This window comes from Helobdella robusta (genome assembly GCF_000326865.2).
Source record: "Helobdella robusta unplaced genomic scaffold HELROscaffold_2, whole genome shotgun sequence".
NCBI classification, from domain to species: domain Eukaryota; kingdom Metazoa; phylum Annelida; class Clitellata; order Rhynchobdellida; family Glossiphoniidae; genus Helobdella; species Helobdella robusta.
The window spans coordinates 9,643,931-9,707,901 of NW_008704083.1; the positions used below are offsets into that span (position 1 = coordinate 9,643,931).

Sequence of the window (63,971 nt, forward strand, 5' to 3'; positions counted from 1 at the left end):
CAGTAACGCAACTGCTGCTGTCGCCAATAGTAATAGTAGCATTTCCGGTTTCGCAGTTGCCAGGACGACGTCTCAGCAGCATCTTAAAGGTTTGGAATGCTTCGATGAACAATTGCCAAGTGATGTGTCGGAAGATGTCGCATGTCTACAACCACAACAACAACAGCAGCAGCAGCAACAACAACAACAACATCTACTACAAAGTCAGCAACAGTTACTACAACAACAACAACAATTTCAGCAATATCAAGCCATGCAGTACCAGTACAAACAGAATCAACAGCAGCAGTCGAAATTTCAACAACGTCAACACCAGCAACTGCAACAAGAACACCTTCTCATGCACAATTACAACAGTGAAGATGACGACGACGACGACAACGCCGATGGCGCTGATGACGCCAACAATGACGTCATGAAACTAGTGGCTTCGACGTCATCAATCATCGGTATCAGACAGGATGCAGTGCATGCGAACACCTCAAATGACATCAAGTATTATAACCAACAACAGCAGCAGCAACAACAACTTCTTCAACAGCAACAACAACAACAATTTTTACAACAACAGCAACAACAAACTCAAAGACAGCAATCAATAAAAATGAAACAACATCACCAGCAACAACAACAACAGCAACAACAGGTATTAATTTCTCAGCCACAAAAACAACAAAAACAACAACGACAACAACAACAACAGCAACAACAACAACCACACGGACCGGTTGCTGTAGGAAACGTTAAAATTGCATTTTCCAGTTTCATCTTATAAATGAATGCATGTTGGTACGTATGTCTGTACGTTTGTATGTAGGTATGCATGTGTGCATGTACGTACGTGTGTACGCTTGTACGTACACACACCAGTATGTTTGTATACTTATGTATATTTAACAAAAAGTTTACAAAAAACAAACTATGATTCAACATGACCATATTACTTATTATTATTAGATTATATTATGTTATTATTATTATTATTATTATTACTACTATAATTATTATTATTGTTATTACAGTTGTTTATTGATGGTGTTGTTATGACGTCATCATCATCTTCATCAGTAGCATCATCACCATCATCATCACCACCACGTGTAGTTTCCTTCCTTATTTATTGCCGATGTTTCTGAGGAAAAATTAATCTTTCAATCACGAGTTTGTCACTAGGCCATCAAATATTAACGCCATCGTCATCGTCGTCGTTACCCTTTTCATGACCCTTACCACCATCCTTGTGGTGTGTTTCTACCCCATGCTGGAGGTAGAAACACACGGTATATAGGCTAATATATGCTGGACATCCCTCAAGAAGAAGCGAGTCGACGTCAAACGTGTTATCCTGGCCGGGCACACCTAAGCACCCCCCAACCAACCACCATCATGGTCATCTTTATCGCTTTTTTCATAGACATCATTAGCCCCCCATTCTCATCAACGCTATCGTCATCATCGTCGTCGTTTTCACCATCGTTTTTATAGTCATACAACAAAGAAACACACACACCACACAAACACACACACACATACACACAAACATACACACACACATACGTAGAGACATCTGCGTAAATCAACAAACAAATTCGCACGCAAAATCTCGTTGCACAAACATGAACCCAACCATTCAAAAACAACAAACAACCTTATAAAGTTTTTTCAGTTTTTCCAAACAATACAAAAGCATGCTTGTCACACAACAAACACACGCACGCACACATGTAAACTTATTCACACACACCCACACACACACACACACACACACACAGACGCACATAATAAAACACGCAAACAGTACTTTACATTCCCCCTTAAGAGAACTCGGCACGGGCTTTCGAGACGAAACTGTCATCTACAAAACTACAACAACAAAGTTAACAACAACCTAACATTAACATCGAAGACATCAATAACAATAAGATGCCACATCAATAACAATAACGATGCCAACGGCAGTAGCAGCAACAAACACAACAACAAACACAACAATAAACACAACAACAAACACAACAACAAACACAGTAACAAACACTAAATCATTCGCCACAACGACTCAATCAAGCAACAATTTAACAACAACAACAGCAACAACAAAAACAACAACAGCAGCAGCAGTAACAGTAACGATGACGTCATTATTGTCGCTGTATGGAATGTATGACGAGTGGAACGATCGAATGGGAGGCGATGATTTGAATGTAAAACAGCTGTGCTCGCTGGATTCGCTAACTTAAATCTACAACCCTTTATCCTCGGCTACTGCTGCTTTCGGAAACTTGAGAATGAAAAAATAATTTTATGATAGGAAGAAGTAAGAATTAGCGACGAGTGAGATGGATTTTTTAGAAATTAAATGGAATTTTTCAAAATCTGGTCTCGACTTAGGAAAAATAATTTGGCGTGAAGATAATTTTGATGTTGCCATTAAATGATTGACCGGCTGATTAGTTGATCATAAAAATCAACCAGAAAACTACAACAACAAAACAACAAAAGCAGCAGCAGTAACAACAACAACAACAACAACCGCAACAAGATGAATACTATAAAACTATTAGCGCCCGTAATTAAAGAGAATGATTGATTCTCATTTTACCGCATAATTGTTGAATGCTTGCTCGATCGAAAGAACGAATAAACATATACGAACGAATTAATTTTAAAAAATGAATAAAATGATTGATTGGATGAGCAAAATGATTGACTGAATGAATGAATTTATTTATTAAATGAATGAAGACGTTTTTGTATCGTTAAAGTAGGCGCATTATTTAGAATAGTTTCTTGTATTGTCCAGTGAAACGTGTCAATAAAATGATAGTCCTTCCTGAAACCTTTTGTCTTGCGCTACTAACTACCTACTTAAAAATATAAAATAGTACAAATGTTTGTGTGGGTGTGTGTGCGTGTGTTCGCTCGTACGTACGTGTGATTTTACGTGTGTGATAAGTATGTGTGCGTGCTAGTGTATGGTTGTGTGCGTGCGTGCGTGCGTGTGTGTGGTTGTGTGTGCGTGTGTGGTTGTGTGTGTGGTGTGTTAGAAATTATTACATTTATTACTTTCATAACACGATCGCTAACGGTTGTAGATTTGTCTTCCCATAAATATTGGGTCGGGAGTAAAAATATAAACGCGCCCCATCTCTCAGTTATAATTTACTTGGGGTCATTGATCCAATCTACATGAATATTCATTAGATTATTTGTAATTTAACTTATTAATATTTATTATCATTATTATTAAATCACGATTATTATTATATTAATTAATTAGTTAATATTTGGCAACTAATTCGTTTGATTTTATTGACCAATAAAACGCATATTTATTTCGCAGTAACAATTTTATTCATTTCATCATCATTACGGTATACAGTTCGCAATAAATAAATAAATAAATAAATATTAACATATTAACAAATAAATCGTGGATGTAGTCGTAATTTGATAGTAATAGTAATATAAAGTAGTAGTAATAGTAGTAGTAGTAGTGGTAGTAGCAGTAGTAGTAGTAGCAGTAGTAGTAGTAGCAGTAGCAGCAGTAGTAATAGTAGTAGTGGTAGTAGCAGTAGTAGTAGCAGCAGTAGTAGTGTCATTTGTAGTAGCAGTGGTAGAAAGTAGTAATACTAGCATTAGTAGTAGTAGTAGGGTTAGCAATATAATAGCAATAGTAGTAGTAGTAGGGTTAGCAATATAATAGCAATAGTAGTAGTAGTAGTAGTAATAGTAGTAGTAATACTAATAGCCAATTTAACTAAAGTAAAAAAACTTAACATAAAAAAAATGTGCGTAAATGATAAACAGAAGCGATATAAAATATAGCTCAACAGTCATCATCATTATTATTATCATTATCAAGACGTCATTATCATATTATATATTCATCACCATCATTTTCATTTGATCATTTTCATAACCCTACCATCATCACCATCACCAAAATCACCATCACCCTCACCAACATCATCATCACCAGCACCACTACAAAAATCATCATCATCACCACCAACATCATCATCAACATCATCATCTTGAACAACGTTATCATCATCGTCATCATTATCAGTGTCGAGAAATTCTCTACGTCACAAAAACACCACAGGCGATGATGACGTCAAATTAAATGGTGGTACGCAACGGAGGGACAATAACAAGGAGGACTAGTAGGTGGTGCAGTTAATAATCACTTATCATCCACAATTCTCCCCTCGTTTGTACATTCACATAATTTAATTATCATCTAATAATAATAATAAATAATAATAATGATAATAATAAAAATAATATATATATATATATATATATATATATATTCATGTCTGTGTGTGTGTTTGTTTGTGTGTACGTGTTCATCGGCAGACGAAGAGTAAGAGCGAACGAATGTCTCATAGTTTCAGTAGAGACGATGAAAATAATATTATTATCATGAACATTATTATTATTATTATTATTAAATACTAATAGTATTAACAAAGACGGAATATCGTTACAACTTATAATCAAAATGAGAGCTATAGAATACAAATTCATCGTCAGTCACTAAAAAATCATTCATTTTCAGACGCCTAACCGGTCAATCGGTCAAACAAACAACTATCCAGTCAGCCAAAGAGGCAACCAACTAAACAACCCATCGGCCAATCAATCAATCGATCGATCAATCGATCGATCGATCAATCAATCAATCAATCAATAAGCCAATCAATCAAACTACAGTCAATCAATCTATCAATCAATCAATCTATCAATCAATCAAACTACAGACAAACTTCTACTAAAATAATTACGCATATACATATATAGCCAAATCAACTACCCCATTTTCACTAATGTTATATACAAATACTATATTATGTGCGTAGTATGTATTTTGTTTATGTGTTTGTATGTGGTGCGTGCGTGTGTGTGTGTGTGGCATCAGTTACAAATGAATTATCGTCATATAAGACTATTCATATTTCACATTTTTTATAAGGTAATCCATAATTGATGAGAATTATTGGTGAAAATATAATAAAAATAGATTTAAATAAAAATCAATTGATAAAATAATTACGTTTCAACATACTGCATAACTTGTATAACTTTACGCAATTTTAAAGCACTAATGTAAAAACAGTTTCTAATTTTAATTTAATCAAAAAAATATTTTTTCCTCAATTTCAACTAATATTATCATAATCGCAATAAAAATGCCCAACGGGCAATATTATCGTTATTATTAATGACCTAATTAATTCCTAATGACTTAATTAATTTATTACTGACCAAGTTGACTAATCAATACATTTATAAGTTGACAAATCAATACGTGTATGTATGTATGTATGTGTATATAATTCACATAAAATAATATGATCCATCTAATGTAATTTTAATTACAAAACATCAGTCAGTATCAAGATAAGATTAGATGAATGCATATATCTATTGCACAACAGTACAACCCACAATCCATATATATAATAATAAAAATAATAACAAAAAGCAGGATAGGCAGAATTACGATGACGTCATTCAACCTCGATAAACGTTTGACCAGCGAATTTTTAGCCAAATGCATATATATGACGATTCTAAAAATTTCAATGGAATCACTAGTATCAAATAAAATTTCCGAGTGGCTACCTGCGAGAGATTTTATGAGGTTTTTGGTATCAGTTGGTAGGTCCTATTGGTGGTATTCAAATGAAAATAATAATAATAAAATTATTATAGTGAAAAATATTATTATAACACGTTACAAATTACGTTGTTCTATTATTTATTTATAATAATATTGTGAGGGAAACTCATCACTACAGCTTTATTTTGTCAGGTAAACATATAAATTATTATCCAAACTCATTTAAATTACATCCAATCCCAACAACAACCATAATAATAATAATAATAACAACAACAACATAATAGCAATCATAATAATAGTTTTTGAACAAAATGATGAAAAATGCCTAGCTCAGTAATTTCATAAAAAGCCCAAATGTTAAACAAGTACTGTAATGATGAGAAATAGGATGTATGGGCGTAAATAATAACTGGACAATAATAAAGAATTTCAAAAAATAATGAAAAATAATAACAAATAATAATAAAAAAACATAGAATTAATAGTCTTCTATCTCCATGCCGCAAATCTTCTGTCTTTTGTTGTTACTCGGACTATCTAAGCGGTCGTTGGGTCGTTTCCTCGACGACGTATCGACCAATAAGAAGTCTTCGCATAACGAGCGTGACGGTGAACGACGCGAATTACCTGTGAATAAATTATAATCAATTAATTAGTAATGTGTGGGCCAGAAAATGGCTCAATATGTCTCTGCTAATAGAGAAACTGAGTGATATAGTTAAAATAATACAATAAGTACCTTGATTCTGAATACCGAGTGCGTCTCGGAATAGCTGCAAATCGACGACACCATCTCTATTACAGTCACCATTTGATGCCAAGTAGCGAGGTAGAGATTCGATTCTGTTCATTCTGGACCCCCCGTTTATTCGATGGTGCCTGACTGGGGCTGGCTTGCCGCAGAGAAATGCTATTAGTTCATCTCTCTGTATGTTTCGCCGTCGTTTTTTGGCCCAGGACAGTATCTCTTTCGTTCTCCTTAACTGGCCGAGCTGTTGACCGAGTTCAAAGTTCTTTTTAACTGCTTCAAGGCCATCTTGTATAGAGAAATAAAAAAATTTTATGACATAAGATTAATATTATCGTGATATACGTAAGGATTATGATTAAATAAGTTATTTATTAATTTAAGAAGTTTGAAAAACTCAACATGTATAAGTTTATTGAACTTATTGTAAGTGCTAGCACATTTCAGCCTTAAGATTTCATTGAAAATTTATTACCACAACATTAATTATGTTAACATATAAAGTATTATCAATACTCCTACTTGGATGACATTCCAAAATTTAAATATTTTTAAGTAAAGTGAACAATAAAAGCAAATAATTAAAAATTATTACAATTTTTAGTTATAATATTTTATGATTAATTATAATTTTCATTTTATATATAGTAACAAACCTCGATAGAGTAATGTTGCATTACTGGCAGCCGTCTGAAAAGGTAACCAGAGGGATATCACAGTTCGCTGTTGACCTTCTGTCATTGGATTCAAATTTTAAAATATTAATTTAATCATGAGAGGTTTATTTTAATTTTTAGTAACAATTATTTAATAAAAATGACAAAATCTAACCAACAAGAGCTCCCTTGAATAAATAAACCCTATTCATACCATAATATACTATATCCCAATCAAAATTTAAAATAAATCATTTAAAAAAATGTTATGTAAAAATAAAAATTGAATAGTAGTTTTATGTGTAAATAAAAAACAAATTTTCTATTTTATATATTTTGTTAGCAAATGACTTCTATTAACAATTAACATTAACTAGCATTATTTAAAATGTTTTAAATAATTTTAATATAAATTTTTTAAGAACACATATAAAAATGTATTTAATTTTAAATTTATCCATCTGTGAGGAACTTTTTAATGGGCAGTAGTGCTAGTCTAGACTAAACTCTCTAGCCAGCTAGAGTAGGTGCAGAACTTGAATATTTTATTTATATTAAATAATATTCTAAGTAAAAAAATAAATAAATGTTAATGAAAATAAATTTATAAAAAATTTATAAAAAAATAGAAACCTTTGTGTAAATCTGTAATGGCAGAAGCTGAACTTTGAAAGGATGACCAGAGCTTCTGGGTGGTTTTCTCATTTTCGGCCAGTATGCGCTCCTCAATGAAACTTTCTTTGTCCCAATCCTCCAGATATTTCTTCTCCCAGTGACTAAGATAAATTTCAGGGCAGCCATCAGTGTCCGGCTCGTTGAAATCGTTCATTTTGAATTTTCGGTTCTGCTATAATCTGATCGAGAAATTATTTATTTGACGTCCATAACATACACAAGACGATTACATATACAAGACATTATATTATAACTTTATAACATTTACGAAATCATAGAACTTTAATTTTTTCAGAGAAAATTTTTACGTTAATTTATCATTTGTTTATTATATTTCAATTTGCATGAGTTAAATAAAAAAATAGTACTTTTTTATATAATTAGATTAAAAGATATAGATTTTTATTTAATTGAAATGTATTAAAAATCAGCTAGCTAATACAAACTGTAAATTAACTTTTAGTTTTAGGCTAGGATTGTTAGCGTTATCACACGTCGACTTGTTTTGATTTGAGGGGATCGGAGATTATTTTTCCGATGAAATAACTTTTAAATAACTAAAAAATAGTGTAATTATTCAAATTTGTTTAATTAATAAGATGAAATTAACTCCGAATCTAGAACAATTTTCAATTTTTATTTTGCTTTGGGTTGGTACCAAATTTTTTTTTTTTTCTTGAATATTTTATTTATATTAAATAATATTTCTTTTTTTCTATTTTGTATTTGATTTTTCTTGCTGACGAACTGGATAAGTTCATTTTTCCGGATAATAGATTTATTTTATTTAAAATTTTTGTTAATTAATCGTTGAATTTGACATCTCTATGCACGTTCAAAAATGTTAAATTCAAGTAGGTAATCTGCTTGAGTTTATATTATATTTATACTTTTATTTATAATTTTATATAGTCTTGAATAAAATTATGTCTTTTTTTATTTTATTCAGATGTTTGTTTTGAAAGTAGCAGTAGCAGACGTCATACCACTGAACAGTGATAACATCAATACAATACTAAGTAATTGATTTTAAATTTTAGTATGAAAACATTACACAAAAGGTCATTTTTTTGGCAAATATGATTATAATAATATAATATGTAATATCATGGAAAAAGCTAATCACTGGGTAAAAAATCTTAGCTTAGTTACCTTCTAAAATAAATATTAGTCAATTGTGATAACTTTGCAAGTTAGAAAAAAAATTAAATGAAATAATTATTTACAAAAGGCAGCTTAGCAGCCTCCTAAGCCCTCTAATCAAAGTAATGTAAACAAAAAGTTTTTTTATATTTTTGTGTTTAGAATAGATCACACTTATATTATGAACTTTGTGAACATGCTTCTGCATAACACACAATTACAAATTTTTATCCATGATTTTTTTTTTTTTTGGCAGATTCCAATGAGTTGGTTATGGTTAACTTCTATGCTGATTGGTGTCGATTCAGTCAGATGTTGACTCCGATCTTTGAAGAGGCGGAGAGGAAAGTTAAAGAGAAACATCCTGTATGTATTCATTTTTTTCAACTCCATCCATTCATTGTATTAGTCTTGAACCATCCAGTGCTCAAATATCATAAATAATGTTTTGTATTTTTCAGGACGAAGGGAAAGTTGTTTTTGCAAAAGTCGATTGTGATAGAGAAAGTAATATATTTTTTAATTACTCAGTTTTCAAGTATATTTTTGTCTAAAGTCTATTTTTGGATAAAACATTTCAGGATAATTTTTATAAAAATATTTATTTATTCTTTAATTTCTATTTTCTCATTGTGCAGGCCAGATAGCAGGCTTGTATCAGGTATCAAAGTACCCGACTCTGAAACTCTTCCAGCAGGGTCAGGTCATGAAGCGAGAGTACAGGGGTCAAAGGTCGGTTGACGCTTTTGTCAACTTCATCTCCGACCAGTTGCAGAATCCAATCCAAGTGGCCACAGATCCTGACGAACTGGACAATCTGGATGTTAGTCCCATCCTGTTCTTGTGTTGCATTTATATTCATCCTGAATAACTAGAACATTCATGTCATACATCGAATATGCACCTACATGCATATACACACATAATAGATGTATATATATATACACATACACGCACGCATACACGAAAACAGTGGCACAAGCCCCATGTGATTGGATACTTTGATTCAGAAGATAGTCCTGACTACAAGTTCTTCCAAAAGGTTGCCAGTATTTTGAGATCTGATTGTAACTTCCATAGCCTATCCGGGTTTGTCGTTGTTGTTGCTGTTGGTGGTGGTGGTGGTGATGTTGTTGTTGCTGATGATGTTGTTAATGATATAGATCATCATTCACCCACATGATGTAATCATTTAGTTAAATGTTTAACATTATCATTCACTCAGACCCTTGAGTGAGAAAGATAGGATTGCTGGCAACAAGATTGTGTTCAGGCCTGCTGTAGTTAGTCATCATCATTTTCATCATCACTTTCATCATCGTCGTCGCTAACATCATCACCACCGTCGTCATCATCTCCACCACCGTCGTCATCATCATCATCACCGTCATCATCATTATCAGGAGAATTACAATGAGATGGTCTTTCCTGGAATGGCCAGTGATTACAACATGCTGCTGAAGTGGACAACCGATAAGTGCGTGCCCCTCGTCAGAGAGATCACATTTGAAAATGCTGAGGTGCTGATGATGATGATGACGACGACTGTCGATGATGATGATGGTGATGACATCATGATGATTTTTATGAATAATTCTTTTAATCATTTATAATCCTGCTGCTATGATTAATACATTTTTAATATGATGAACCCTTATCTATTACTCTTTTTTCTTCCTCTCTCTTTCTCTCCCTGTCTCACTTTCTCTCACCCTGTCTCTGTGTGTCTTTCGCTCTCTTTCTTTCTCTCTCTTTCTCTCTCTTTCTCTCTCTATCTCTCTCTATACATAAATACATATGCACACACATAGGAACTGACAGAGGAGGGCCTGCCCTTCATGATATTGTTCCACCACCCTGACGACATCGACACCCCACAGAGATTTAGGAAGCACGTCGCTTCGGAGTTACTTCCCGAAAGAAGTTGAATATTTATTTGTGTGCATGTGGGTGCGTGTGCTTGCGTGAACATATACACATACACACATATCTATATGCACATTACACATACACACGTGTCTACACAGACTTTATGAACTTCTTGGTGGCTGACGGGTTGAAGTTCACCCACCCCCTCCATCATCTGGGCAAAAGTGCCAACGACCTTCCAATCATTGCCATCGACAGCTTTAAACACATGTACCTCTGGAATAAAAATGTCAAGGAGCATATGGAGTTTGTATTGTTTTTTCTTTGTAACTTTTCGTTTTTTTTTCTATATGTTTTTTCATCTATTTGTTGCATGGAACTGTGAATGTTGATAACATTGACGTCTTCATCCTGTTTCTTATTTTTTGCTTCGTTTTACTCACCACTCCTCTCCACAACTGCACAGAGACAAGGGGGCCCTCCTCACTTTTATTCAGGACTTGAAGTCTGGCAAACTGCACAGGGAATTCCACAATGGTCCTGATCCTACACAAGCTCCTGAGGTTAATGCTTATTTCTTTCTCTCTCTTTTTCTCTCTATATCTATCTATTCTCTCTCTCTCTCCTACTTTCTCTCTGTTTTTCACTCTCATGTTCAAATGTTTAACTAACTGGCTAAGTTTGTTTTCCTGTAATTTTTATTCAACACAACTCATTTTTTAAATGTTAAACGTTCACCAGCCATCAAATTTTCAATTCATGTTGCATTATCATATTGTTAATATTTTATTTACAATTTTAAAGCTAATTAAGATCATTTAGTGTATACGTATGCAATCATATGCACGCACGGCAACAACAACGTAATCCAACCATCCCTATCAACATTTCACTAGCTGCCAGTTGCAGGCAGTAACGACGACCCCTCAAGTGAGACAGACTCCTCGTCTCAGGCCCCCTCAGAGCACATCCCTCACGACCCAACTTCCGTTGAGACCAAGAAACCCGAGCACGTCCCCGGGCAGACATCACCCCCTGAATCTCTCTTCAAAAAATTGGCGCCTTCCAAGAATAGATACACCATACTTAGAGATGAGCTATAATTGTGTGTGTGTGTGTGTGTGTTTGCATATTTTTGTGCATGCTTTTTTGTATGTGTGTTTTATTGTATGTGTATGTGTATGTGTGTATGAGTATGAGGGTTTGTATGAGGGTTTTTGTTTGGTTAGTGCTTTGTTGCTTGCTGTTGTGATATGGTTTTTATTGTTGTTTATCTAGTTTATATTTGTTAATAATGACTTCTTTTACGTGTTTGGTTGATATGAACTATTCCATGTCGCTTGATTGATTGATTGATGGATGGATAAAATGCTTAGTTAATTGATTGGCTTGATTGGTTGGTTGATCGAATGCCTGGTTGAACGATTGTCTGGTTGGTTGATTGCTCAATGGATTCTTTGATTGTTTGATTGATTTTCATTAAAAATAGATCACAAGATGAAAAATTTCTTCACCTTGCAAATTATTTTTGCATAACACATCCAAGCAACTACGTGTCAATCTATCTATCCATCCCAGTTAATATCTGCTAAATTGACACATTAATAATATTTTTTATTATGCTTTCTAATTGTACAAAAAAAATGTTAAATACTTTGTTGCTGTTGTTTTTATTTTTGTAGCGCTTATTTTGTTTGGGTTATTTTTATACCAATAAGTAAATAATGATAATTGTTATTTTAATTATAGTTATTATTATTATTTTTGTTGATTTCTATTTTATCTGCCATATGTGTGTTTGTGTGTTTGCCTATGTGTTTGTCTGTGTCAAGCATCTATGTTTTTGTGCATGTTTTGTATGAGTCTTTGTGTATGTTTCTGTATGTGTATGCGTGTGTTGTTCATCTTAGTATGTTTTTGTATGTCTGTATGTGTTTTTATGTATGTGTGTGGGTGTGCGTGCGTGTGTGTCCACGGCTTTCTCTATTATTATCGATTAATTGGTGTTTGTGGGTTTATTTACATTTCTACAATTCGGATGATAATAATTGTAAAAATAACTTTTGCTATTTTTACCTCTATACAAAAATTTTTTGAATCAGACTGTTATATCTTTTAATGTTTGTTTGCCTGGATAAATGTGTGTGTGTGTGTGTGTCCGTGTATGTCTGCATATGTGTGTGTGTATGCGTATTGTTTTGTGTATACAATGTATGCGTTGTTTTATATGTTTGCTTTGCTTACGTGCACGTATGTGTATGATGTTTGACGTTTTTTTTTGCTTAAGAATGAATCTATCCATACATGCACAGGTGTATGTGATTTTTGATCTTAAATCCTGCTGTCTCAGTGATGAATAACGATTTCGATATAAACTACAGTTGATGTTTAAACATAATACGAATTTTGAATTTGACGCTATATAAATAACACATTATTATTATGGTTATTATTATGGTTGTTATTATTATGGTTGTTATTATTATGGTTGTTGTTATTATTATTATGGTTATTATTATTACTTTTTCTTGTAATAATAAGCAAAAACATGCCATGTACGTGCGTATCGTAGTAATAGCAATAGAGCTGCTAGTTTCGTTCACTAACAACAACAACGAGACATTCATACATAGTGCTTGTATATTATTTGTCCATGGTTTGTTGTTTATGTCTATGTTGTTTAAACATTCAATGACGTTGGGGGGGTTTTGTCGGCGGTCTGTCTGAACAACTTCAGGTTACTACAATGGACGATGTACATATATATTGTTGTATCATTAATTTATTTATTTAATTATTTATAATATGTATATATGATATAAATATATATATGATATAAATGATTATGATTAATAGTGATTAAATGTTGTTACAACTAATTGTTGCGTGTAAATTGAAAGGCAAATTTGAATGTACGTGTGTTTGTGTCTGTGTGTGTTTGTGTCTGTGTGTATGTGTGTAAGTAATAAGTGTGTACTGTTTTGTCTTCTGACATTCACTCTTCTCTATGTGGAATAATAACTATTGATTATAATAAATTATCATAATAAATTCGTGAGGAATGCATGTATATTAATAATTTCGACACGTCACGCACGTACAAGCGTGCGTGCACGCACTACAGGCATAAATACGTACTTGTATAAAACTCATACATGGTATTTTTTATTGAAATGATAGCACATTATTTGTATAGTTCAAAAATCTTTATGGCAATAGTAGAATTATAATAATATTATTATTATTTTATTACTATTAAATTATTTTATTTATTGTTAGGAGATCGTTAAGAGATGTACCCCTACCTGTACATCGCCGTAGTGAAATTTTATTTGGGATTTTTTTTAAAGAAATTACATGCTGTTTGGTTTTTTAATTTTTTTCAAATTATTCATGGTGTAGGCAGTTTACTATACTCGTGTATATATATATATATATATGTGTGTATGTGAGTGTGTGTATGTGTGTGTGTGTGTGTGTGTGAGAGAGAGAGAGAGAGAGCGTATATGTGTGTGTATTACTATTATATTTTAAAACAGCCATCATCAAATTTAAAATTTGGTGTGAAAATTATATACAAATTTAAAGTTATATATATATATGTGTGTGCGCGTGTGTTTGCTTGTTTGTGCGTGTGGGTGTGTATGTATATGTGTGCGTGTGTGTGTGCTGGTATTTATGTATACACAATAATACATATATTGTATCTATTCCCCATTAATTTAATCATTACAGTTTAAATCGTTAATTTTATTTTTATACTACGTATTTCAGTTAATTCACTAAATTTATTATATTTGAACATTTAAAAACATCCCATATGTTAACATACTTATGTTATGTGTGAGTGTGTGTGTGTTTACTTTGTATACTATGTATATACGTATATATATATATATATATATATATATATATATATATATATATATATATATATATATATATATATACTGGTAGTTAGTAATAACAGTTTGAAATACTTTGATTTATTTTTCAACGGTAAATTCTATATAATTTTAATTACATTAACAGTTAGATAATGAATTGATTTGCAATATAATCGCAAAAAAAATGTTTCTCTTTCTTGGTTGAGTTTGAGAATTCTACCTAAAAATCACGAAATTGTAAGAGATGAGGTGTTTGAAAGTAATGTAAAAACGAGAAAACTGTTACAGGCCTTTTAACCACTTGCGTATACTATTTACATTCTATTATTCTTAAGAGAGTATTTCAGTTACTGAAGTTATTTTTGAGTATTCGAGTTACTTGGACAGCCTGGCTATCATGAGGATGTACATGAATAGGTTGATGATATCCATGTAGAGCGTTAGGGCGGCGAATACGTACTCCTCAGGGCTGATGGCGTATTTGTGGCTGCCACCTATTATCATCTGTGTGTCCATAACTATGTACTATGTGCGTGAATAGATGGATGGATTGATGAAAAGATGGATAGATAGTTGAGTGAATGGGTGGATAGGTAGATGAAGGTAGGTGGATTGTGCTGGCAGAATGTTATCTGTATTGTTTATGTTATGTGTTCGTTGTTATTTTTGTGAGTTTGAGATTTTAAAATAATTTGGCATCACTCGAGTATTAATTAATCTATTTTTTTCAATAATTTTCTGTTTAAATAATAAAATTTAATTTACTCTGAACTCTTCGAGATAGAAATTAATTAAAACATATTACCAGACAGAACAGAAATGCTCCCAGACTAGCGTAAACCAAGTGAAGTATCTGAAATTATCAACAACTCTTGCAAGCTTCGTGCTTCAAGTTCATGCTTGCTTTACACATTTGGTGTGTTTTATCACAAATACACAGATACACACATACACAGAAACACACATACAATATGGCGTACCCTGTTCATGATGAATATGCACATAATTCCAAACACCATGAGGATTATGATGGCCACGAATAAAACTCCGTTGCATACCGTGAAATCTATCTGATTTGTGAATACAATCAAATATATATATAGCCAAATACTTAGTATAAATACATGAAAACCAAACATATGTATACATATATACACTACTTATATATATATACGATATATACAATAATTGATATATATACGGTACCAACTAATAAACTTTGCTAAAGAACTTTGCTATGCTTAAAGAAACTATTCAAAGGAATGACAACAACAAAGATGAAGAATACGATACCTTATATAAAATATTAGAGATATATACATCTATATTCCGTATATGAACCGTACCAATGTGAATACAAAATATTGTATCTGTATTTTGTATTTTTTTAAATATTTGTTTCAGTTTATTTGATTGGTTAAAACGATTAGTTGAACGCACCGAGTTGGATGTTGTTAAGTATTTATACAAAAAATGAGATTTCATATTTAATGGCACTGCACGGCCAAATTCTTACTTTGGTTTGGAAGGCGAAGAGAGTAAGTGCGAAGACAACCAGCTGTTAATTAATATGCTTAAATTATTGCTAATTAAAATTAAATACATTATTATTATTATTACAAATTAAATTCTATTTATTATTTTAACATGAAAAAACGATAATTCTGGGTTGGTAACCGTTGTGATTCCAATGGCTAAAGCTACAGTATCCCCTGAATGAAAACTTTTGAAATTTCATTCATTCGTTCGTTAGTTCATTTTTTCATTCACTCATTCGTTAGTTCATTCATTCTTTCAATCAGCTTTTCTTTTATTTATTTATTTATTTATTTATTTATTCATACATTAATTTATTCATTTAATAACCATTTTTTTAAATTATTTCAATTCCAAAATCCTGTGCAACCTTGTAAAGCAGCCGACCATCAAGCTCATGCAGAGTGTCTTGAATGAATGAATGAATGAATAAACGAATGAATAAATAAATGACCAAATGAATGAATGGATAAATGACAATGCATTCACTGTCCAAGAGCAAAAGGTCACCACATAATACAGGCAATGTCTGTAATTAGAGGTTTTCACGCGTTTTCTTGCACACTATGTGTAGTGTTTGTGTGTGGGTGTGTGTCTGTCTGTCTGTCTGTGTATATGTGTGTGTGTGTCTTGATTCCTCCAAAGCAAGATACACTAAAATAGAATGACCTTTAACCTTTTAATACGTAATAGAACACCCAGCCATACAGCTTGCACTTACGAAAAATGTCAAGAGAACGACGTTCCACGGATAAGTTCTTCTCAACGACTCGAAACAGGTCAACGCGAACATAAAGACGAAAGACGTTACTCTGTTTAATAGGATTTCATAAAATAATAAATAATAATTATAATAAATAATAGTAATAACAATAATTATTATTATTTCCGTATTAATAGTAATTTATAAACATTAAATAAATGTTCTACAGCAGTTTGATTGATAAAATTAAAGAAATCGTTTAAGTCACTGAAGTGACTGGATTATGGATTTCAAACAAATTCGCATTATTTCATTAGTGGTTATTATTTATATTAATTTTAAAAAGGTACATAAATACATACGTACGTAATTGTCCAAAATATTTAAGTTGCAGTTAAATTATTTTAGTCTAAAATTCGACATTCAATCTAACGCTGCTATGATCATTATCCATGAATGCTCGTTTGCAAAGTATCTAATTGGTGGCCTGCAGGTAAGTTTAATAATAATTAAAAGAAAATAGATATTTTTTAATAAAGAAAATTAATTAACTAAAAAGAATTATTAATTTTGTTTAGTATCTAAAATTTGATTAATTGGTTGATTGAATGATTGATTGGTTGGTTGAATAATAGATTGATTGATTGATTGATTGATTAATTGATTGATTGATTACGCACACGAAGGTGAATAGAACGACGAAGACCATGGTGACCATCAGTTGCAAGGTCACGATGGCATATACTTTCCTGATGAACCCTACAAAATAATTTTTTTTAATATAATGCATTCTTTCGTTCAATTTTTTCAGTTTTATTCTGCATGCTTCTCAAATAATTACTGAACAATGTAATATGAACGTTGCACGTTGAAAATGGATACAAAAATTACAAAATTATTTATTGTGTGTGTGCGTGTGTGTGCGTGAGAGAGAGGAAGAGAGAGAGAAAGAGAGGGAGAGAGAGAGAGAGAGAGTGGAGTGTATATTTAATTGATCATCGAATGGCCGTAGTTTCTCACACATTCGAATGCGTTTATCAGCGAAAAGGTCGTTAAATTTTTCAGAATTGTCATCCAAGCTGACGTGAGAGGCCATGAAGAAACTGCCCAGAGTCCCTTGCCCTCGCCCCATTTTAGATAATTAAGTAAATTAATTAATTAATAAGTTAATTAATTGGTTGATTAACTAATGTTAATAATTGAAAATTGTGATAAATTGTTACAATAGTTAGTAAATTAGGATGAAGTCTAATTATTATTATAATTGTTTATATTTCAGCAGCATTATTTGTTTATTATGCTATGACGAATGGTAGGATTTTTAATCAGTGTTGGGTAAAATAATTCGTTTTTAATTTAAAGAACAATCAAATTCGTTAAACAGCCTGTGGTCAACCAGGTTTATATTTTTGAAGAATCATCATCAGTACCGCCGCGATGCTTTTGTAGAATCGTAATCATCGTAGTTTAAAAATCTTTTAAATGTGTTTTTGTTAATTAGGTCACAACACAATCATCATCATCATCGATGTCGATATAATATTCAATTAAATTGAATTAAGAATTTTTTTAAACGTCAAGGTCAGTTCTTTTGATGTGCTAGTGTTGTGTGATTATGTATGATCATGTATGTGCTTTTGTTTCATATTAAAATCAAAAATAGCAATAAGTGGGTTAAATAATGATTTTAAATCGTTTGGAATTCAAATTTTGCCCAACACCGGCCTTTGTAATCTTGGCCAGTCAGAGGCGGTTTGATTCAGACTTTATGGCTGTTATTGTTACGAGAGTGTATATGCAAATGTTTGGTATTTAGTTGTAAACAATTGATTATTGCATTATATTAATGTAGCAGTAATTGTACATACCTTCTTTTTTCTATTCTTTCTTTCTGTTTCTTTTTCTTTCTCTCTCTCTCTCTTTCTCTCTCTCTCTCTATCTATCTCTCTTTTTCTCTCTCTCTCCGTTTCATTGTCCTCCCAATAAGTCATTACACACTAGTATAAGTAAAGTCTTAGCATACAGCATAAGTCTCATTGTAGATAGTAGTATTAAAACGTTAAACATATATGTAAGAGTTACACATGCATGTAAAATAATTTATTTTGAATTTTGTCATTTCATTTCCATACAAAAGAGAAAGCCACGTGAAGTTAATTACTTAATTGATTTCATAATTGATTACTTTTGAATTTTGTCATCCCATACTTTGGAACGAGAACATGCGTTTAATGTGAGTATCGTCATAAATAAATAATATTTCGAAATATTTTCTTTCGTGGCGGTGTACAATTGACGTCGTCTGATAATTATTCCAAACAACAATGCAGTTGCAATATTTAATAAAGTAATAAATTAGCTATAAAAATGCTGACTTAATTAAATATTTAACAACGAAAGTTCATGGGCAACATTGGATTCATCTGCAGCTGCAACAAGTTCGAGTGCAACACTACAACTTCCAACTTTTTAATTAACAGGACCAGTTCACAATCACTTGCATTGCATCAGCTCCTATGTCGTCATTAACAACAACTACGTCATCAACAACGACTTCTATAGATCCATCTGTATCTGTAAGTTCTCAGCAGATGGAGAAAGAACGGATTGAGCGCCTCTTCAAAAGGTTAGACATTGATCAAGATGGAAGGATTGGTCTGAATGACTTCACGAAGGCATTGAGTCAGCTGGATATTCCGACCACCAAAGAACAGAGAGAGGTCAGTTGGATCATATGATTCATTGTGTTTTGGCAATGTCTGTGTTTTGTTTTGTTTATGATAATAGTATAGTTATAGTCTATCTATAATAATCATTATTATAGTATAAGGGTTTTTAAAATTATATATTTATTATTTTTATAATTTTATTTTGGAAAATTTTAGTTTGCTTTTTGTACATAAAGTAAAATCATTGACAGGCTGTTTTTCAGGCCCTGACACTCTGACCTAATTTTTTCAGGTCTCACTTTGAAAAGTAGTACTGTAAAATAATATTAATGCAAATTAAATTTTTTAAAGTGGCAAATAATGATGAAAATTAATAATACTTTTTTAAAGAATTTTTTTAGCAAGTATGACGAGAACAAAGATGGAGTTATTAATCTTGAAGAATTCATTTCATACATCAAAGAGCATGAAAAAGGATTGAAGTTATCATTTGACTCCTTGGACCACAACAAAGATGGTGGGTGCTGTGATTGGTGGATCGTATGATTGTTGACACTATTTTGTTGTTTAATGATTGAAATAAATTGTTGATACTATAATTGTTTAATGATTGAAACAAAATGCATTGAAATTATTATCAAATGAAATTAATAAAATTTGTCAACTACATACAATATTTATTTAGGTTACATAGATGCCGACGAAGTGATCAACACATTGAAGAAGATAGGTGTTCAGATCAGCAGAGCAGAAGCCATTAAAATGATTAAAAGGTAATTTATGTTACAATATGAAGGATTTAATAAATAAATTTATAGAAATTAATATTTGTTTCTTTTTATTTTTATGGTTAATGTTATTTTTTTTATAATTAGGATGGATAAGAATAACAGTTTGACAATAAACTGGGATGAGTGGAGAGATTATTTGTTCATGTCACCTTCAATTGATGTCACAGAAATATGCAAAAGTTGGAGGCACTCTTTGGTTTGTTATCTATGTGCTGTGATTTTGTGTCTTTGCTCATGTCTTTGCTCATGTGTTTGTGTATGTGTGTGTGTGTGTGTGTGTGTGTGTGTGTGTGTGTGTGTGTGTGTATCTGTCTGTCTATAAGTCTATACGTTTGTGTGTGCTTTTTGTCCGTCTGTAAGTCTATGCATTTTTGTGTGTTTTTTGTGTGTTTGTGCCTTGCTATACTTTGGCGTGTTATAAACAAACATATTACAAAAAATATCTTTAGCCAATCAATTTTGAATTTGACAAACTAATTATTACATGCCAAAATCCTGATCAATCAATCAATCAACCAATCAACCAATCATTCAACCAAACAACCTGTGTAACCAACGAATCAGTCAACTGATCACCAACCAATGAAACGTTTTAAAAAGTCAATGGACACAGGCGAGCCAGCGGCAGTACCTGATGACTACACAGAGGCAGAACTTCAAAGTGGTGCCTGGTGGCGACACCTGGTGGCTGGTGGCATCGCCGGGGCCGTCTCCAGGACCTGCACTGCCCCTTTTGACCGACTCAAACTTACCCTCATGGTGAGCTAATGGGTGAAGGAATGAGTGAATGAATGAAAAAATGAGTGAAGGTGAATGAAAAAATGAATTAGTGAGTGGGTGAATAAATGAATAAAGAAATGAATGAGTGAACGAATAAATAAATGAATGAATGAATGTGTGAGTGAAATTGAGGGAGAGATGAATTTTAAAACAGAATAATTGCTTTGTAAAAATGTGCGTAGGGTGAATATTGACAGAGAAATATCATTTGATGGTTGGTGAGTTTAATAATAATGGAAGGACACTGATGATAATGTTGATAATGATATTAGTGATGATGATGGTGATGAGGATGGTTATGATGTTAGTGATGATGGTGATAATGACGGTGCTGATGATATTGATGTAACGACGACGATGATGATGATGATAGTGATGAGGATGTGCAACATTAAAATTATTCTTTGGTTTTCGTTTGTTTTATTGAGCAACTCACTAACCATACTTGACACAATGGCGCGCTAAACAAATATTTACATTACTTTGTCATCCGGCCAACTTTTTTGTTCATCATCCTCCTTGCTCTAACATTTCTCACTCTGACTTTCATCGTCATCATTGTCGTTATTGTTACCATTTCGCAATCATTATTAACCTCATTAGCTTCGCTATTATCAATATCATCACCTCTATCATTGTTGTATCGGTTTTCCATTTTTGCGTGTCATCTCTTTGCAATCGAACCCAATCACTGCAACAGCAATGCCAGGCAGCTTAATCGTTAGGCCATCACATTCTCTTGCAGGTGTACGCCTCACAGAAGAACCCAATCCAGATAATAGGAGGCTTCAGGTACATGATCAAGGAGGGGGGCATAACATCCCTGTGGAGAGGAAATGGCATCAACGTCGTCAAGATTGTCCCCGAGACTGCCGTCAAGTTCATGGCCTACGAGCAGGTTTCCTCTTGTGTTGTTGATATGTCGATGTGCATGAAAGTGTACACCATGCACCAAAAAATATGCAAATGTACTCAAATGTATATAGGCGGGAGTGTAAGCCGATGCCTGAAAACTTGTTTAATTTTGTCGTAAGTGCTTGTTAGCAATAATTGTGCACTTAGTTTTTCCATGTGTGTTTCAGCTTTATTGATACAATTGAATATTATTGATTGAGTTCATTTTATATACAAATTTTGCTACAAACAAATATACATACATACAAACAAACAAACATACATACAAACAATCAAACAAACATACAAACAAGCAAACAAATGAAGTAGAGTTATGAAAATTTTCAAATATCTAAAATACAAGAACATTGAAAGTAACTGTGAGAATTCTGCAATGATATTCTCATACCACATTCACCAAATGTGCTGGCTGATAACTAAAAGTGCGCATGAATGGATTGAACATGCGAGCCACTCTACAGGTCTAGATCTAGACCTATGAATGACACTACACACCTTCATTCTCAGATATATACATATTTAAAGTGCAAACAAACAACAAACAGGTGAAGAAGTTGATGGTGCTGAACAACAATGGCCTCGAGCTTGGAATCGTTGAGAGGTTTCTGGCAGGTTCAGCTGCTGGAGCCATCTCGCAAACTGTCATCTACCCCATGGAGGTGTTCATGTTTATCATTAAAAGTTATTTAGTTGACCAATCAGTGGAGTGACCAATTAACCAATCAATCATGTGACCAATAAAACAACCAACCAATCAACTTTCAGGTCCTCAAGACACGCCTTTCTCTCAGAAAAACAGGTCAGTTTGATGGGGTGCTGGACTGTGCCCGAAAGATATACGCGAGAGATGGATACCACTGTTTCTTCAAAGGCTACCTGACCAACCTTCTCGGGATCATTCCATACGCTGGCATTGATCTTGCCATATATGAGGTGAGATGTGCTGGCATTCTTTTTCAGTCAGGGGTAGACGAGTTAGTGGATTGGTTTGCTCAAATGAAGTACTATATGTTTGAACCTAGATAAATATATTGAAATAGGTTTAACTAAAATGAATGGATTTACTTAATCATTTATGATTGATGCAGCATGCAGTCGAATATAAACTCTTTCTCCCCACCATCATTCATCACATTGAAACCAACCCAACCTACTAGCAACTGAAGCACTGGTACATAGAGAAGTACCCTGACAAGAGGGAGCCTGGCTCTCTGGTGCTACTTGCTTGTGGTACGATCAGCAGCTCTTGCGGTGCCGTCGCCAGCTACCCATTGGCGCTTATCAGGGCCAAACAACAAATGAATGGTCGGTTTTTGTTTGTGAGTGTGTGTGTATTTGTTTGTGTACGTGTGTATGCGCGTGTGCGTGTGTATATAATATAAAGTTGTTGCGCTGCATGCTTCTATGTAGTTTCATTTTCATGGTTATCAAATTTTCTCTACATTTAGAATATTTTTTTAGTAGTTATGATGAAAAATTGGAAAGGTGAAGTTCTTTGAACTTTCATTTCTCCTATTCAGTAAGCGTGCATCAAGTAGAACTGTCACTGGCGGGGCACTTGCGATACATCCTCGCAAACGAGGGTCCCCGAGGGCTCTACAGAGGGCTGGCTCCGAACTTTCTCAAAGTGGCCCCAGCTGTCAGCATCAGTTACGTCGTATACGAACACGCTAGAAAGTTACTAGGCATTGAAATGTCCTGACTGCCGATGCTGTTGTTGACGATGGTGGTGGTGGTGGTAAACATGTTGGTGATGGTGGTGCTCCTCGTGTCTATGAAAGCGATGTTGGTGATGAAGATGATGTAGATGATGATGATGAAGATGATGTAGATGATGATGATGATGATGACTGAGGTGAAACCGATAAAAACCGATTTTTATAAAAAAAATAGGATAGTTATTTGTAACTGTTTTGTTTTTGTCAGACTTGCTTGATGTGGTTTTTGCTCAAAATTGACTGATGGTTATGCATTGGTTGATTGATTTGTTGTTAGTTGATTGATTGAGTTGTTGATAGATTGATTGATTGATTGATTGGTTGAGTTGTTGGTTGATTGAGTTGTTGATTGATTGATTAATTGGTTATGTGATTGATTGGTTAAGTGATTGATAGCGTGTAGTTAGCTGGTGTATTTGTTGATTGACAGAAGTGTCGACCAGTCATAATTTATTTTATCAATTTGCTACACTGGCACAACTTTTGACACCGTGTATAACGTATAACAACATGTGGGTACTTATCAATATCGGATTTGTTAGCTTTGCACATGCTATAATCTTTCATTCAAAATTTTTCATTCAACTTACATTCATTTGTAATAGTTCCTCTCCTCTCTCTCTCTCTCTGTCTCTCTCTCTCTCTCTCTCTCTCTCTCTCTCTCTCTCTCTCTCTCTCTCTCTCTCTCTCTCTCTCTCTCTCTCTCTGTCTCTCTCCTTAGCTGCTCCAATATTTTTTAAATTTAAAGTGGATTTTCCCCTTTTTCTTTAAATTTGGCATTTTCAGAAAATTGATTTGCAGGAAACGCGCTTGTACATTTAGGAGTTTTATGGGCTTACAGATTACAGTTTTTAGTGTTTTTGAATCAATCTTTCATTCATTCTTTTATTCATTCATTCTTTCTGGAATTTTCCATTTTTGTATTATATATATATATATATATATATATAATATATTATATATAATATATAATCACATTGTGTTTTCTTGATAAATTATTTTTTAGATTTTAGCCATTTATTCAGTTGATTAATTAATTGATTAATCAATTCAGTTGTTTATTTAATATAATTATAGATGTGTTTAATTTCTTAAAACGGTTCATTTTCTTATTAGTTAAGCTCTGATTTTAGTTAAATCATTTTTTGGATTGACATACATTTTATTATTATTATTATTATTGTTGTTGTTGCTGTTGTTATTATTATTATTATTGTTATTATTATTGTTATTATTATTGTTATTATTATTATTATTATTATTATTATTATTATTATTGTTATTCCCGTTGCAACATCACAGCAATACGCCACTATTTACTAATCCATCTAACACTGTTTTTATCTGCATTAGTTTATTATAGTCTGTTATTATGATTATTATTATTATTATTATTTCTATTATTCGCTCAATTGTAAATTTAAAATACAGAGATAGTTTGTCAGTTTTGCTATGTTATGATTTTTGGACAGACTTCCACTTTAATGATTGTGAATTATATATAATTCAATCAATCATGTGAATTATATATAATTCAATCAATCATGTGAATTATATATAATTCAATCAATCATTCACCATTTTGCTGTTTCAGTTAACAATGTGTATTTTTTCGTTTTTTTTGGCGAAGAACTTTTATTTGGAATGCCCGAAAGACTTAATTTATAATCATTAACAATCATAATTTTTACAGATTTTTACATTTCTTTTTCAAGTTTTCCAACTTTTAGGTAATGATTTGTAAGAAGTCCTATAAATTCATTAAAACCATCCAACAATAACTTGGGAAATATAACCCGCTGTCATCTCACTCATTCAACTTACCACAACAACCTCAAAGACTAACTAACTAAACTACAACAATGTAGCCCCTTTAACGACCACGGACCTCGTTATAAAAAAACATTCAACTTTCAAGTCCTTTTGTTTCAAATCGTATATAAAGATGAGAAATTTAGCACCACCTTGTTAATGACACACTGACGTGGAAATGTCAGGAAATGAATTGATTTTAAAATGACACCTGGAAATTTCATTTGTTGGATTACTGGCAGAAGAAGTGTGATAAGAAAATTGGAAAACTTGAAAAAGAGTCCTAACGATCCGATAGCCTAGATCGAATTCAATAAAATATGTATAGAGGATAGAATCCTGCTTAAATTTCCTATACGTCATTAATTTAATTTTTTTATATGTTAGAGGGCACGAATAATAAATAAACTAAATAATAATATGATACTGCTGTTATTTTAATACTGTACGTCATCCTCATTTCAATGCGTTTGTTGGTCCAATAGACGGTGAACTGTTGATTTGTTTGCTGCAGGGTTTTTTAGTTACCTTCTTTAACTGCTAGTTAATATTTTAATTATTCATTTATTTATCCTGTTTTTGTTATTATTATAACATTTCTTCAAATGGAATTTTCAATTCAATTTTGATTTGGCATTTTGGTTTAACTTTTTTTATGTATACTTATATTTACACATGATATATATATGTATATATTTATATGTATATATATATATATATTATATATATATATATATATATATATTTATTATGAAAATTACTTTTGTACATCGCACCATTTGATTGTATTGTCTCAATTTCTTTTTTACATTTTCTATTATGCAGAAACATATAAAATTTAACTGTCTGTTTAAATGTTATTTATATATATGTACTATGTAATGATTGTTTTAAAAATTATTGATATGTACTATATTTTGATTCCTTACTTTCTGAATGAATAAAAAACTTGGTCGTAGACATAGATAATGTTTGTGTTTTCGTCAGATCATTTTTATCTATTGAAATTATATAGGTGTATATACGTATTTAAGTACTGCATGTCTAATTTGTAAGAATATAATTATATATATATTATACAATAGTGAGTGTATATGTATATATCAAAGATATTGCTTTGATACTTACATAAATATAAGTATTAACTTTGAATAAAAATTTCTTAATTATCTATGAATTTGCATCTCAATTTTCTAAACGTCTTTGCTATTTAGATCCTTATTTTCGTGCAATTCGTAAAATAAAAATTAAAGGACGAGATTTTTCTAAAAAAAATTGTTTTTTGTTGAAAATAATAAAATAGATTATCGAGGATGGCAGCTACGAAAGTTTCAGAAACATCTGCTCAGTTGACATCTTGTAAAGCTATTTTGTTGGTGCTGGTTGGAGAACCGGTCAATCCAGCACAGAAGGATTCAGTCATTTCTGAATTAGAGAAAGGTTATTTATAATTTATTAACATTATTTATTTTGACTGTTTCAAAAAAATTATAATTCAGGCATAGAATTGGTTAATTTAGTCATTAGTTGTTTAAGTGAATGGAGATTTTTGATTTATTTTTATATAATATAACACTAGGGTGCTAGAAGTTTTAATTAATTAATTTAATAATTAAATCTCAGATTTTTCACTGATTAATTAATTAATTAATCATTAAATTAAAATATTATATATTAAACATAAACGTTAAACTGATTAAAGATTGTTATTTTAATTTTTAAGTTTACAATTTTTAAAGTTAAACATAAACATATTTATAAATAAATGTTTAAGAGATAAAAATATATATGAATAAGTATATGTATGAGTGACTGTGAGAAAGTCTTCTCTTTTTTTCTCTTCTTTTCATTCCTGCTGTCATACTCTCTGTCTCATCTCATAGATTCAACTTAGATAGAGATAGATAAAGCAGACTGATTTGATGTTCTTCTCTATTAAATTTAATTTAAGACTATTAATATTTTTGCAAAACTAAAGAAAAAATGGCTTCAACCACATATTTCTTTTTTCTTTAGGCATAAAATCATGGAATGTTGAGATGTCTGGTTGTAACATCTTTGATGAACTTGAAACGGCACAGACCACATTTACCATCAATGATGAAGGTTCTCATGGTTAGTTAATCAATAGATAGATATTTATAAAAATAACATAGAAAATCTTTTAAGTAACAATTATTTTTGTAATTTTATAGGAGAAAAAGTTCTGACTTACAATTCAGATGTGGTTTCGATTGAAGTCTTAATCTATCCAACATTTAAACTTGCCCAGAGCAAACTGAAACAGTTTTTCACCAAAGAAGGTTCTTATAGGCACCTTGTATATGCAGGACCATCTGTTAGGGGAGCCAGTAAGTGGATCTTACAAGATGCTCTATTCAGTTGGAACAACTTCTTAGAAATTTTCCAAAGTTCTGAAGTATTAAATGCCATCAAGCAAAATGTAGTTCGTGGACATGTCATCATAAATTCTTACGTTGACAACAATTTGCTTGACGTGAAGTTTTCAAAAGCAACTGGTTTATCATTTAAACTGAATGCCCCACACCAGGAGAGGGAAGAGAATGTTGATAACTTCATAGCTTATATTTCACAATTTGTTGTTGTAGAGGAAGCAAACATCCTCCTGAGGTCAACAGATGTTGTTGGCAACATAAGGTTTAACAGGCCAACAATTTACATATTTCCAGCTTGTCAGGGTGATTCAGCATTATTTGGAATCAATGGATTCAACCTGCTAGTTGATGGTGGCTACAGTAAAAAGTCATGCTTTTGGGATTTTGCAAGACACTTGGATAGATTGGATGCCATCTTGATTTCTCATCTATCCATTGATAATTATTTTGGTATTAACTCCCTTTTGATTAAAAAATTTAAAGATGGTTTTCAGCAGGAAATAGGCTGTGTTTTTGTTAACTCCATTAAAGATACTGCCAAGTTATGTGACAATGCTAGTAATAATTGCATTGATGTTGATTCACTTTCTAAAGCTTCAGTTCTCATAGAATCAATGAAACTGATGAATATTATTTTCAAGCCATGCTTCAACAATAGCAACATGCAACCAATCAATCTCTATCACAAAGTTGGCCATGGTTCTTTGGATCTCTTTGTTCTCAGTCCATCACAAAACAGCAAGAGTACAAATGAATTTCTTTCTATGTGGAGCAAGAATGTTGACCCATTTGTATCAAAGGTTGGCCAAGCCATAAGTGACTGTGTCTCAATTTGTGCAATATTGGTTTGGAAACCTGCATCTCCACATGATACAATTACCAGGCTGCTTCTCCCTGGAGCTGTCAATCAAAGTGTTCTCTTTGAAGGAATGGAAAAACTAAAAAATATTTCTTTGTTTCATCAACCGACTTGCAGAGAAAAAGATTTGAACCCACACAAACCAGAAAAAAAACCTGCCAAGCTGGTTACAAAAACTGATGTAACATCTCCAAGATCCGATCATTCTGGTAAAAGCAAAAATACTTGGCCTGCTAAAAAAGAATCAGTTGGTAATGATCTCAATAAATCTAACAAAAAGGAAGATGCTGGTACAAATTTGAAAAAAGATAAGATCAAACCTGAATTAATTGACGATAATAAAGAGACGAACAGTAAACTTGTTGATGAAAATAAAGAGCTACCTACTGTTGATGCAAGTGTTGAAGTTTTAAATGCTCCAATGCCTGAAAAAGATGAAAACTTGATAATTGAACCAACCGTTTTGAATTTTAATGCAATTAAAGCAGATTCAAGTGAACCTGCAAAATCTCTTGGTGATGTCGTTACAAGTGTTGAACAAGTGCAAACAGATTCAAGAAATGTTGAGCTTTCCAGACAAGATAGTTTAGAAAATATTGAAGAAGCTGTCTTGGAGCCTGGTGATGATAAGTTGGATGGGATCGACCTTAGTGATCCAAATAGTCTGAATATGGGCAAACTTCAAGAAGGTCTCTCAGACACTGTAAATCAATTTGATTCTATTTCAGACAAGGTTGAGGTTAAATGTCAAGGTGATGAAATCAAGGGCTTACAAGATCAATCAAGTAACAATGGAGAGAAGGATGAGAAAGATGTGTTTGGTGAATTAAATACCTGGGACAAACCGCTAGGCGTTCCTCCCCCATACAAGATGTCGCACAAAATAACTGCTCCATCTTCAAGCAAGAAACTTACAGCTAGGGGAACTTTGCAAACCGGCAGAACGGGCCCATCTAAATTTGGACAAAAGTTAGGAAATGTTATATACCTGGATTTGGCGTACATACCTCAGCACGGCGACCCTCATCATGTTGATGTTGATTTTTTCAAAAGAGTCAGAGCAAGGTATTATGTTCTTTCAACAATCTGTCCAGACGCAGTAGTGCTGACTGCCCTTCTCGAAGGCAAGCAGACCTGGGAGGACCCGAGTTTGGAGGTGACCATCATTCCAACGTACGACACCGAGGTTCTAAGGTACTGGATGGCTGCCCATCAAGGTCAGTTGAGTCAGTTGAGAATCAACGTTGCTCCTGCAGCCAACAGATGCACCATTCAACTGCAGGACCACGAGACCAGTTGTGCTGCTTACAGATTGGAATTTTAAAAAGGCCGATGATGTTTTGTTCAGTGTTTTTTATATTTTAACAATGCTATTTCCATTTTCTTACGTTAAATTAGTTGCTAACAAATTGCTTTTAAAGTGTGCTTATGCTTTTAAAAATTTGAATCGCAAAAAACTTAACGCCGCATCATGCTACGCTATCTGTAATGTTTTAATTTTAATAACTTTTGGTTTTCAGCTTAATTTTATATTCTAATTGATATTGTCCATAATTATTGTTATTTTAACATTAGGCCTTTTGCATTCTTCAAAACATTTCTGAACTTTATATCTACATACTTACACGTTACACTTACAATATATACATGTTATTTACTCATTGTTTTTTTTGACTGCTACTTCAATCATGCATACATTCGTTTATTCATTCAGTCATCCACGTTTATTTAATCACTTTTTTTGTTTGATTGTCCATTTTGAAGCTACTTTTGGATTTAAACATCCGATCACTCAAGCGTTTTTAAAAATTTACTACGGAAATTTTTTTTGAAGTTAATATTAAATGATGATGATGAATTTATAGTTGCATCTCATGAATATCTAGTCACTTTCTCATCGTCGTGTTCATCTTTATTAATGTTTATTTATTAATTTTTTCATTATAAGCTTGTTTTTTATTCATTGTTAGTATAATAAACTCATTATTGTAAATAAATGTTGAATTGTTCTCGTGCGCTTCACGGTAACAGGTTGAATAAATCTACAATTAATGACAGATCTTGTGAAATTTTGAGAAACCTGTTTTCCTTAACAGTTGATGAATGAACGGATAATGTTTGAAATGTTTTATTTACAAAGAAACGTCTACGAGCGTCTCTAGAACTTATATTTAAGGAGAAATGTTTACAGTTAACTGCGTGACAAATAAACAGTCGTCTCATACAATGAAGTATTGTGTTGACTTGCAGTGTGCTTGCACACGTGCGAGTGTAAGTGTATATTTAAACATGTGTGTGTGTGTGTGTGTGTGTGCTAGCGTTCATGTACTGCTCTTCACATCCCCACTCTTCTATATATGCATACTTTTGTGTGCGTGTGTAAGAATCAACACATTTAAAAATACCGTTTAACGTGAAAAATAGATATTTATGGTAATACTCAAGCGCGTATGTAAGGGGTTTGTACGCGCTAACGTATTTAAGTGTATTTGATGTGCATTCGTATTATTGGGTATTATATACATACATACTTGTATACTGAGCACAAGAGATACTATATCGAGTACCTACATCTATTATAAACTAGCTAAGTAGTTCTTTTGTAGTGCTGCTACTATCGCCTAGCCAGCATGCAATTCAGCTCTCTAGTTGAGTTTCATTGATAGAGTTTAGAGTAAAATAACTTGTATTATGATTGTTTATTTGGCTTTTTGGTTTGAATAATTTTAGAGCTATTTTTTCGCCTTTTGTGGTGTTTTATATATATGAAAAGAAGATGAGCCTTATTATTATAACAAATAACGTGATTAAGTTAATCGCTTTGAAGTTGTAAAAAGTGTTTTTTTTTGCAAAACTTCTCTACTAATTGCATGCAAATTTTATAAGTTAGGAAAAAACACGTTGAACATTTGATTTCGCGTAAATATTTATCTAACCAGAGTTGTAGTATATTTGTTTTATATCTTTAACTAAAGTTAAACTTGTAAAATTGCACCCAACACGAATGGAATCACCAATATTTGATTCCAACACTTGGCCGTCCGATCAAGCTGTTGGATGACAAGGGAATTCTGAAAACTTTGTAACTTATGGACATGACTTTTATTATTAAAGCAGAAATATTACAACTATGAAAGGATATTCCTTCGGTTTAAATAACGGAAATAAAGAAGTTTGTAAATTTTAATGAATATATTTTCTAAATAAATAAAATTAATTAATCAGGTTTTCCAAAATCGTGATGACCTCTTAAAGATGAGTTAGATAAGTTATCCATCAAGTTATAAGTTATTCATTATAATACACTATTTTTATTTTAATCAATTAACTTTTAGTTATGTTCGATTAACTTTTAGTTACCTCAAAAGTAAACTTCACCTATCTACCTACCACGTGTATGTGTGCTTGTGTGATTGGTTGACTCTAACTAATTAGTTGGTTAGGGATTAATTTGTTAATAAATTAACTATGGGCGGTTTATTCAAAACCTTTTTGGAATTAGTAAGTTTCAACCTTCTTAAAAATTTTAAATTAAACTTTATTTTAATCTTCTTCTTAACTACTTAACTAAATTACTAAACTCTAGCTAGTCTCTAATCTAAATGACTCACTAACTAAACTAAACTATAAAAAAGTAAAGCTTTATTTTTTTAAATTTTATTCAATAATTTATATTATAATTATTTATTATGAAGAAGTTTCTTATTCATTTTCCTTTCTTATTTTCTTTACAAAAAAAAATAAATATAGAAGACTGTTCACTGTATCACTGTATAAAAAAAAAGTTTATGAAATACTAATAATTACTATAGTATGGTCAAAAATTAATTTTTTCTGTACATCTATCTATAATAGTCACTAGGTACAGAGATAGTTAATTTTAATACTATCTTTATATTTCAATGTCAAAGTTTTTGATCAATTTGAATAAAAATTGAAATGAGAAAAAAACAGATAATAAAAATTAAAAAATTTTATAGATTTGAAAAAATCTTTATTTCATTTATTATCATTTATAAAAGGATTATAAATAAAATAAATATTATATATATATATGTGTATGTGTGTGAATTGTGTGTGTGTGTGTGAATTGTTTGTGTGTGTGTGTGTGAATTGTGTGTGTGATCACAATTTAACTAGATTGCATCACTTTCTACTCCAACCTACTCCAACTAAAGTTTAGTTACTAAGGTCTCATATATATAGACATATATACATAAATACATACACACATACACACACACACACACACACACACACACACACACACACACACACATAATAATAATACATACATTCGTACATACATCATACATACTCACAACACACACATACATTCATACATACATACACACACACACATACACACACACACACACATACACACACACACATATATATCATCTTATTCATAGTCTAGTTATTTTTCTTTCTTATATAACATAATTTCATTATTTATTATATGTTGCATACATTACATAATAATAAGAATAATAATAATAAGAATAATAAATAATAATAAGAATAACTATAACAATAATTATCATAATTATATGGTGTAATCCAGTTTATCAAAGTTAAAAATTATTAATTATTGGAGACGAAAAATTTGATAAATAAGAACATGGAGATATAAAAATAGTTGAGAACATAGAAATAAATGTCAATAGCTTAATATGGCCATAGATAGCTATGAACATAGACTCTTAAAAGTATGGATGACTGATTTATTTTATAGGGTATATTTTGGTTACACTATACAGGAAATTATTAACTAGTCTGCTTGTTCATCATAGCCATTTGTCAAATCAAATGAAGGCCACTATTATAATGGGGTATATTGTTATATATATATATATATATATATATATATATATATATATATATATATATATGTATATATATGCTTGAGTGTGTATTTTTGTGTATGAATGTGTGTGTGTTAGTATGTGTGAGTGCGTGTGTGTTGTGTGTGTGATAGTGTTCTATCATTAAAAAGTATTTGTGCTTTGTTATTGGTGGCCACTAAAAGAACAATGTTTACCTTTTATACCAGTTTAAAAGTGAAGGCTTGGTTTGAGCAACTAATTCATTCATATATTTCACTCGCCCACACACGCACATATATACGTACACACACACAAACATACAAACACAAATACAAACATACACTAACACGATAATATTGATAATATTAATATGACCGATAGCCACTACTTTACTCTTGCATCAATTGATCAGTAGCGGCTTTGACGTCGGGTACTCCAGTGAATCAGTTTTGTTATAAATTACTATTACTTATTATTATTATTATTTATTATTTCTCTGCGTAGGTGTATGTATCTCTACTGGATTATTCTTTTCTGTCATACCAAATTTAGATAAATCAAAATTTGAAGTGAAAATGTGTATGTACAACGACACGCACGTACAGTCACACACGTACACACACGTATGTATGTATGTATGTATGTATGTATACATGTATGTATGTATACATGTATGTATGTATGTATGTATACATGTATGTATGTATACATGTATGCATGTATGTATCGTCGTCGTCATCTTCATTTTTATGTTTAATCGTCAAATAGAATATTTTATATCAATTGATTTATTTCTTGCATGGTGTACAGGAATAAATAAATGTGTTTGCAATGTAATAGATACAATCAAATATAGTATACCATAGTATCAAATATACAATTACATTCATACATTTGTGCCACACGCACCACACACACACACACACACACACACACACACACACACACACACACACACACACACATGGTAATAAACTGTTCACAGAACATTCATGTCATGTAAAAATTGTCCGGATTGGATAGATCATTTTATTGTGTTTTATTTTATATACTAGTCGCTGATCAACTGTTGTGTGGCACGTTAAGTTTTATTTCATCGTCGTCGTCATCTTCATTTTTATGTTTAATCGTCAAATAGAATATTTTATATCAAATTTCATCAGTTAGTCTTGTTTGACAGGCCACACACCATCGTCAGTGGTGTGGTGGTTAGAACTGTTGTAGTGGTCTGGCTTTTGTACGACTTCAAACTTCAAAGGCCGTTTCTGTTTTTCAAAACTTTGATGGATACCGGAAATTTTTCTAAAATTTCATGAAGAATTGTTTGTGTTTAGGATACGACACCTAGAGCTTCTAATTTATTGTTTAATTCGCTGTAGTAATCGGGAACTCGCACTCCATCCCACCCTGTTCAAGCTTTCGACCCAACTTCAGGGATGGATTGGATATCCAAAAGTTTCAACTTATTTGTATGGGCCATTTTTTCATAATTTATTATTCATATTATTCATGTGATGTGTCTCATGATACATAAGTATACGTCCATTAATTTTTCCCAAACAGTTGCACACAAACAGTAGTAACAGCAGCAGCGGCAGTAGCAACCACACAAGCCACCACTCGCCACCTGTACAATCTCACAGTGCCCTCGCTGAATCAAATGCTACCCTTGTTCAGTTCCTCAAGGGTTTCGGGCATGATCCCAGTGAAAGTTTTGCTTTAAGGTTGTTTCTTTTTGTGTGTGTATGCTTGTGCGTGTTGGTGTGCGCGCGTGTTTATTTGTTTGTGTAAGTGTGTGCATGCGTGTGTGTGTAAATCAGATGACACACACGTACATAAAAACACATGTGTTAGGATGTGCCTTCAGCGTCCTTTAGTTATTAAATGAGGCGTTCTGATGTTTCAAGCACTTGATAATTTTCATTTATTTTTCAATTTTAACATCTTTTAAAGATAGCTAGCTCTATAGAGAAATGCTGAATTATCTTCATCTGACTAGATGATTAGCAACAAAATGTTGATCCAGTGGGAACAGTCATTCAGTGGCCACCTCGTCATCATCATCCTCATCATCGTTTCACTATAACCATCATTATCTCCAATCACATCATTGCAAATCAACATTGATTTGAATCTCAAATTCATTTGCCAATTTTAAATGCATTACTCTGGTTATAGTGTGTGTGTGTGTGTGTGTGTGTGTGTGTGTGTGTGTGTGTGTGTGTGTGTGTGTGTGTGTGTGTGTGTGTGTGTGTGTGTGTGTGTGTGTGTGTGCATACTTACGTTTATGTATGCAGATATGTAGAACACAACACATACATGCATACCAATCTATGCACATATCATAAATGCAGTTAATATAGATATGTGTATGTGTGTATAGAAGTTTACACGTATGTGTGTATATATGTATGTGTAATTGAATGTGTAACTGTGTGTATGTGTGTATATATTTATGTGTATAGTGAATGTATTTATATCATATTGAGCATAATAGTATGCCTGCAAAATTGCATATATAATTTGGGCTTGACATTATTACTACAGTGAAGAAAAGCTTAGCTCTTTTACATACATGCGATACATACATACATACATAACAAACATACATATATACATACATACATACATACACTTACCTACGTATATATACATCTATACTTACATGCCTGTATGTTTGTTTGTTTGTATGTTTGTTTGTTTGTTTGTACATACAAACAACGTGTGTGTGTGTGCGTGCGTGCGTGCGTGCGTGTGTGTGTATGTATGTATGTATGTATGTATGTATAGATGTATAGATGTATGTATATATTGTATGTATGTGTGTACATACGCCACAACACAACGCTATAACATTGTCTGCATTGATTATTTAAAGTATTTAGGTTAAATTTCTGAATATTTTAAAATAAGTTTGCACACACATGCAATGCACACCAATTCAGCGTATGTTTGTACGTATGTATATGTATGTATGTGTATGTGCTTATGTATTTATCTTTGTATCGATGTATGTGTTTGTATGTATGTTTGTATGTATCTTTACGTATGTGTGTGTGTGTGTGTGTGTGTGTGCGTGCGCGTGCGTGTGCATGTATTTGTATTATGTTTATTTGCACGTAATGAATTTATAAAAAAAATTTTTTGTCTTTTAAATTATCCTAAATGATCTGAATTATTAAATAAGTCAGTTGCGGTGAGCCTGTTCGAATGCATAGAGATTCTCGCATATCACGTGCAATTTGCTTGTTTCACGAGTATTTATACATACAAATAAACTACTTTAATCTTTAATTTGTGTTGATCAATTTTAATTTCATTTGGATAGGGTGACTTTCCTACAAGCATTTGGTTGCTTTTTCAGTTTACCCCTCTTTTTTGAGAAAATAAAATAAATAAAATGTACATACATATATACATACATGCATGCATTGTGAAAACTATCGAAGAAAGAATTGTTACGAATAAATGAATGAAATAAATAAATAAATAAATAATTTATATGAGACGTTCTTAAAGTTCCCTTTTTCAAAATTTAAAATGACGTCTATTTTTCTCAAACAGCAGCATGGGCAAGAAACATCAACATCATGATGGTTTGGCAACTCAGAAAAAAAGTTAGTTGTGGACGTTGTGTGTGTCTGTGTCTCTGTGTGTGTGTGTATGTGTGTGTGTATTGAATGTGTGTGTGTGTATTGAATGTGTGTGTGTGTATTGAATGTGTGTGTGTGTGTGTTGAATTGTGCAAATACAAACACGCACATGGTAGATGATGATACCGCGGATAGGTATCGTTATTCACATGCGTTTTGCATTAACGAGTGTGTTTGTGTGTGTGTGTATGTTTGTGAGTGTGTATATGTGAATGTTTGTATGTGTGTGTATGTGTGGTGTGGTGTGATTGTGTGTGTATGTAAATTCTCTTGTCAACAGCAATTGTAGTGTTACTCAACGATTCCGATTCCTTTCAGCGTAATATAAGATTTCCGTTTATCATTGAATATGTATAAACTCAACTTCGAAGTTATTGGGTCTTGTGTGTTTCTCTGTTTCATTTTATGCGTGTGTATGTACGCTTTTTTGTATGAGTTTTTATGTGTATATATATATGTGTGTGTGTTTGTGTGTGTGTGGCGTGTGTGGTGTGTGTGGTGTGTGTGTTTTATATTTATAGCTTTCAGTTTTATGATTATTTTCTCATTGAAAACGTAGAGAAAGTGAGTAAGTTTACTATATCAGTCGTCATTATTGAAATTATTTGATGCCTCCATCACTATCATCATCATCTGTAAAATCATCATCAGCAGCAGCTCAAATGGCGCGGTGATAATCATCTCCATCATCATCGTCGTCGTCATAATTGCAATCATAATCATGATCGTCTGTAGTGTTCTTATTGTTCAGTTATTTTGATTGGTGGTGTTGAATGAAACTGCAACAACAGCAACAACAACAATAATAATAACAACAATGATAATAATAATAACAACAATAATAATAATGAATAATAATTGTAATCTGTTATTGTTGTTGGCGTTGTTATTTATTATTTCAATTTATCATATTTATTATTATTATTATTGTGGTTTAAACAGCCTGTTTTTGTATTATTATATTAGAAAGAAAACAAGATCATTAGAAACATATGCTGTCTAAGCTAACCCAACTTGATAAAAATAATTGCCAACTAAACACGCTCACGCACACACGCACACACACGCTAACAAACATACTTTCACAATACACAGACACACGTGGATATGTATGTGCGTGCAGTTATAGCTTGTCATTTAAAATGAACCACACATATGTACGCGAGTTTGTATATCGAAACGAATAATATGGTATTTTTGGTTTTAATTATACACTCATCAACTTATATAAGTTACAATTAAGAGTTAATACTCTTAATACTTCAAGTACCGTAGTATGTAGTGTAGGGTACTAATGTGTTGTATTGTAATTGTAGTGGCACATGGTACCCAATTTTTATTAAGTGATATTTTACTTATGTAAAAGTAAAAATGAAAGTAAAATGATTCGGATTTTTTGAGTAAAAGTTTAAGTAAATTACAAAAAATTAATTACAAAACTGTAAGTTAGAGCAAAGTAAAGTATTATTCATCTGCAAGTAAATGTACAGTAAAAGTAAAATGATTTTTGCAAGTAAAATATCACTTTTATTTTATGTTGTATCGTTTTAAAGTCTTTTGGTATTTTGTATTAAAGTAAGTTCATATTTTAGAAAGATGTTTTGTAAACAATATTCAAAGAATTTATAATTAATTCTATGCTAATCAACTGACTAAGAAAAAAATCAGTTTAAATAAGATATGGTTAGCGCAGTGGTGTAACGGCTAAGATGCCTGGCTCTTCTTTTGCAGTAACTGGATTCGAATGCCTAAAGATTCCCGCTAATCGCCTGAAATGTGTGTGTGTACTTGCATGCAACTGTATGTTTTTTATGCCTTTTGTGATGTACTTAAAAAAGGAATCGTAAAAGAAGATGCTATATTGCAAACAGATGAGGAACAATGCGTCATTTGTCCAACTGAATGAAACCAATTTTCTTCAAACAAATTTTTTGTAGAATTTTGGAGAAACATTTTGTATCAAAGGCGTTCTAAAGCTCTCAAAATAGAAGTTAATAACTGCAAAAATATAATTGACACAGTTAACTCTGACTTATTCATTTCTCTCTCTCTCTCTCTCTCTTCTTCTCTCTCTCTTTCTTTCTCTCGTTCTTTCTACCTATCTCCAATGTAGTGGTTAATGCGGTGGACGTATTTAAGGAAAATATTTATGTGTGTGTGTTTTTGTGAGAGTGAAATTAAACATAAAATGTGTAATTAAATGAGGTTTATGAATGTTTATTTCATTGAAAAGTGGTAAATGCGAATATATACATACTAATGCTATTACTGGCTTGTGTTATGTTATCCAAGATAGCTCCGTCCATTCGTTTATCTTTTGTTGCTCTTGTTGTTATTGCTTCTATTGTTAATGTCATTAATATTGTTACTGTTGTTATTATTATTACTGTTTTTATTATTACTGTTGTTATTGTTGTTGTTGTTTTTTTTATAGCCGTTTTATGCCTTTATCTTTTCTTATTGAAGTATAACGAACTGGAATTTTGAAACGTGAAATATTTAATATTCGTGTCACTGTCACATATGTGTGTTAGGTAACATTCATATCATAGGTAACTGCTGGAGTAATTATAATGGTTATTGTAAAGCTTCAATCACGCAGTTTGTGTGTGTGCGTACGTGCTCGTGTATGTGCGTATGTGCGTGCGGATATACAGTACAAACGCACACACTCACACATAGATTTTTATATATATATATACACATTCAGTAAATTCACTTCTCTCTCTCTCTCTCTCTCTCTCTATATATATATATATATATATATATATATATATATATATATATGTTGGTAATAGACCATAATTTTTACAATATTCTATAAATTCTACCGAATGTTTGGCGTTAATATGTTTGTAGTTCGTTTTTTCGATTTTTCTCACTAAAGTTTTTTGGTGAACGTTTAGTTTATTAAAATTCAAAATAAACTTATTTTTCGAATTCATGCTGCAAATAAGGCCATATTTCGATTCCGAATGAATCATCATCAGTGCTCCTTGCTGTATATATAGGGAAATATTGACTTTGTCAAGATGAACTTTGACGTTGTAAAAATTAACTTTGGTGTTGTAAAGTTGAACTTTGATGCGAATTAGGTGTCAGGTTTCTTTATTGGCTGGTCATCTTCTTTGGTCTCCTTTTCTTCATCGATAGCATCATATTCTTCTTTGTCACTATTTACGATGCTAGTTTTTATTACTTCTTTGTTTTCGTTGTTGGTTAAGCGCCGGGTTGGAAGTGAGGTTGTCATTTTTAAATATAAAACAAAATATACAACAAAAAATGCGTGTAAAATGAATGCAAGATTACGTGAATGAAGGCATAGCATAGCAGCAAACTATTAGTATTATTATTACTAAAGTGAGTAATGTAGTAGTAATCAGGATGACGGTATTGTTTTTGGAAGATCGTCACAGCAGGCATTCAACCAACAACTCTACCAATGCTTCTTCATAACTTGTGGCTCTCTTCGTGAAGTACTAGTAGTAGTAGTAGGTAGTAGTAGTAGTAGTAGTAATAACAGTTGTAGTAGTAGTGGTAGTGGTAGTAGTTATTGGTGATGATAATACTAGTATTAGTAGTATATATTCAGTAGTAATGTTAGTAGCAGTATTAAAAAATAGTAGTAGCAACAGTAAAAATGAATGTAGTTCTGTTATTAGTATTAGGTTGTGGTCGGGTACAGAACCAGCAGTAGTTGTAGTAGCGATAATAGCGATTATGTATTGATTTATGCATTGATAATGTATAGCTAGTAGTGTGATAACTACCGGTAGTAGCAAATCGGTTTGACAGTGCAGTAGTAGTAGTAGTAGAAACTGCGATTGTTGCTGCTGTAGCTAGTAAAAGTAGTAGAACTTTCGCAGTACTGCTTCTTGCTGTTTATTTTTAGCATGACGCGTCCAAAGGGTACACAATCGTCAAGTGTGTCTTTGTAGGTTTGTTTAAATATCTGCGTATATGCGTGTGCGTGAATGTATGTGTATGTGTGCGTGTTGGTTTCTGTCTTTCTATATACATTTGTGTTTGCTTTTGAAACGTTGGAAAGCACATTTTTATACATTTTATTGATTTGTATTCGCATGTATAAATTTGAATAGTTTTAAGTTTAAGACGATATTATGACATTAGATTATTGCATTGGGACGTTGAATTTTGTAAACGAAGCATATGCTGTGCTGTTAGTTTTGCTCGTGTTTGCGTGTGCGTGTGTGTCTGTGTGCTTTCTAAATTATAAACTTATTATTTTATTACTTTCTAACATTTCTTTTGTAGTTCTCGTTCGTTCATTTTATTCTGTCGTTAAACTTTCAATCTTCCATTCATTCATTCATTCGTTTATATGCTCATTCATTCACTCTTTCACATTGATTGTCAGTCAATCAATCAATCAGTCAGTCAATCAATGATATTTGTTCGTTAGTTCGTTCATTTTGTTATATTTCGTTCTTTCGTTCGTTCATTCGTTCGTTCATTCATTTATTTATTCATTAATCCATTTATTTACTCACTCATTCATATTTTGCTCACGTACATTTCGAATTGAAGTGTCGCGCACACGATAACACGATAACATACACACACACACACATAAAATCACATTGTATACTCTATATATATATATATATATATATATATATATATATATATATATATATATATATTCGTTTATACATTTCATTTACTTATTCATTCGCTCGTTTGTTCTTCGTTCGCTCATTCATTTATTCATTCATTCGTTCATTCACTCATTCATTCATTCGATCATTCATTCATTCATTCATACAATTTTATTCACGAGCGTCTTATTTTACAACACAGCTATGAATTTTTTCATTAGCTATGAATTGATACCATAAGAACATTATCACCTTCATCATCTTCATCATCATTATAAATAAGCGATTTTTTATATGCAGTGCGCACACGCACAAACACATGCGCGCGCGTGTGTGCTTGTTTGTGTGAATGTGTACGTGTGTTCGTGTGTATATTTATCGTTCTCGCTTATTCAATGACAAATAGCATAAGGTGTTACGCACCGTACATCATCATACATACAGAGCTTCAAATTAATTCACTCTACACTACTACTACAACTACTGTACTGTGATATTGAAAATAATATAGAGTGGTTAGCTTGCGCGTCAGTGCGTGTGTGCACGTGTGTGTACGTGTATGTATTTATGTGTTATTCGTTAATAACAATGATATTTGTGCTGCTTTAAATATGCGGTGCGGAATAGATGTTTGTGGAGGTATGTGCGGTTTGTATGTACTTCTATAGTATAAGGTAGAGAAGCTCAATTGCAACGAAATAACGACGATTTGCATGCGGCTGTTCTGTTTGTCAGAACTACACCACAATAAAAAAAATGGGATGAGTCTGCCTGATGAGATTTGATTTGATCTGAATGGATGTTTCGTTAGTTGTGCACCTCCCACTTGGTGATAACAAAGGATTTCATTATTTGGTGTATAGGATGGATGGGATGTATGTGTCTACGTTTTTGTGTGCGTGAACGAAAGTTTGTCATTGTTCTACTATGAAAATATTTTTTACGATTGAGTTTGCTAATCTGTGTATAAAAATGAAATAAAAATGCATGTTTTAGTGCTTGTTAAAGTTAAAAAAAACATATTTAGCGTTATTATTTAATGTTCAAATTTTTTGAAATGCACACACACCAATTGACGAATAATTGACGATGGTGACTTTGGGCGCGCAAGAAAGTTTACGGACATCAAAATCGTGAAATATTAGCTTTTTCTATGTGAAATGTTAACTTTTGAACCATAAATCACCTCTCGTGAACACGAAAGTTTTCTACGATTTAAAAATGTTAGTTGCCAAATAACATTAAATAAATTACATGTAGCGTTGATTTATATTTATAATAATCTCTTCCTGATTTTTCATTTATGAACATTCAGATTTACTTAAAAGAAGCAACAGTTCCAGCGCTAGTACGTACTCTGGAGTTAACAATTTCAGAGCACTTCAGTCGAAATATAAGAGTCCTCACGATCTAAGGTTGAGGTTAAACTTTTATTACTACATAAATAAATTCTCATTCTATTTATACTAATGTTGTTGTTGTTTTTGTGTTGTTGTTATAATCACGTAGTAAATTTAGTGGTAGCAGTAGAAAACTTCTTCGTATCGTTACTGCTGCCTGTTATCATTTATTTGCAGAAGTTTTATTTCACTTCAAATTTATTTATTTTCTTGGTAATTAGTTTATAAGTGCTGTTGCTATCATCGCGCTATTATTGAGTCTTGAAGTAACGTTAATTTATTTTGCAATGCTGGGCACAGCAGCGACTACAACATTCTGAGGGATTTACAGAGGAGAAATGAGGTTCCAAAAACTCACCACAACAGCGCCGAAGTATGAGACATCACATTTCTAATTTTTTGCTCTAAACATTTATAATTTCGTGAATGTTCTTTAACAAGTTATTTGTATTAGAGTTTTCATGCGTTTATAATAATAATGTCCGTATTGGCAGTGTGGTTTATTTTTAATTAGGAAACTGTTAATAATTGTTTGCAGCTGTCTTCGAGGTCGTCGCACAGTTCATACTACGACGAAGTTTCATCGACTGTTGAAGACATATCACCTCTAATCCCGCAATCCAGCGTCCACAACAGAGAATCTTACAAAAACTACGCCGCAATATCGACAGACTCCATTGGAGAATCGACCATCCAACAAATTCATCCCACTCCTCCTCAAGTCGACCTTGACAGCTTATCCGTAGCCGGAGATGACGACACATCCATCCCTCGCATCTCCAAAATGAACGACCCCGACTATAAGAAGAACAAGCCCGTTAGTTCTTAAATAATTTTTTAGATTACTTTTCGATAGATTTTTCTGAATACATGAAATTATTACGAATCAGGTAAAACCTCAAACCATCGTTAAGCCTTGCACGAAGTCTGAAAACAAAATTATAGAGAGCCTGATCCAGATGAGCCAAAATATGTCGGTTTTGCAGGGGCAAAAAAATAAATCCAACAGCAAACACAAACCAAAATTAAAATTAGAAAAAAAGAAATTTTCTGAAGAATCTAAGTCCAGTCAACCGTACAAATCAACGTTAACAGAAGAAAAAACTTACAGTGAGTTAATTGACAGAGACATCAAATCCAGATTTCTAATTGATCCTTCGAGAATAACGTCCAGACACCACCACAGTTCCATATCGGACTCAGAGAACCCGCTGACACACATTGATAAATCAGTATTGCACGAAGGCATGGTCATGTCGAGGTCGGATGGATCTGAAGTGCCACACGTTGAAAATCAACTTAAATTTTACTCCAACAAACCCAAGTCAAATTCGTGTGAAGGAACAATATCGCAAAGATCATGTAATAAAACTTTATTTGGCAATATTGACTTGCGACCGATGATTACAACGAGTAGTCAATCCTTACCGACGCCGACGTCCCTAGAGTGTCGCAGCAACCTGATGCTACACAGACAAGCATCCACACCGCTTCCGAACTTTTCAACGGAATTATCAGTTAGTGATTCGTCAGATCACGGCCCTCCGTTACCCGCCAAAACTGGTAGCCGCTCTAATTTATCATCGCCCTTGTACAGTTTAGACGAACTGTTTTCGAGCATAAAAAGATCGACGAGGAACGACCCCTTCTGTTCCTTATCTCCTCCGCCTCCAACACCGCCGCAAAGAACTTTACACGCCAAACTATCGCAACCGCTACAAAATAATTTATCATCTCAGGCACACATTTACAATCCAAACAAACACAACCATCCCAACTCGCATACAATTTTAGAAATTCCTGCCTGTCATCCTGAAATTCGCAGCAATGTCACACCGCAGTTACCGGCCAGACAAATCGTCGGTAATATTTCTAATGAAAACCCTCCATTGCCGCCAAAAAGTAAGCATACGACATCGCTAGCACATAAGCATTCGACTTTAAACGGTGTCGAAAGGTTACACAGAGAAGAAGAGGACATAGTCGAGGAGACGTCAGAAGTGGCTTCTGATTCGTCTACTTTCAATCCTAGTAAAGACTCGGTAGGTCCTGAAGGCTGTCCCGACAATTGCTTGTGGAAGCAATCATTCCCTGCAGAAAGTGAATCCAGAAATGCATTACCGTCAACAAAGTCGTCCCGGAATGTAGCGCTAAATATTTACGACACGTCGAACGCCACGCACGACACCTGTCTACAAACGATCTTTGATGAAGAAATCATCAAGGAGGTCAACAAACCAACGCCAGGTCGATACGATACTTCTGATTCTGTCGTCTATGAGGAAGTCCCCAATTTCGCTGACAGCAGGTTCTTATCTTTCACTACATTAAACTCTAGTAAAATGTTTCATCATTTTAGATTGAGTAAGTTCTCAAGTATTTATTGTGAATGAAATTTTTCTCTCTGCGTTAATTGTCGATGGCTGATTTTTTTTAAATTTTCAATACCACAAGCTCAACTTAAGACTCATTAACATACTACTTAATTATGCATTCGCTGAAAAACTGCTGCAGACTTACACTGCACACACACACACAAACACACACATACACACACACAAACACACACACACACACACGTACACACACATATATATAAATACACACAAACACACGCATACGTACGTACGTACACGCGCGTGTGTAAAGTTTGATGTGATCATATTGAATTATTACGCGTAAACAAATTCCTATTATAAAATTTTACATACACCGCCACACCATCGTTGGTTAAGTTTAGTTAGGATATTTTTCGTTTATTTATTGGTTTATTAATTTTCTTTGTTTGTTTATTTATTTATTTAATTAATTATTTAGTCGTTTATTTATTTGTTTGTTTATTTATCTATTTCTATAGCTCTGTATTCTGAAGTCTTCATGCACAAATAACTCAGCCTCAACTAAAGCAATTCACGTTTAGTTGAAGCAATTTATAATATTGTAATCAACATTTGATAGAAATAATAATTAAAACAAAAAATAAATAGAAGAAGAAGAATCACAGCAACAACAATAATAACATTAATAAGAAAATAGAGCACTTAACTTTTGTTTCAACAAAAATTCGAGCAAAACGAAAGTAAAATATTAAGACGAAATTCGTGTAATCGTGAAATCATTAAAATGGCGATCAGGCGATTGATAGGAAGAAGGAAGACACACACACAAACACACACACGCAAACACACACACATACATACACACACATATGTATGTGTGCCTAGATCGATTAATTATATATAAAAACGCGATCATAGGCATCGTGAGAATTTTTTAACATTCATTCATCTGTTAAGATTTTTCCATCTTGGCTAGCTGGCTGGCTGGCTGGCTGGCTTAGTTGGCTGGCTGGCTGGCTGGCTGGCTTAGTTGGCTGACTGGCTTGCAATGTACGAGATGCGTGTGCCATGTTTTGGTTGTCGTCGTTGTTGTTGCTACTGTTGTTGCTGCTGTTGTTGTTGTTATTCCTACCTCTAGAAAATAATTAAGAAATAATTTTTATTATTAACTATAATAATAATTGTAATTATTATAACGATGGTGTTGTGTGTATATCGCTAGTACTATTACTGCATTGTTAATGAACGTTATTTATCATATCACTGATGATAAATATACTACTGTTGTTACTTTTACTACTACTAGTACCACCACCACTACTACTACTACCTGCTGTTATTGCTGCTACTACTTCTACTACTACTACTATTACTACTACTACTACTACTGCTACTACTTCAACTACCGTTACAACAACTACCGATACTACTACTACTGCCACTACTATTATTACTACTACTACTACCACTTCTACTACTTCTACCATTACTTCTACTACTACCACTTCTACTACCACTACTGCTACTACTATTACTACTACTACTACTACTATTTCTGCTACTACTACTATTAATATTACTACTACTACTAAAACTACTAGTGTTGTCATTTCTGTTTAAATTTTTATATTATTACTAATATTACAATGTATACAATACATGAATAATATTCAATGCTAGCATAGACTAATAAACAAATATATAATAATACATACAATATAAATAATATACAAACGCTATGTGTGTGTGTGTGAGTGTGTGAGTGTGTGTATGTGTGTGCGTTGCGTGTGTGTATGTGTGTGCGTTGCGTGTGTGTATGTGTGTGCGTTGCGTGTGTGTGTGTATGCAGTAGTAGTAATTCAAATAATAATAACCCATACATTTTTAACTATTGTATATGTGTAATCGTACTTCTACTACTACTGCTGACTGGCTGGCTCGCATGTCAGATAAGTCAAATCATAACTGAACGCTATGTCGTCGTTGTCGGCATTTGCTGGCTTTGTACTTTAAATAAATCGTACGGTCTTTTTCTATATGCATGCATGCATTGCATTGCTATGATGAATTCAGTTGTATATATATATACATATATATATATATATATATATATATATATATATATATATATATATATGTAGAAATACACTGTATTGTATGCGTATGTATGTATGTATATATATATAAGTGTTTGTATGTGTAGTGTATGTGTGTATGTATACATTTATATAAATTTTCTGTGTGTGTGTGTGTGTGTGTTTATGTATTTGTGTGAGTCTATATAATGGCTTTCGATTGCTTGTGAACTGCCTGAGAGTCATTTGTTAAGTTTAAACAGCATAGCACTTCATTTTTCTAAGCATGCATACGTGTTTATATGTACATACTTATATACGTACCTACATACATATATGCATTACATACATACGTTTGTACCCATATATATATATATATATATATATGTATATATATATATATATATATATATATGCATATATGCATTATGGTATATACAGTATTCATGTATGTTTTATATATGCACGTACATCATGTATGTACAATATCTATACACATGTATGTGTACATATATATTGGTACATATATATATATATATATATATATGTTTGTATACGTATATATATATGTATGTATATGTATATATATAGTTATCTATGCTTGTGTGTGTGTGCACCACAAAGCAAGATGAAAATATTATGGTTAATATTAAAACTTATATTAATAATTACAGTCATGCTATGACATTGGTTACCATAATAATAATAATAATAATAATAATAATAATAATAATAATAATAATAATAATAATAATAATAATGATGATAATAATAATATTATTATTATTAACAATAATAATAATAACAATAATAATAATGAAATAGTAACAATAAAAAAAATTATAATAATGCTTTTGTTGTTAACAGTTAAATGCATTCTTTTTCTTCAAAATGTTCATATCGTGTGTGTGCGTATGCGTGTGTGCGTGTAATGTGTATATATTCGGTTTGGAATGTGTACGGCAGATGTGTGCGAAGTAGAGATACACCGAAATAGTGAATTTGGCAGAATACAAAAAAACCCACAATTTTGAAATGATTTGTATCTTCAAGAATGAAATACAAGAGGCGATTTGTGTTTATCCAACAATTCTTCATCGAGGTAATATTGTTCTCAATCTCTTGTTCAAAATTCACACGTTTTAACGGCCATGATGGCCAAAAATTTTTCACCCATGAGAAACAACAATTCATTGCTCTGGAGTCTACAAATGGAGATGGCTTTTATGGAAATTGCAATATTTGGCTATTCGGCTTTTTTGAAATGTCTAAAAATATAAAAAAAACTTCCGGTATTAATGATAAAAATCTCTCATTTCCATTTTTTACAAACCCAAGATACCTTTCTCTCAAAAATTTTGTTGCTTATCATATAGTCAATGGTATGATTCTCTGTTGTGGAATTGGAGGTGTCCTATGTCCTAAACAGTCGATGAAACTTCGTAGCGGTATGAACTGTGGGACGGCTTCGAAGACAGCTTAATGTAAATTTATTCATTTTCACGCTCGTTTCTACTATGAAGCCAGTTTAGTAGCGACAATAGCTCCCGAGATAGCACGTTGTTATGAATAATGCTTTTGTATTGTCGTTCTTTTTGACAAATTTCATGCACGAATCACAGGCGTATAATAATAATTATTATTATGGTTTAAATAGTCTACTACTACTACTGCTAATAATGATAATAATAAAATTATGAAATAATAAAAATAGTTGTGGTAGTAGTATTGCAATTGCCAACAATTATAGCAGCAATTGTAATAACAATAATAGTAATGTATGACACCTTATGAATAATGCACTTTGTAGATGAATTTAAATCTCTATATATTTTTGATAAATTTTATTGTATGATGTTCATTTTATTTTTTGTTATTAATATTTTTGAATTCTATTTAAGAAGTATGATTGTGATAAGTTGTGAGGAGGATTTAAGATTTAAATTAAACTTGACTTTATTCATTTCTTGGCAGAGTGAGTGAGCGTATGCAACTTGAATTAAACGAACTTCAAAAGTTGTTTGCCGGAGTAAGTTTTTTTTTTCATTTAATGTTTTTGAAGTTTTATTTATAGGATGTTCGTACTGATTGTAGTTCAGATTTGTCTCCCTATTTCTAGTGTATCCAATGTTGTTGCATTTGAATGCGTTATTCATTCCAATGTTAACCAATGCTAATTCATCGCAATCACAAATTTGACATTCAACCACCACTAACAAACAAGCGACCACCGCAAACCAGCTACAACCACCACTAACAAACAAGCGACCACCGCAAACCAGCTACAACCACCACTAACAAACAAGCGGCCACCGCAAACCAGCTACAACCACCACTAACCATCGCCACAGACGCCAATCAACGACCTGGAGTGCGCCCTGGAGAAGAACAACCAGGACAGACTGCAAACGATCGAGTACCTGAAAGTGAAGGGACTGCTGGACACGGGCCTCGGAGATGAGGAACAGTGCAGGCAGGCCCTCATCAACTTCCAGTGGAACGAGAACGATGCCGCCACCTATCTTCTCTCTCCATCTTCTCACCATCCTCATCAGCGACAGCAACGACATCGCAACTTTATCCCAGACCCAATGGAGGTATAGCCAAAACCAGCGAGAAAATGTCTGATCTTAGAGAGAAAGAAGAGAAAACTGTAAGAAAGAGAAAGAAAGAAAGAAAAAGAAAGAAAGTAAGAGAGAGAGATAGAGATAGAGAGAGGATTAAAAAGATTGAATTGGCTATCTGTGCGAAGTTAGAATGAGAGTCATGGTGAGAGTGTATGGAGAGCTTAAGAGCATTTGTTCACAAGGGCAATTCTTAAATATCGCATTAAACATAGTGCTAATCATGTAAACATTTGGACAACCGCTGAGATGTGTGTTAGTTTAAATAAAATTAACTAACAATAATCCTTATTAAAATATTATTTTCAATTTACGAAGAGGTAATTTGTCAAGAAGAACAACACACAACAGTAGTAGCTCACGACTAACTTACTGATCACAATGCAATTTTTTTAATCTTCATTCTTCATCACCATCACCATTTTTGTCCTCATCATCTCCATTACCATCTTCGTCATCATCATCTTCATCATCATCATCTTCATCATTGTAATTGTCATCATCACCACCACCATCGTCATCGTTATCGTTATCATAATTATCGTCATCACAATTAATGCAATGATTTATATTTGTCACAACGTTTTGATATGTTTATATATTTGTACGTGTATTATATGTGTGTTGTATACATGTGTGTGTGTATATATATATATATATATATATATATATATATATATATATATATATATATATATATAGGTGTGTGTACATATATATATATGTGTGTGTGTTTGTGTGTGAAACCGTGAACGAAAGTAGCTAAACTGATTTAACACACACTAATGGATGAATCCATGTTTAAAATTCCATTACAGTTACATAGTCATGGTAATATTTATTTTTTTTTTTTTTCTCAAATTTTTTACTTGAAAAATAAATGAAAAGTTTGTGTAGCAACACTAATAACAATAATAATAACAACACCAACACTAATAATAATAATAACAGCCACAACGACGATGATGATGGTAGTGATTTTTAACAATATTATTAACACAATTTTAAAAATGTACATACATACTTGTGTTAGTTTAACGATGGTAATGCGTTTCAATGTTTTATGATGTATATTGTATTGTATTCACTCCTAACTCATGTTCGATTATTATCCTTAGAACAAATAAGCAAGTATATTTGACTCGCTGGCTTCGGTACTAAAAGTTTTTTTGTATGTCTGTGTGGATGCGTGTGTGTTTGTGTGGAACATATGAGTGTATGTATGTGTGAATGTATGTATGTATATATGTATGTATGTATGCATGTGTCTGTGTAAGTCGGTATGGATGAATGGATGTGCATCTTTGTATTTGTCTCCGTTTGTGTATTGTATATTTGTTTGTATCGGCTCCGTTCTGAAGTTCTATGAGTTTGTATGTGTTTGTATATGTCTCGTTTGTATTTTTTTTGTTTATTTGTATGTTCTGTTTGTTTTGTACCTACCTCGTATTATTTATTACATTTTTTTTTATTGAGTGTATTTTACCATTTAAAGCCTGAATTTTTGTATCTTTGTACATTACTTTCTAACAAACACTTTAATATGCATGCTAGTATGTTTGTATGTAGGTATATATATATGTTTGTATAAATATATATATGTATGTGTGTGTGTATGTATGCATGTATGTGTGTTTGAAATAATGTCCGTGAATATGTATGCAAGTATATATTGATGAAGAGACAAATAAATAAATAAATGAATGTTTGTGCATGCGTGTGTGTCTGTGTGTGTGTGCGTGTGTGTGTGCGTGTGTGTGTGTGTGTGGCGACAAACCAACAACGACAACAAACAACCAAGGCAACAACACGCACTTCACTTGGAAATATTCTGCGTCGGTCAGTTAATCATCATTGTTTGGTAGTGTTTAGTTTTCTTCACATTTATTTTCGTCCTGTATTTGAACATACAAAAATATTATTATTATTTGTTTATTTTTATTTTATTTCTGTGTACATAGATTGCTAAGCATGTATATTAAGATGAGTGCACGCACACCTTATGCAGGCATACATACACACACACACACACATACATATGCATATATATATATATATATATATATATATATATATATATATATATATGTTTGTGTAGAGACGTCAATAATTACTTTATTTTATAGTATAAATCATTTTTAATTATGAATATTATTTTTTAGCTGGCATTGAACAATATATATATATATATACATATATATATATATATATATATACATATATATATATATATATATACATATACGTATAGTATGTATGTATACTATTCAATATATACACTATGATACTTCGATATATTTGTATGGTTTGATTTGTATTTATTGTGAGAGATTAATTAATTTATTTCTTTAATTTATTATTAAACAGACGTTCCTTGTTTGGTCTTTCTTAATTTCCTTAACTGATTAAAAAGTACCACCGAGAACATAAATTAAAATGGCGACGAGAAGTTTTTTTTAACTTATAAGGCAGAAAACCTTTAAGTATTTTATTATTAGTTGAAAATTTTAAAGTGTCTCGGTTACGAATTCAAAAATTTCACTTTGTAAGCGGTCGAATTTAAAAAAGTCAGTTCTTTATGCGATGGTTGTACCAATATATGAAACCTTCTAAACCAGCAATCACTTCACACTATTTTTAATAGATGTTTTTTAAAGTAATAAATAAATAACTTGATTTTCAATTAAATATAAACTTTATCTTCAGATATTTTTTCAACAACATCGTTGAGTCCTAATCAAAATATAACTTTAACCAAATTTCAAGTGTCCCAACGTAAGCACGCGTTACTACTACTTAGTATTTACAACACGACAGCAACTTTGCTTAGTGAGTTGTTGTGGTAGTAGTAGTTGTTGTTGCTGTTGTGGTTTTACTAGAATTTTTGCATTTGTCGGCAGCCAACATGTGGTTCAACTTAAATAACTTCAGTGAAATAAATAAAAATTCATTTAATTCGACTCATTTCGTGCCAGGCTCGACGTGCCGTTGTGTTGTTGATTTGTTTATATGGTCGGTCGATGGCATGGCCCGTAAAACATAATGACAACCAGAGAAGTAGAACAACGCTCTCAAAAACAAAACTAATTTTCAATTAGAAAATGTTTAACAAGTAATGGCATCATAAAAAATGAACTGCAATGCAGAAAGTGACAAAAAACCAAAAAATAGTGGCGGAGTAAGTAGAAACGTCAACAGATACTACAACCACAACGCCAACAACAGCAATACGCAGACATAGATCACGCATGATTAATAATCAGAACATGAAAGGAAATTTAAATTGATGTTGATTGAAACCATCTGCATCCCAATGTGACTTTCGTTTTTACTTATATCCCATACTGAAAACTTTTAATGCATAAAACAAAACCCATAGCGAACAGTCACGGCACAGTTAATTAAAAGTTAATTAAAATTAATTAAATTGGAAAATAATATTTATATTTAGTTTAGTTTAAAGGATGTTAATTGTATATGCTTAATGAAGCATACATGATCTATACAAATGGCTGAGCTCTTGACACGCACGCATACACAGACACACACACACACACACACACACACACACACACACACACACACACACACACACACAAACACCTATCACTATTAATTGTAGTAATTAAATGAATCGATGGTTCTTTAGTTTGTTTAGAGATTAACTTAATATTAATACTGTTTAAATCATTAATTTTTTGCAGGTTTTCAATGAATCGATCAATCTATTCTGCTATTTAAGATCTACCATCTAAGTAGAGAACTACATAGGTCTATATGTAAGTTAATGATTATTAATATTAGTACACAGATAAGCATTGTAGTTCATAACTCTTAAATTATTATTATTATTTCTATTATTATTATTTCTATTATTATTATTTCAATTATTATTATTCTTATTATTATTATTGAAAGATTTCTGAGTGGGTGAACCGAGTCTAAACAATAGTTACACTCTTCTCTCTAATGAATGAACTAAATAAGGCTGTATAAAATCATATATTGTATAAGCATTATATATTTACATAGTATATATAAAGTGAACATATATAATATATTTATATACTACATACATATCACAGATATATATATTTATTTATAAAACGGTTTTCTTGTATATATATATATATATATATATGTGTGTGTGTAAATGTATATATATATATATAAATGTGTATATATATATATATTGTGTTTGTGTGTTTAAACTCTAATTTTCACACACTCACACGCACAACACACATACGTATAACTCACAAACACACACGCATTAAAAATATATATAATATACACACTTATATATATATATATATATAATTTACAGACACGCAAATTAGTAATTTTATATATTCAAAATCTGCTGTTTTGATTTTATTTTCGCGGTTACAAATGATTAATTTTCTTGGCCGAATTATGCAGCATAAATGGATAAGCATTAGAGCCCGAAGCAGAGAAGATTTTTCTAAACCGCAACTGCCCGCACCCGCACGGCTCATTATCCACATCTGCACCCGCGGAAAGACAACCTGAATCAACCGTCTTAATCTCATGTTTAAAATAAGAAGGTAGCAACTCTGGAAGGCAATCTATTTACAATATAATCATAATCAGACAGCAGCTGATCTGCTGAGAAGACATCTTTCAATTTAAAAGTTATCTAATTTAATAATTGAAATAACATCGGCTAGAACAACAAGCAAAAAATGAACAACGAAATGAACCAGTGAGTGAACCAAATGAACGAATATTGAATTATAAAAAACGAAAAAAAAATTAAAAAAAACCTTTGCTAGGTTTGCTGGAGCGCCAACAAACATTCAATCGAACATTCCTACCAACAATTTCGAAATTTTAATGAAGCAAGAAAGACACATGGCTGCTTTGCTTTTAATTGGTATCATTTCAAAATAAAAAATGTGATTTTTTTTAAAATTTGGATTTTAAACAAACGAATATAACGAAATATCGACCGATAAAAACATTTTGTTTGTATTATCACATGAACTCCTCAGAAGTTCTCGATGGTCTACGTAACATGAACATTTAGTAAGAACAATTCACAGCATATCATAATTGCTAAGTCAACATACCAAACAGAAATAATTTATACATGCACATATTCAAAGTAAATCAAGAAATAGCAAGAATTATATTACCAAATTGAAAAAAACTAAAAACCAGTCAACATTTAATATATAAATTAATAAATATTATTAAAAAAATTGTTCAAAAAAGTAAAATTTAAGGCGACGACGAAAAAAAAATTTAATATGTTTTGTTGGTGTGGTGGTGTGAAGCAAAAACAAACACATAACAAAAAAATAGTATAAAGTTGTAAGAATAGTAGTCAGTCACCTACCTACAATTAAATTACTCTCAGGGCCCTAGCTTACTTATAATGATTAACTCATCTCACCTACCTACAAATTTCTATTTCTAAGTTTTAGGAATTTTTACATGTTTCAGGTATTGTATTTTACATATTTTAACATTTTTAATTTGCCTTTTTCTGGTTGTTGTTGGCTGGTTGAATCCGCTATATTGCTTTTTATATAAACATATAATCTTATTAATTATTTGTATACATGGATTCTAGTTTCAAGCAACTGAAATTGGTGCTACATATAAAGGCACGCAGTTCAAATTTTTTTGGGAAAATTCAAAATAGTTTGAGACCTTGCTAAACATCCAATTCCAAGCCGAGCCAAGCCGAGTCAAGCCTAGCCAAGCCAAGCCAAGCCACGCTGAGACAATATGCGTAGATTTATAAGCGCTTTTATATTAAAATTTTGCTCGCTTCATATACGAATATCCTCAATATCGATATCAAAGAAATAACGCTAGCGAGTAAAAAATATTTTATTCAAAATTCAATTAAAGTAGAACATATACACAAGTTGTATTTGGCAAGTAATTCCATCCAATCATTTAAACACGCACACCCTTCAATTGAACTATCTAGCAATCTATTTCTTTTATGCTGATCAGTTTTCCAGATTTTGAAGAAGCTTGTTCTCTCGATGTGGAAGTTGAAGGGATACATTTCACTAAGTATAAAATACCGCTAGCTTGACGTCTTTTTCTCCAACGATTACGTAACAAAATCTCCATCCTATTTTAAAAATTTTCTTTGATGTTTTAGAATCAATCAGGTCACAATCATTATCATCGATATCGCGATGTAATCAAATTTTTCTGAGAGAATTCAAAATAATTTGAGACTACACCATAACACAATTGAACAATTTGAATGTGTAAATACAACATTATAAATGTATTATAACTACATATATCTATCTATCTATCTATCTATCTATCTATCTATCTATCTATCTATCTATCTATCTATCTATCTATCTATCTATCTATCTATCTATCTACCTACCTATCTATCTATCTAATTCTTTATTTAGTTTTGCCTGCGTATGATATTTGGTCAAATATATTTGATAGGAATTGAATATAACCTTTATACCGGCTAATTTACTAACAGGCAGTTAAATAACTACTGTTAACATGGCGTCATTCACCCATCCTATTTTAAAAATTTTCTTTGATGCTTTTTAATCAGTCAGGTCACAGTCTCCATGTCTTCATGTCTATCCAGCAATACTTCATTGAAGTAATATTCTATCACTTGTTTAAATTCAGTTGTTTTAACAGCTATGACGGCCAAGGTAAATTGCCCGCTAATAATAATCTACAGTTATTGTTTAGCAATTCCAAAATGCTGGTCGAATCGAATGTACGTTACGTCTCGGATTATTATTATTATAGATAAAGCATACGTAGTCATTTGATTTTATGACATCAAGGCAGATTAAATAAAATTATTATTGTCGACGATACTAGATTGATAATTAACAAGAGTGGTAAATAACACAGTTGCGAATGCATTTTTGAAAAAAATTAAAATAAAATCAATAAAACTCAGAAGTGATCAGTACAATGGCAATATAATTATAAGTACAGTCTTATCTTATCAATTAAATATATAGTAATGTGTATTCACCCAATACGTGTACGTATGACTGGCTTATAAAAATAAAAAGTAACTTCGTGCGAAAATGTTTCAGCAAATTGAAAAACTTGACATAAAATTAAAAATTAGAAACTAGAATGATAAAATAGTGTAAAACGAAATTAACATTGCATGAGCTGAAAAACGACAGCACATGCCAACCAACCTGCATGCAAATAAGTACGTTGTATGTACAAATTAAAGTAAAAAATTAAAAAAATAGAAAAATAATAAAAAGTAATTAAAAACGGAATACATGAATGATACATGAATGTCACGAAGAATTTGCCCAAAAAACGTTCTGTAAATGAAAAATTTTTCTACAAAAAATCCGTTTTAAGGGAGCAGGAAAGAAGGGAACATGAGGCATCACAATGTAGCTAACTACGAAGTGTCAAACGAAATTTAAACATTTTCAGCATAAGTGTTTCTTACATACACACACACACACACACGCACGCACACACACACACACACACACACACACGCACACAAACAAACACACACACATATATAAATATATATTTTACAAATTATAAATACTCAAACAAAATGACAATATTTTTGATAACAAGTACGATTGATGGTATAGTTTAACTTTTGTTTTTAATTTTAAAAACGATGAAAATTACTAATACTAAAATTACTAATACCAACGCCACTTATTATGATTTTATTAGTAGTAATTTCTTCTAGTAAAAAATAGTATTACTTCTCCTACTGCTACTATTAACTCTAGTATTATTATTACCGCTGCCAGCATTAACGTTAAAACTCGATCTACTGATACAATTACTGCCAAAGTTACGATCGTGGTCGTGAATGTTTCTTTCAGGTGTAGCAGTAGTAGTATTAATTACTAAGTTTGACATGGCTCTCTGCACTCCGAATATGTTAAAGGATGAGTCGGTGTGCTTATGGTTGTAGGCGGTTGTTTGTAGTTCAATGGTACTGCTGTTGTTGTTGTTGCTGCAGCTGCTACTACTGTTTGCTGGGCTGCTGTGTGTGTGTGTGTGTGTGTGTGTGAGTGTGTTTGTGAAGTTTTTTTTGTGTGTGATGCGGTTTAGCTAATAATCGTGACATGGTTTGAAAAAATGTTAATAAAACGTAATAAAAAAAAGTAATCGTTGAACTTTAAGAAAATAAAACAAAACCCAAGACCTCTTATTGGTGAATGTATGTTCAACACGACCGGTCGAAGTCAATGATGATGGTGGAACTTGAGGGGAACGTTCCTGGTAATGATGATTTTGCTGCTGTTGTGGCGACTGTTGTGGCGACTGTTGTTGCTGCAGCTGTTGACGATGTTGACCATAACTAGATACAGGCGCGCTCTTATGATGATGAAGTTTCTGTTGGTGTTTAAGATGATGATGGTGGTACGAGTGAATATCGTTATCTTCGTCATCATCAAGGTTGTCATCATAGTTCCATTGTCTTCTGTTTACAGGAACTGTGTATGCAATTATAACATGATTATTCACAGATATTTAATTATAATTTAATTAAATCATATAATTGTAAATTGATTAAAATGAAATACTGATTTTGAAATCTTTACTGATTTTGATATATTCATCATTATACTTTAATATAAAAAAAATCGTTAATGCAGTTAAAATCAATGGTGTAATTTGAGGGAACTGTTCCTGGTAATGAGTTGCTGCTGTTGTGGCGGCTGTTGCCGCTGCAGCTGTTGGTGTCGACGATGATACAGATACAGACTAGATACAGTCAATCCTGACAATCATCAATATTTTTAAAAAAATTACAAATTTCAACATACTTTCTCTTCCATCGAAAAAGTTATCGAAGATCACGAATTTATTCATCTGCGGGATGATCCTACTTAGCGAGTAGTGCTTGCCCAGGAAGGCAAGAAATTTCTCTGACGGTCTATTTATAGCAAGGTCACAAGGTCGGATGTTTTCACTCTAGTGATTTCATAATTTCAAGCAAATTATTTTTATATTTTTATTTATAATTAACACATATATCAGTTACATAATATCATGGATTTATTAACTAAATACACATTTGTACGAACCAGCATATGTATATTTAACCATTTAAATGGATTGAACCAAATTGAGAATGGAAAAATGTTAATCATCATTATTCATTATACAAACATGCAAGTGCATCATTAACTAAAAATAATTCACTACTATATATAAAGATACAATTACAAAACAATATTAAACTTCAAGAAATACTGTTGAAAAAACAAGAAAAAATATCACAATCAACTCAAGTAAACTAATTCCCAAATCCCATATTTCCTGACTGGATCACTAACCAAATCCCTAACACTAGCCTGGATCATGAAGTCAAAAAGTTCCTTCCCACATCCTTTCCTTTGCATGGATTCATGAACGTAAAAGTCCAAGACGCAGATGGGCTCCAGTTCATGTTGGTTGTGGGCAGTGTCGAATAGAAACAATTTCTTCGTGCCTACTTTTATGTAACCTATCACTCTATCGTTTGTTGGATGGTTGGATGAATGGATAGATAGATAGATAGATGGTTGGATGGATAGATAGACGGTTGGATGGATGGTTGGTTGGATAAGTAGTTGGATAGATAAGAAAAATGAAAATAAGATTGTTTTGAAGAAAAAAGATAAAAAATAGCAGATGATAAATATGTCAAAAAAATTCCTTTCACCTGTTTTTACCTCTATCCACTTTTAAATAAATTCTGTTGTCTGTGTTCAAAAGCTTCTCTTTTGATGTTATTTCACATGTTAACCTTTGAGCCTAAGTAGTTGTTTGAAGATTTGGAATAACATTATATGCAAACAAACCAAATTAAATTTCACTTTCAACAATTTAAAACGTTTTATAAAATTCTACATAAGAAAATTAGTAAAAATGTTTGATAGCTATATTTCAATCTATATAAATAAATTTGTTAACTACTATTTATTTAGTAAAAAAAATTTAATGGGTTGACTGGTTTTCTCAATGATTAAAGTATCTTGACATTGTGCTGCAGTGACCTGGTTCAAAAATGAAGAGTCCCTGTCATCTCAGTTATGAATATAAATGAGATATTAAATAACTACAATCCTCTAATCTAATATATAGCTAGCATATAGTTTGTAATTGCTCTTGGGGGGATATTTGACAATGACTAAAGAGTTAAATGACAAAGAAATAAATAAAAATAACCTCAATTTTTAGAATATAAAAAAATATGAAAAACGAAATTGTAATCTGATTTGTTCATTACAAAAAAAATTGTTAACCTCGGCTGAAGCTTTCCCCAGTTCATCAATGATGATGCCCACATAGTCTTTGTATTTACTTCATTTGAAAAAAAGACAAATTTAATTTTTATGAAATTTTAACAAATTATGAGGTGCTGCAACTTTTTCTGACAATGCTTTTCCTCTAGACTAGACTAGAGCTAGCTAGAGCCCATGCTGTAATTAAATTAGTTACAAATAAATAATTAAACTAACCAATTACTTAATAACTAACTAATTACTTATTAACTTAGCTAGCTAGTTACAAATTGAATAAATTTGAATTAGTATTAGTTATTATTGAAAAGATTGTTAGTGTGTATTGAAGAAATTAACAATCCCTTGTAAAAGAATGAAACCAGTCAACAGCTTCAATTATCTAAGAAGTATGATTACCTCAGGTTGTAAAGGTGATGTAGATATTAAGCCATAGATGCATATTCTAAAATAAAAACATTTGCAAATTTTCTCACCTTTGCTTCGAGCTGACAACTTGCACACCCCTTGGAATCAAGTGACAGTCAATGATTGAGATGTCATCACGAAATAATTCATTCACTTTAAAAGGAAACTCCATGTAAATGATTAACGTTTATTTAATAAAATTATTGCATAATAATTAATAGGTTAGATTATTTATTTTAAATTAGAATATTCATTTTAAAAACATTTTACAGTTAAAAGTCACAAAATTTTTCACAAAATGTTGCTCTGCTTGCATTTGCAATGTTTACCTTAGCATTACGATTAAAAGTAAAAGCAGGGATGGGCTAATGGTTATACAATTTTATAAAAAACCGAGCGAACAAGCTTTATAAATTATAACAAGAATAACTGTGAATCTAACACTTTCACTCTCACATAGATGAACAATTTCATTTCCAATTAATTTCATGTGTTTTTTTCAAATTTCAAAAATTTTAATTTATTAATTAATTAGCTAAAAGATTTACAGATAAAAAAAAGTTATAAATTCATAACAGTACGGTGCTTAGACACCTTTGAATAGCACAAAATCCACCGAACAATCTCAAAAAAGAACCAACCAGTAGAGATTGGAAGTTTTTGTCACAAACTTGATCTATTTAGATCACTAAGAGCTTTTGTTACGTGATGATATGTTGTGTGGCGTCGTGTGGCGTCGTGTGGCGTCGTGTGACGTCGTCGTGTTATTTAAAAATTTTAATCACGAGACTTCCGACATGCCGAAGATAATGTCAGGCGCAGGTCTGTAAGTGCTAGATAGAAAATGTTCAAGCGTGAAATACTAAATATTATACGTCACTGGAATGATCGCTCGCCTCATCAGACGCGAATTTTCTCAAGAGATGGATGGAGAGATAGGAGAGAATGGAGAGGAAGGAAGATGAGGATAGAGATAAAAATAAATAAAAACAAAATGAGAGAAAAAGAGAGAGTGAGTGAGTGAGAGAGATAGACTGAGTTAGAGAAAGAAAGAGAGTGAGTGAGTGAGTGAGAGAGAGAAAGGGTGAAATGAAAGTAAAAAAGGAAAAGAAGGAAAAAAAAGAATTATAGAAAGAGAAAGAAAAAGAGAAAAAAAAATAAAGTAAAGAGAGAAAAAAAGAGAGAAAGAGAAAAAGAGAAAAGGAGGGGAAAAGAAGAGAAGTTAGAAATGTGGTAAAAATGACGTCACGTTTCTCAGGGCGAATAGTCGTTCATAATTTCATGTTCTATTAATTTATTATTTTATTTCATTGGCTCTGCATTGATTCGTTGTGTGTGTGAGTGTGTGTGGGTGCGCGCGCGCGTGTGTCTCCATCACGTAGGTTGTTTGTTTGAGCGAGTGATGATGATAAGAATCTTCATGCCTCCATTCACTTCCATTTCGTAACAGCACCCTCATGACGATGATGATGACGATGAAGAAGATAATGACGATGAAGGTGAAGATGATGAGGATGATGATGAGGAGGTTGGAGAAGAAGATGATGATGATGAAGATGGAGATGAAGATTTCAGTGGAGATGTCAATGCAGCTAGAATGATGGATTGATGGTGAAAAAAACTAATAAAGGAATAAATGAGCAAACAAAATGGATGAGCCTTTGTTACGCAACAAAAACCAAAAAACGCAGCAAAAAAAGAAAAAAAAACGAAATAAAAAGAATAAAAGATGTGAATGACCAGTTTGTATTGGGACGCCTGTTTGCATCCAATTAATTTGCCTCCTACACTGTCCCACGTGTACACTACACACTATCATCATCATCATCGTCATCATCATAGTCGTCGTCGTCATCATCATCTTCATCGTCGTCGTCATCATCATCGTCGTCGTTGTCCTCGTCATCTTCCTCATCATCCTCATCATCATCATCATCGTTATTTCCCTCTTTGTCATCATCATTGTCATCTTCGCCATCTCGTTATTATATTTATTACCTTTAAAATCTGTTCTTATTTCTTGCCATTGCGTGCATCTAAAGTTAGTAAGCGTTAGAACGTTATTGTTGTCATCATTATATCTTGAATGTCAATGTCATCATCATCATCATCATCATCATCATCGTCATCATCATCATCATCATCATTATCGTCATCATCAGCCTCGGCGGCATCATTGTCATATGCGACGTTATTTGACGCGCGCGCGTGTGCGTTTTTGGCGGGAAAATGGCAAGTCACGTGACTCGCGAGACTAACAAGAGATGGAAAGTTTGTTGGTCGGTTTGTTGGTTGGTTGGTTGGTTGGCTGGATGGTTGGTTGGTTGGATAGTTGGTTGGTTGGATGGTTGGCTGGTTGGTTGGCTGGTTGGTTGGACGGTTGGTTGGATGGTTGGTTAATTGGTTGGTTAGTTTAGTTTACTTAGTTGGTTGGTTGGATGGATGGTTGGTTGGATGGATGGTTGGTTGGTTGGTTGGTTGGTTGGTTGGTTGGTTGGTTGGTTGGGTGGTTTGTTGGATGGTTGGTTGGTTGATTGGTTGGTTAGTTTAGTTTACTTAAATCATTGTAATACTAAACAAAAGTGTTGGTAACACAAAAACAGTCGCAATTTATATTTCGCAAATTATGAGATTAATTAAATAAAATATATGTGAATTTTTTTTTAAATAAGCAAATTAAAAAAAAAACTAAACTAAAAACGCAGCCTCGCGTGAACGTCACCTCACGTAAGCAAATATAATTGGTCTAATCATCGGAACATAATCAAACATGGCGGATGATGACGTCATTGTTTTGTTTTTGTTATGAATACCGTTGATGATGATGTGGATGATGACGATGATGATGTGATAATGATGATGAGGATGATTATGATGTGATAATGATGATAATAATGATGATGATGATGATATGATGATAATGATGTGATAATGATGATGATGGTGATGTGATAACGATGATGA

The 63,971-nt window shown here is 32.3% G+C and overlaps 8 protein-coding genes across 8 annotated transcripts; 5 read left to right on the top strand and 3 right to left on the bottom strand.

Moving 5' to 3' along the window:
• Nucleotides 1-5,969: 5,969 nt before the first annotated feature.
• HELRODRAFT_94235 (hypothetical protein) lies at nucleotides 5,970-7,876 on the bottom strand. The gene is made up of 4 exons (XM_009017829.1): nucleotides 7,670-7,876; nucleotides 7,037-7,114; nucleotides 6,372-6,668; nucleotides 5,970-6,259 (listed from the first exon to the last, which is right to left on the bottom strand). The coding sequence occupies exons 1-4, from the start codon at nucleotides 7,863-7,865 to the stop codon at nucleotides 6,111-6,113; spliced, it is 720 nt and encodes a 239-aa protein (XP_009016077.1). The 5' UTR covers nucleotides 7,866-7,876; the 3' UTR covers nucleotides 5,970-6,110.
• Nucleotides 7,877-8,660: 784 nt separating this feature from the next.
• Nucleotides 8,661-12,483, top strand: HELRODRAFT_106306 (hypothetical protein; the record flags this gene model as incomplete). The annotated part of the gene is made up of 12 exons (XM_009017830.1): nucleotides 8,661-8,730; nucleotides 9,111-9,220; nucleotides 9,316-9,361; nucleotides 9,493-9,677; nucleotides 9,828-9,943; nucleotides 10,080-10,137; nucleotides 10,258-10,374; nucleotides 10,666-10,777; nucleotides 10,882-11,029; nucleotides 11,190-11,286; nucleotides 11,620-11,828; nucleotides 12,255-12,483. 11 exons carry the CDS (start codon nucleotides 8,661-8,663, stop codon nucleotides 11,824-11,826), a joined length of 1,266 nt encoding a protein of 421 aa, XP_009016078.1. The 3' UTR covers nucleotides 11,827-11,828; nucleotides 12,255-12,483.
• Nucleotides 12,484-14,985: 2,502 nt separating this feature from the next.
• Nucleotides 14,986-17,639, bottom strand: HELRODRAFT_64141 (hypothetical protein; the record flags this gene model as incomplete). The annotated part of the gene is made up of 8 exons (XM_009017831.1): nucleotides 14,986-15,135; nucleotides 15,416-15,463; nucleotides 15,579-15,680; nucleotides 16,127-16,168; nucleotides 16,288-16,333; nucleotides 16,833-16,958; nucleotides 17,283-17,336; nucleotides 17,530-17,639. The coding sequence occupies 8 exons, from the start codon at nucleotides 17,637-17,639 to the stop codon at nucleotides 14,986-14,988; spliced, it is 678 nt and encodes a 225-aa protein (XP_009016079.1).
• Nucleotides 17,640-19,440: 1,801 nt separating this feature from the next.
• HELRODRAFT_64745 (hypothetical protein) lies at nucleotides 19,441-23,706 on the top strand (the record flags this gene model as incomplete). The annotated part of the gene is made up of 10 exons (XM_009017832.1): nucleotides 19,441-19,569; nucleotides 19,909-20,035; nucleotides 20,204-20,291; nucleotides 20,394-20,505; nucleotides 20,910-21,068; nucleotides 21,835-21,987; nucleotides 22,550-22,663; nucleotides 22,770-22,937; nucleotides 23,162-23,309; nucleotides 23,525-23,706. 10 exons carry the CDS (start codon nucleotides 19,441-19,443, stop codon nucleotides 23,704-23,706), a joined length of 1,380 nt encoding a protein of 459 aa, XP_009016080.1.
• A 3,141-nt stretch (nucleotides 23,707-26,847) lies between these two features.
• Nucleotides 26,848-30,786, top strand: HELRODRAFT_188466 (hypothetical protein; the record flags this gene model as incomplete). The annotated part of the gene is made up of 3 exons (XM_009017833.1): nucleotides 26,848-26,974; nucleotides 27,551-27,649; nucleotides 27,730-30,786. 3 exons carry the CDS (start codon nucleotides 26,848-26,850, stop codon nucleotides 30,111-30,113), a joined length of 2,610 nt encoding a protein of 869 aa, XP_009016081.1. The 3' UTR covers nucleotides 30,114-30,786.
• A 2,679-nt stretch (nucleotides 30,787-33,465) lies between these two features.
• HELRODRAFT_160909 (hypothetical protein) lies at nucleotides 33,466-39,259 on the top strand (the record flags this gene model as incomplete). Its single annotated transcript, XM_009017834.1, has 5 exons — nucleotides 33,466-33,501; nucleotides 35,182-35,342; nucleotides 37,183-37,235; nucleotides 37,831-37,835; nucleotides 39,209-39,259. The coding sequence occupies 5 exons, from the start codon at nucleotides 33,466-33,468 to the stop codon at nucleotides 39,257-39,259; spliced, it is 306 nt and encodes a 101-aa protein (XP_009016082.1).
• A 3,242-nt stretch (nucleotides 39,260-42,501) lies between these two features.
• Nucleotides 42,502-49,187, top strand: HELRODRAFT_188467 (hypothetical protein; the record flags this gene model as incomplete). The annotated part of the gene is made up of 6 exons (XM_009017835.1): nucleotides 42,502-42,529; nucleotides 43,206-43,311; nucleotides 43,591-43,663; nucleotides 43,829-44,107; nucleotides 44,181-45,598; nucleotides 48,758-49,187. The coding sequence occupies 6 exons, from the start codon at nucleotides 42,502-42,504 to the stop codon at nucleotides 49,185-49,187; spliced, it is 2,334 nt and encodes a 777-aa protein (XP_009016083.1).
• Nucleotides 49,188-58,044: 8,857 nt separating this feature from the next.
• On the bottom strand, nucleotides 58,045-61,277 carry HELRODRAFT_188468 (hypothetical protein; the record flags this gene model as incomplete). Its single annotated transcript, XM_009017836.1, has 7 exons — nucleotides 61,076-61,277; nucleotides 60,603-60,660; nucleotides 60,020-60,111; nucleotides 59,652-59,829; nucleotides 59,139-59,286; nucleotides 58,514-58,805; nucleotides 58,045-58,351 (listed from the first exon to the last, which is right to left on the bottom strand). The coding sequence occupies exons 1-7, from the start codon at nucleotides 61,177-61,179 to the stop codon at nucleotides 58,045-58,047; spliced, it is 1,179 nt and encodes a 392-aa protein (XP_009016084.1). The 5' UTR covers nucleotides 61,180-61,277.
• Between the last annotated feature and the right edge of the window lie 2,694 nt (nucleotides 61,278-63,971).

Excerpts from the sequence above, each read along its gene's own strand:
- HELRODRAFT_94235 (XM_009017829.1), bottom strand. The coding sequence starts at position 7,865 with ATGAACGATTTCAACGAGCCGGACACTGATGGCTGCCCTGAAATTTAT. Across the intron at positions 7,115-7,669 it reads CATTACAGATTTACACAAAG|AAGGTCAACAGCGAACTGTG; the intron begins GTTTCTATTTTT and ends ATCCAATGACAG. Across the intron at positions 6,260-6,371 it reads ACTCGGTATTCAGAATCAAG|GTAATTCGCGTCGTTCACCG; the intron begins GTACTTATTGTA and ends ATTTATTCACAG.